This window comes from Hippoglossus hippoglossus, chromosome 21 (genome assembly GCF_009819705.1).
Source record: "Hippoglossus hippoglossus isolate fHipHip1 chromosome 21, fHipHip1.pri, whole genome shotgun sequence".
Classification (NCBI taxonomy): domain Eukaryota; kingdom Metazoa; phylum Chordata; class Actinopteri; order Pleuronectiformes; family Pleuronectidae; genus Hippoglossus; species Hippoglossus hippoglossus.
The window spans coordinates 10,610,975-10,683,063 of NC_047171.1; the positions used below are offsets into that span (position 1 = coordinate 10,610,975).

A 72,089-nucleotide genomic window follows, 5' to 3' on the forward strand; every position below is an offset into this window, starting at 1 on the left:
ATTAGACTGCAAGGACATTGTATAGACTCCATAAATCATAGCAATTTATAACTTTATAAGGAAATGTTACAGGCATATGGATGCTTATAGTATGAGGATGTTGAAAATTATATAAAGGGGGATGGTAGGTAGGTTATATGCAGTGAAATCCAGCCTTGGCATTTACAATCTTATTAATAATTGTTATTATTATAACTTTATTTATATAGCACCTTTAAAAACAGCTGTTACAAAGACGACTAGAAAGGAACAAAACTAAACACCAAAGACGAAGAAGCAAATCATTACAATGTCATTAAAAACCGAAGATATCAAATAATCTAAAATCCATAAACAATAAATGCTGTTGTTCAACAAATGATATAATACAAAATCTAAACTTAAAGACATTATTATGTCGTAGAAAATCTAAAACCGGGGACAACAAGTCTTGTTGTACAAAACAAAACAACAACAAATAACATATTGTGTAAATGAAAATGAAACATAAGTAAAAGGAGTGAAACAAATAAAAGTCTGTAAAAGTACGTTTTTATTAGCGCTGGATCAGATATTAAAATAAATGAGACTCCGCTGTTTACTAAGTTAAACCAATAGGCTACATACACATACACATCTCTCTTGCTCAACTCACCTCTGCTTGGTGTTTAAAATGAGTTTGGGATAATTATGTTTTTTACGCGCAGAGCCGGGTTGGTAACGACAAGTCTGCAATTAGTCCACAATGTTAGTCATGGAAAAGCAAAATCACCATTAGTGGGCTAATCGGTGCCCCAGCAGCACCGTACCCAGCCCCGGTGTCTGCACGCCTGCCTTTATTTTGGAGAAGACCCGCCCCCCTTAATAAAGACTGGACCTTCGCTCCTCCAATTCAGACAAAAGGAGAGAGCGACAGATCCGCGGCGCCGCGCACCGAGCACAGCATCTGAGCACCTTGGAAACGCCACCGGTCTGATTCCTAAGACGCGCAGCGACGCACCGGCACACGCAGCAGCACACCGACACGCACACGCCCTCCACATCCACCTGAAACCACCCGGAGTCGGTGACTTGTCCTCCCCGAAAGGCCGTGGAAAGGCAGAGAGAACCCCGGTTCATTTGCAGCCAGAACACCGTGTTCCCATGATGTCATACCTGTGGATTCTGCTGTTAGGAAGCCTGCTGGCCACAAGCGCCAAGGCTCAAGGTATAGATTTGTCTCCAATTATCTCAACCCAGTCTTTGAGCTGAATGCAAATTGCTCTGCTCTCTGCCTGCCTGTCTGTATGCCCGTCTGTCTGCCCGTCTGTCTCTCTGTCTGTGTGTTTGTCATCTTCATCTTCGTTTCTACTTCAGTATTCCTCCGTGTCTCAACCTTTCTCTCCCCATCCTCTCATTATCTCCCCTCACTACTCATCCATTAATGCCCGTGTGCGCGTGTGGGAAAATGCCAGTCTGTCTGGCTCCCTGTTGGCATGTCAGTCCAATTCACCTTTACTTGGATCCTGCTCGTGTTAATACGCTCTGAATGAATGAATAATAAAGATCCGCTCCTCACTGTGAGTGTCTCTGACTCTGCAGCTCAGACATTACCAGTGAAATAGGTGTGCCATGTAATTTGGTCACATCTTTCTGGACATGAGTTTTGGCCCACATGGGTGTGGTGGACCCATTGTGCTTGCATAAATGATTCTCTTCCTCGTGTTTTCCCTCATCCCTCTTTTGTCCTCATTTTAATTTGATCCTTTTAAAATCTCCCATCTTCATTTTGCATCTCTCTATCTTTCCTTCTGCATTTTACGCTCCCTCCTCTTCCTCTTCGTCTTCAGCTGGTCCATGGGCCCCTGCCCTTCCCCGCGGCACATGCAATGCTTTCAGATTCTTCAAAACCCCCTTCCAATAAAATCGAAACTCTGAGACAAACACGGACACTGGGGGGAAAGAAAATGAGAGGAAACTATAGCGGAGATGCTTGAAGAAGATAAAAAGAGAAATATTGAATTGAGATTGACAAGAGAGAGAGAGATATCAAAAGAAGAAAGGAGTGAAAGAGGTAGAGAAATTGACAAGAGAGAGAGAGAGAGATATCGAAAGAAGAAAGGAGTGAAAGAGGTAGAGTAACAGCAGGTCCCTCCTCATCAAACATGTTATGCAAACAAATAATCTGTTGAACGTTGGTGTGCCTGAATACAGATGGAGTAATCTCACTCTACCGGTTCACTTTTTATTGCAAGACAAAGACAGGAAACACTCGTGCACAAGCAGGCACACACACACAGACACACATACAGGTTCCCTTTCTTTTTCTTTCACACGCTCTCTCTCTCACTTTTCTCTAATTGCTTAACTCTACACTCACTGTAAACCCAGTACTGAGGCAAAGAAAATCCCAGTGGGTGTGTTTGCTCACTTGCAAGTGTGTGTGTGTGTGTGTGTGTGTGTGTGTGTGTGTGTGTGTGTGTGTGTGTGTGTGTGTGTGTGTGTGTGTGTGTGTGTGTGTGTGTGTGTGTGTATATGTGAGAAACACACATACATGTTAGTCACATTGAAAAATATAGGGTTGTTAGGTCAATTGCACACACATCTTGTACAGTGTGTGTAAGTTATAGAAGTAAAACATAGGGAGTGTCCCAGTAACTAGATCCAGCTCTAACTGCAGACAACACCCAGCAACTCAACTAGTATCAGCGCCTTCCTCTCCCCCAGGGCTCTCAGCATCTGTTTGTATGTGTGTGAGAGGGAGAGAGAGGGAGAGACAGAGAAAGAGAGAGAGAGAGAGAGAGGGAGTGGGTGGGTGTGGGCTATAACTTTAATGTACAGAACATGTGGGAGTATAAGGGTGCTTTAATGTGAGTCTGTACATAAGTCAGTTATAGGAAGTGTGTGTGTGTGTGTCAGGTGCATGTGTACAATATATGTGTGCAGACTTGTCTGTTTACACATTAAACTACCACTTTTGATGCATAAGTGAAACGCACACACACAACCACACCTTCTCCCTCTGCTCCCATGGGGGCAGTTTGAAGGTGTGCGTGATTGGTGTAAACACAGCACTTTCTGTCCCACACACACAATAGGCCCATACCTGGCAGAACAATGAGTTGTGGAGGGGCTGTGTCACACCTGACACACATGCGCGGGCAGTTTCTGGTGTACTATTACGGGGCATGGCTTGGTTATTGGTTACACACATACATGCATGTTCACGCATTATTAGTCATTCGAGCACACATACACACACACACACACACACACACACACACACACACACACACACACACACACACACACACACACACACACACACACACACACACACACACACACTAAGCGAGCTCACACAATCCTACAGGAGCCTGAAAGAGCCAGAAAATGAAAGTCCTCGCCCCCCAGACTCCAATTTATGTAACATGTACTGTGTAGTACTGAGCGTTACACAACTAGAGGGGCATGGAGTTCACTTATTTTCCATTTTCCAATTTCTAAAATATTATTAGAATGATGGAATAAATTTCAGTTTTGAATTATCAGGCTTAGGGAGAGGTGATATCAGGTGCCATGAGAAACAGAGCCATCACATGACTGGGATGTGACTCAGCGGCACCAACATCAAACAATGCCCCAACACTTCCTTAAAAAGCACAGAACATGATATACTGTACTTAACACGTTAAGTGCATTCCTCGTGCTATACTGGCTGCTGAAGCCCACCAACACAATTTAACTTGATGTGGCTCATTTAACACAAAAAATATTAATTATTCATATAAAGCACAGTTTGTCATAAATGCTCAAATGTATGTGTCTTTCATTTGAATTGCAAACCCAGTTTTTTTCCGCTTATTTTTCCAAAGCAGTTTTTTTTGATTTTGGCCTTTTCCTAAATCATGCTCATACATGCAGACTTTGGCAAAGCTGGTGCCAATGTTCGTAGACTTTTCCAAGTGATGTCACACTCTCGTTTGGTGGAAGACGAAGAAAAGTGAAATGATTATGTTGATGTCTGGGAAAATCGAATTGTTTCCAATCACGGAAACATTTCCTCTTACAGAATGAAGCGACTCTCTTGATGTCTGCTTTTTGATATATAGATCCAATTACACAACAAAGATGTTTACAGTTTGTTAATAGCCGCTCATCACGTCACGTTAGATGTACCATTGAGCTCCATAACTCCATTTTTAGGTCTTAGATCTTTGAAAAGGAATCGCTTGGCAGGAAAAGGGCTCATTCACTCTCTTGCGCGGAGCTAGATTTATACCACTGTCATGTCTGTGTGCTAAATACAAAGCTACATCCAGCCGCTGAGAATACAAATTAGCGTACTTCCCAAAACCCTTGAACCATTCCTATAGTTGAATAGTAACTTTCATGTCCTGGGTACAGTCACAACACGTCTCTGTGTCAGATGACATATTAAAGACAGAAAGATGTCTGATTATCAATCTTTCAAACCACGCGGGCCCCTCTTTAAAAGAACACAGTGTGACTAACAGTATTTAGCTTCCCACATGTATAAACTGGATTGACTCAAGAGTCATTCCTCTGGGAGCCTTTCTTTTTTCTTTTTTTCTTCCAGTTTAACACTGCACATGCTGTACGGTCCCATGCAATTGCGTGCAGCCATGTCAAAGGCACACAGATGACTCATTCGCCTCAAGGGAAAGCAGTGGCAGAGAAACAGATTGAGTTTGGGGAGAAAGAGAGAGAGAGAAAGAGAAAGATAGGAGGGAGATTTTTAAGACAAGAAAGAAAGGAAAGGGGGAGGAGGGGAGAGGAGGGAGGCGTTTGGATGTGCAACCAGTTGTTTCTCTGCCGCGCTAACCCAAAACAGGACACCACTTAGTCTGAGTGTGAGAGCGAAACTGAAGTTGTGCGCACATCAAGTTATTCTTGTGTGTGTGTGTGTGTGTGTTTCAACATGTATAAGTTTGGGCTGAAAGGAGAAGGCATTTTATGATATTGTCATTTTTGCATGCATGTATGTGTGTGTGTATGTGCAGGCATGCAAATGTGTGTGTGTGCGGGGTGGGGTGGGGGGGGGGAGGGGGGGTTGTATGTGTGCTCTGTAGCGGAGGTTGTTAGAGGAGGAAGTGGCAAACTGATAGATGGGAACAGAATGTCCTATGGAGTGGCAACTCAAAGCAAGAGTTTCTATGGGGGCAGTATCTCTCTCTCACACACTCACACACTCACACACACACACACACACACACACACACACACACACACACACACACACACAGAGGTTACATGAGAGCTGCATACCTCGCACAAACATGTGCATGGAAGCACAATGACATGCAAGGAACATGCCCACTCATTTCCACATATACTGCCAGTAAAGACATATAGGCGTGACCCCGACACGCACCACACACACAAGAGTCGGACAAAGACACAAAGGTTAACGGGCACTTCTTCACAGTTTGTGCAGTTTGTAGTTTAACTTTTTACGTCTTATCATAAGTTTGCAGTTCACTGACGAGACACATCAGCCGGTGTCTACACTTATTTCCACCTCATTACCTTGACTGGTGTGCCACAGTACATCTTTGATCCAGACAGAGATTTCCAAGGAGGTCGTAAAGACAGTGGAAACACCCTGCACACGGAGTCACACACAAAGTCCTGCTCATTAGTCTCTTTGAACTCGAAATAAATCACAGAGGGCACAGATTAATTAGGTTTATCTTGGACGCTAAGGTGCTGCAGTGACACTCGCTGTAAAAACATGGGGCGAGAGGGGAAAAAAAGATCCCTTGTTTTTGTTCTATAGGTCCGTGCAGGAGTGTCTGCATGTCTGATCGTCACGTTTCAGTGCAAAAGTGCATGTAGGGTGTGTTCAGCCATACTTACATGTGTGCTTCCTATGGATTTTTCCCTGGTACATGAATGTGTGTGTTTGTTTGTGTCACCTGCACCGCTCCCCCTGCGCGATAATAGAAGTGCTTGAGATGTGTTCATACCGTTCCTGTCTAGGCTTCACTGACTCTGATGCAATCTCACTTGGCAAAGCAGTGATGGGAATGGGCAGTGAACAGCTGCCAAAACAACAAAGATGATGTCTTTTTGATTTTATGTGAGCACATTGAAGAAGACAACAGCAAAGTCCTGATCTCCCTCATTATTTTCAGATGTGTTCTTTCTTTAATCTTTCCCGCCTTCTCGTGCGTTTCTCTCCCACTTTTTTTCGAGCTGTCTCAGCGCCGACCATCAATCGAGTCAGAAGGCTGAATCGCTGAAGTTAAGAGTTGGTATTTACGTCTGGAAAAATGCTCTGCCCCGGTGAACCAGCATCAGGGTGCTGCTGAGCAAAGTGCGACCAAGTCAAAGCACAGTTTGCTGCTTCAGCTTCTCGCGTTCGGCCGGGGAATGTCACAGCACTGGCTCAAACACACACACGCGCCGTTCCCATCTCGCACAGAGAATGACAAAGATGTGCTTGTTGTATTTTCTCATTAGTACCTAGTTGCAACTCCAGTGCTGAGGTCGAGAGCTCATATGATGGTGAGGCCGGTCAGACGTAATCGAAGTCGTCCAAATTGCAGCTGGAGCATTAACATCAGGCACCAATCAGGCCAGGGTGTGGCTCACTGTGTGTGTGTGTGTGTGTGTGTGTGTGTGTGTGTGTGTGTGTGTGTGTGTTATAAAATGTATTAAATGCACCACAGCTTGACAACCATTTAGACAAATGATTTTAAATGGCAGCAGATGGATTAAGACATGGGGTTTTAAATAACCCATGGTAAAACTAATCACAACCGGTCTTTAGGTTTTATTGTTTCTCTTTTAGGTGCGATTCACAGTATGATACTTGAACTTGTTGGTGTATAAAGAGTAGACGACACAAACTGGTCAATATAATCAATTTCAAGAATGTTGCCAAGTTTGAGGGACATGTGAGGAACTCCCCTTGAGACCGTGAGACGGATTTTGTGTTGCCATGGCTGCCACCTTTTCTTCTTTCCTAAAAGAAAGGGATAGTTTCACAGGTTTCCGTCAACTGTGTGATGTTTGCTGAAGCACCGGGGTTTCAGGACAGCTCTTTATTTTTCTTTCCGCTTTTTTGAAATGGATATTTCTCAGTTGTCAGTGCTTCGCTGGATGTGTGCTCTTATTTATTTTTTATTTTTCATTATTCCGTTTCTCTGCCCCCAACAGAGGAGGAAGCGGCTCCTGAGATCCCGGCCCCCGAAGCTGCAGCAGTGCCAGAAGTCAAGGCGGAACCCGAGACTGAGGTGAGGATGGGGAATATCTGCACGGCTTACCTGTATGAAAATACATTTTGTAACAACTTCTCTAGAAAAAGAATAATGTACATGTTTACATTATAGGTTATTTTTAAAGTTTAACATGGATGGTAAACTCTGTTGTGTTAAGCCCTAGTCCTCTCATCAATCATTGCATAGCGAAGAGCGCTGCTAGAGGGTTTGGGCCAATTGAGAAAAGTTAGCGGCAGCTCCCCTGAACCGCTGTCCAGCTTTGGGCCCCCTGAATTATTTAGTGTGTCCCTACAAGTGCTTCTCATCTAGTTAAACTCACTGAGATCTGGAGAGAAATCTAATCCTAAATGCTCAAGATAGCCTTTTGATATCATGACATATATTAGCTGGCTGAAAACTGTGTGACTCATGTTAGTTCTTGGCTCGATAAAGAAGGTTTTATGAGGTGTCAGTTTACGGGCTTGAAATGTAACGGCAGCTCTGTGTCTTTTTCCAAACACCTCCCAGCACCTGACAGCTGCATCATCTGTGGAAATGTGGTTTTACTGGGCTATATCATTTTGCAAGATTTAACATTTAATAATGTAATTTCAAGAGATGTTAATCTTGTGCTGAATACAGGAAATACAACCATCGGTGAGTGCACCTGAGTCGGATGCTGAGCCTGAAGCTGGAACTGAGCTATCTGCAGCTCCTGCCACTGAGGACGCTGAACCAGCAGCTCCTGCAGCGGAGGACACAGAAGCAGCAACTCCTGCAGCTCCTGCAGCTCCCTCAGCTGAGGACGCTGAACCAGCAGCTCCTGCAGCTGAGGATGCTGAACCAGCAGCTCCTGCAGCTGAGGACACTGAACCAGCAGCTCCTGCAGCTGAGGACACAGAAGCGGCAACTCCTGCAGCTCCTGCCGCTGAGGACACAGAAGCGACAACTCCTGCAGCTCCTGCCGCTGAGGACACAGACGTGGTAGATCCTGCAGCTGGAGATGCAGAAGAAGAGACAACTGCAGCAGCAGACGCAGAGGCTGATGCAGCTGCAACAACACAAGGTTATCAATAGCAGTTTAACAATAATGAAACTGAGATAAACATGGTTATTGGCACAAATACTAAACTTTGAAATGTCCTCACTTCTACAGTCTTAGCACAGTCACAGTGAATAAACAAATCATTCACTGAGAAGTAAGATATAATAGTTATTTATGCATTTGTCCCTTGAAATCCCTGTTCGAGGTGACACCTCTTCCTTCCATTCGATGTGTTAACATGTGATGTTGTGTGCAGAAATACTTGTGCAACCTTTCTTGTTTTCCCTGGAATATATGTTAAGAAATGCAGTTAAACCAGCCATGCTACTACACTCTGTGTAAACGGATGATAGAAACACAAATCAGTGATCTAATACCTGGTTCCATCTCCTGTCCAGAACCAGAAGCTGATCCAGAGGTAAAGGTTCCAGAGGTTCAGGATCCAGAGGCTGAGCAACCAACAACGAACGTAGAGGAGGTATCCACTGCAGGCTCTGATACGACAGCTGCTCCGGTGGAGGTCAGTAGCTTATAAAACCTACTGACAAATATATTGTACTCGAACTAACTTCAACATCTCAAATATATTTAGAATATAGGACAAGATGTTGAATATCCCTTGTACGTTTGAAGGTCTTCTGCACAATTTAGGTCACCCACTACCAGTAGATGTTAGAAGGTGATGTTAGGGACACATGATACATGATAACTGACAAGTGGTGTATAACGTAGATATTAGACAGGAGCTGCTATGCTATTGAGAAGCCTTCCTATAATTTCCTCATGATAATACATGTTGAAAAACAAATTCACAGGAATTTATTGTATTATTTAACTTAAAAAAAAAAAAAATCTAAATTGAGTGCCATAATCCAGTCAATTACAAAAAATTACTGATAAAAGTTGTAATCCATGAATTAATATAATGGGAAATTATAGATGTTTGTATTCCTCTGCCTTAGAATGGACCCATTGATGACGCCGCACCAGCGACAGACGTACTTGCAGAAGATAATCAGGAACAACCAACTGTTGAAGAAAATATTTTGCCGAATGTCAGACCAGGAGCCAGGTCCATTGTCCCTTCAGGTGAGAATAAGAAAAATGCTCACTCTCTGCTACATGCACTCAAGAATTCATGCTGCTTTCACTCATGTAGATCACATCCCAACGCAGACTACACAGATTTCCCTGCTTCTGAATTTTCTGAATTAAAGTGGGACAGAATAGGGCCCTGGTAATGTGGGTAGGGCAGAGTGGGCTACTTCTCAGTGTGTTTACCAGTGCCATTTATTAGGTGCACCTATTGAAATGAGGTGTAGATTCAACTTTGGAGGATGTGGTTTGTGTTTCTGTTGAACTGTGTTACTGTTATCATTTTGTCCTCAAATCCAAACAACAGAAACCCCTCTATGAATAAGCCACTACAGCTCTATCATCTGACTATGTACAGTATGTGGAGCGGTATACGATTTGTAGGAAGGCATGAACACACGTATTCTGTAGATGAGCTCACCTCTTTAGCATGTGTGTCCTTCACATGGGGGAAACTGTACAGACTTGTTTCTGAAACATGTTCTGCCCCATGTTTCTGCTAATATCTGTGTAGTTGTGTCACAATAGCAACAGTTGTGATAGATCTCCAAATTACCTCCACCTATAGGAGGCTATGTTTTCATGTGTCTGTCAGCAGGATTACGCAAAAACTGCTGAGGAGATTGTACTGCCAATTGGTGGGAGGGTGGGTTATCGGCCCGAGGAGGAACCCATTAACCTTTGCAGCAGATACGATTGAGGGGGCGGGTCCAGGGATTTTCCTTTTTTCCTTTCTTTACATTGCGAAAGGGCATTTTTCCACATTCTTGAATTTCTCAGCAAATAATGCAGAGATCTTCATGGTAAAAGTCAGGCATTTGTTGGATGCTAAAATCTATGAACAGGTGAACTTGTTAGTTTGCAGAAAATGTTTGTGCCCATGATGACTGATCTCAATACATTTATATGCAATATAGTGATAGAGTGGCCAATCAGCCTTTATACATATATTATATAAAGTACTGTAAATTTAGAGACATTGATAAACATTCACACATTCTTCATTACTGAACACCTTTTATAAAACTGGGAATGTTGATGTATATTCCTCTGCTGTTGCTCAAGATGTAGCCACTCCTACGTAAAATAATTAAATTGTGAAAACACAAATTCCTGTTGAGATGAGAAAATTCAGTTTTCTTATTTACTTTGTCTTTGTAATTTTATTATAGACAGAAGAAAACATCAGATTAGTGTTCCATGGCTGTGCTGCTGTTGATTATTCGTATCTCTAACTGGATTTCACATCCAAACATGATCCTGTTCTTTGTCTTTACCAGCAGATCAAGGAGCTAAAGTGAACGCAGGTACGTTATCATCAGCAATGATAATTTTTTTTTCATTTCTGTCTCTCTCTCTCAACCACATTATATAACCATCAACCTTTCTGAAGCCAAGTCTTGCTTCAGCCAAACAAACAACCATTATTGCTTAAAAAGTATGAGTCAGATGTGCTTTTCATCTTGCAAGAGCACTTCAGGGCAGCGTAATAAAAATCGGCTGATTTCAGTTACTACAGGAACGGCGAATCCAAGACGAAGAAGCTGGCCTGTGGAAGTCACGCTTATAAACGTTAATGTCTACATAGCAGCATTTTAAACATGTTATAGAAATGGTGAGAGAGGAGGCTCTGAGTGGGGAATAGCTTGAAAATCGTTGAACAGCATTAGTGGAAGTGTTTGGAGAGAGTGTGTTTGAGGTAGACTGACTTCTTTTACGTGTGTTTCCCTCAAACTCTGAATCTGCTACAACTACCTGCCCCTGAGCAACCATCTGACAATCAAACCATTTGAACAAGGACTTCCTCTCGCCCGAAGTGTATCTCTGAATCCGGCATTTCAAACCATATCACATCTCCACACTTCATTTGACTTCCAGAACATCCATGAAATTATTAATGACAAAAAGTTTTCTCATCATTCATTTAAAAGAAACATGGCCTGAGTTATTCTGAACGAGATTACTGTACCTCCCTGTTTTCTGGACAAACTGATGGCAAACAGATGTGCTTTACTTTCGCAGAATACAAATCACTTAGGAAGGTTATGAGGTTGGACTTTAACCCATTAAATGTGTACCTCCTCCACTGTGCATGGTATGGGTCGAGTAGGGAAACCTCCCACATTACCTCAGTTTTTATCACATTTCAAATGTCCCCCTACTCAACTGTTTGACCTCATCTGTGATTTTATTATCCTCCATCGACTCCCTTCCCTTAAAGCTGAATTCTTGCTCTTTCCAATCCTAAAGTTATGCTGCTATAATTTCAGCATTTCCTCTCCAAAGTCGTGCTGTTGTTTGTTTTCTTTAAAATTGTTATTTTCAAACGCTGGTAACTAGCTTCTTAGTGTTGCTAGCACCTAAGAGTAGGGGCATGCTATTAACTGTTTGGGAAGTGCCGGCTCTGGAGGGTTTCATAGGCTGAGGAACGATCTCTGATGGTGGTGAAAAAGAGAGAGAAGAGGATGAAGAAAGGTCATCCTCTCTATTCTGAGGAGAAGATGACAGAGAGGGGGGAGGTGGGGAATACAAGCTAATCAAAGGGAAATGATGGAGAGGAGAAAGTGTGAATGGAGGTTAATGGAAAAGCCAGGGATGAATAAAAGACGACAGGGTGGACATTAGAGGGAAATCAACACGGGAGAATGTGACACACGACGCCCTCATCTGTGAAAGCTTGTACTTCACAACATGAACACACTTCTTCTTGCACTTCACCATCCATATCAGTCACGGGATCATTACGCCTCTGAGGTTTTATCTGCAGTAAATTAAAGTCGCCCTGCCCAGCCTCAAACTGCTCGGTACACTGACTTACACATGTTGTATAAGTCACTTGGGTTTTCCCCCCTCGGTTATTATAGAGTCAGGTTGAAGTATCGTTCCTGACAGACAATATCCTTTAATCTATGTCAACACTAGTTCACAGGATCACCATCACACCCCTGGAGCTGGAGGAGTTTCAGAGTCCCTGCTGACGACAGCTCCTCGGACGGTTGATTGTTATCGTCGAGTCGTTTAACAGGGTTCAGCGCAGTGTGTTCGAGAAACTACGTCTTTTTGGTGAACATCTGGAAGATATTCCCTCTTGGGTGGGACTGCTAAAAGATAATATCTGTAAAGATAATATCTGTATTAGGGTTAATATTGGATTTCTGTCGCCGATCAAGGGGTTTAAATCAGAGGATGCTCTGGCAACATCCAGGAAAATCCAGTTAGTAACCACGAACTGTCTTAATTGTAACCAGTAAAATAAAATGTCCCTAGTATATAAGGATAAACACAAGAACCTTTAGGTACACATTTATTAATACATTCAGGAACCTGTGAAGGGATAGTTCCGTTTTGGTTGATCAGCAACAGAGGATGTTCTACTGCGCGTTTGTTTCCCTTAATTAGCATTTACTTCCCAGATATTTTCACAAATACTTACAAAATCCCAGTATTGATGGCTACATATACAAGACATAAACAAGAAATTGACAGGATACCTCTGCCAAGGCCCGCCAGTCCCCTTGAATTCAATCAAATTGTACACTTTCATAGATATCAGTTCCCTAAATGTGCCTTTTCCATCAACATCCATGAACAATATCCTTGGAAAATTGGGGAAAATGTAAAAAAAAAACACCCTTTCTCGCAATGTTAAATAAAGAAAAGAAATCCTGGATCCACACCAAAACGTAATGGTTTCTTCCCTGACACCTACTGCATCCTGCCAAGTTCCGGGGAAATGCGTCCTTTTAGTTTTGACGTAATCTCGCTAACAAACAAACAAACACTAATAAAAACCTTCTTGTAGTGGGTTATTAAAACACACAACTCCAGTCACATCGATATTGTTCAAAAATCCCACTAAATCTTCAGCATTTAACACCCTCATACAAGAAAGGTTTAGACATGTCTCCTGCTCTATTCACAGCAGCTCATTTTGAAACTGGCATCAAGTCTTATTAAAAAGAACATTACCGCCCCCTTCATGAATCATAGCATCAAATCCTGAGGCAGTCCATCTTAAACACCCGGCGTTCTGGCTGTCGTCTGGCAACAGAACTAGAAAGTGTGACGGTTACCAGTCAGTTTGAAGCACTTGACACCATAAAGACTTTCTGTTGTGATGCATTCAGCTGGATCTCTATACTTTAGGAATGCCAATGTATATTTATAGCGCTCCGTTCCCATGACAAGAGACTTGTTTGATCTCCTGGGGTTACGAAAGTTGAATCACTATAGCTGCGAGGCAATTTGACGATAATGCAGGAACAGGAGCGTTCACTTCACTTCACTTCACTTCACTTCACTTTGAATCAGCTTTCAAACTGGAAGCTGATTCATCCCGGCCGATGTAATGATTATAATTTGGTGAAAGGCGCTCTTCTTTAGTCCTGTGTTATTAGTGGCTTTGTCGAGTTGAAGCAGGTAGAGGGCAGCCGTGATGTCACAGGCGTATACAGACAGGCAGCACAGGGGAGAGATAACAGGGTTGTTTGCATATGGATCCAATCGAAGATCAGAGACACAGAGGGTGTGCCTCTTCATCAGATATTCTATCTCTCTGAAATTGTGAAAGCACTTCTCTGTGTGTACAGATGAGACTCAGTTAATGTGTGTGTGTGTGTGTGTGTGTTTTATGTGTGTGTGTGTTTTATGTGTGTGTGTGTGTGTGTGTGTGTGTGTGTGTGTGTGTGTGTGTGTTTTATGTGTGTGTGTGTGTGTGTGTGTGTGTCTTTCCAGACTGGTTAGGACAGAAACTCTAGACCTCTTAATGCCTCTGAGGCATCAACTACAATGAAGAGAATAATCTCGCTCCTCTCCTCTTCTCCTCTGCAATCTGTGTCACGGCGCTTTATATGATTTATGTGATAACCTCATTTTCACTGCGTTCTGCTTTAATCACTTCGCTCCCTTTCTTTCTCTCTTCAGCACCTGTTGCTGGCCCCCAAGAAGACGGTAAGAGCCTTTATTTTGTCGTCTTGGTGCAGATATGAATAATAACAAAAGAATGACATCATTGCATCTTCATTTCAAAACACACATCTGATACAGAAGAGCTTATTTTGCTATCAGGATATTACTGGCATGAACATGTTTTTAAAAGATACGTGACAGAGGGTGAAATATTTTAATTCAAACAATATTGAGAACATATTTGATGAATTCTCTCTGTGCTTGTTCTGAATCTCTTCCACATTGGAAGTAACTTCTTCCTGATTGTCAAACTGAAAATTAGATTGAATAGAAAAACCGGTACATGTTTGTTCCTGTTTAAATAAACTGTCCCTTGTGTCCCTTTAATAATTAACTAAAGTTGTTCAGCCATTGACCATAATTTATGACTTTGACCAGTCTGTAACTGGTTCACTTTCACATCGCTAATTGTATTGTTATGCTCTCTCTTCCACACACCAGACAAACCACAGGCTGCAGGTGAGTTATCGTTCCTCTCCCTTTTCTGTTTTGAACACACGTCCATCCCCCAACCCCGTGACCCAAACCAACACATACCTGCAGTATAAGCATTCCCCTATTGTCTCATGTTATGCAAACTGCACTGAGCCCCCCGGCAGGTGTGTCGTCGCTGCATGACATTTCAAAAGCTTCTTCTTTTCCACTTAGCATAATTTCATGAGTGACAAGTTTAGGCGAAGACGGCAGAATGGGACTTTTAAGTGACAGAGTTTAAGTCAGTGGCTTAAAGGCTTAAGTCACCGGAGCTGAAACTTGAAATGGTCACTTTTTCAAAACCTATAATTAATTATTAAATCATTATTACACACACAAACACACACACACATTTTCTATCTATCTATCTATCTATCTATCTATCTATCTATCTATCTATCTGATTCCCATACATTTTTTCCATAGTGCATTCTCTATTTACATACTATATGTCTCCTCCAGCCTTTCTTTACACCACACAATCTGATGTCTCAGTTCTGTGTGTTCTGCGTATGTGCACACACATGTTCACACACGTCCGTGTCTGCACCCCCACCCGTACTTCCGCTTACTGACTCATTACATTCTTCCATTTTAATTTTACCTAATTTCACTGAGTCACCGAGTCACGCGTGTTTCAGTACCGGTTTCCACTCCCTTGTTTTTCTCACCTTTGACTTTATCACGATATTTGATGTACCCTTTCTACTTCAACTACTGACTCACTGACACTGACTCACCAATTAAACACCATTATCCCATCTCTCCCCCACCTGTTACTACAGCACATCCTGCCATTATTACTATTATTACTTTACCCTGTGTTGACTGAAGCCAGTGTGAGGCATGTTTAGAGCATATTATCCATCAAAACATTTTTAAATCCTAAATTGCACAAAGGCTGTTGCGGTTTTACTTTAACTAGCAATGCCTGCTATATTTTATACTTTAGTCTATTATTTTTTCTTGTACTTCCTTGTACTAGTATAGCCAATATTCATTTTAATACTAATTTTACCCAAGATTACCTGGTAATGCATGACACATTGAACACTGCACATAAACATGTACACTTAATGTAGATGCTTCCTTACATCTGCTATTTCATGAGTTAAACCTTGTTATCAGTAAGAAGAGAGACTTATATACAGATTATTTTTGGCTGAATTTAATCTGTAAGTAATTATCCTGTCATTGTACCTGCTTCATTTTGAATGCACTTAGGTCATTCATTTGATGATGGTCTTGGCACTATAGGTCGTCTGCGTTTGCTGTGTTTGTTTCCTTTGCCTTCGATAGACTATGAAAAGCGTTCGCTGTATAATATGACACAGCAGGAAAACTATTCAGATCATTGCTGTCATAGTAACTGGGCTACAGGTGCAGAGAGTTTCATGCTGTCACTGTGAATGCTTTCTTTTGGTCGTCTAAACTGTGGGCTAGACGAGTGAAAAGGGATCCGAATGATGCTGGAACACGATGATACATCTCTGTCTCTCTCTCTCTTACACACACACACAGTCACAGAGGCATGCACACATGTCATTGAGCTTCAGTGCTAAATTGCCTTTCATTATTTCAAAATGGCACCCCGTGGCGACACTGAACATTACTGTCTCCATACGCAGGTGTTACACTGAGAGTCATTCAGCTCGGTGCAGCCACAGCTGTATCATGAAACATCCTCAAACTAATGTGTTCAGAATTCATTCTGGTATTCTAATCTGATGCTCTATACGTTGATGAGACATTTTCAGCTCCTAAATATCTATTTTTTCTTTGGTGTTCTCGTTTCCGACAGAAGCCAGCTCCGGCTCTTTAGCAGGCATCCTGTGTGGAATCGCTGCGGCTGCTGTGGGATCAGTCGTCGGATTCATCACCTATAAGAAGAAGAAACTGTGCTTCAGCAATAGACAGGGTAATTAGCATGCTGATTACTGAGTGAACCAGAGTAAACCTTAAATAGCACAATGCCTAATACACGGCTTGATATTTGACTAGACACAAGAGATTCCTTCAGAATCTAGTCTCTTGTACAGTGAACTATGGAAACAACTTAAGCCTATAGCTTCATTTACTCAACGTACGTCAACCTGCATCACAGTGTCAGATGCTTAAAGACTCAATCATGCAGGAGACAGCTGTATATGCTTGACTTGGACCATAGCAGGATCACAGCCTTTAATCACGACTCTAACTCATTTCTTCAGCCAAGCTCGAAGGTGAGGTCGATGTCGTTGTTTGTAGTGTGTGTTTGAAAAAGTCTTAAAAGCAGAAGTATCGTCTATAGTAATAACATGGTAATACCAGTGTCTTGGAAACCGGGCAGACTCAGCGTTACAGAGTGTTGTCAGTTAGTGTTTGCCTGCATAGTAATACAGCCAATTCAGCATAGTTTCCATTTACAGTCAACACCAACAACAGGCCAGTCAGGTTTTCAGTGATAGAGGGCAAATGTCAGTTTCAGACTTCTATACTGTGAGTAGGTAATGTACATTAAAAGCTGGTATTAATCAGCTATCTAAATGCGAATAAAGATCACTTTCAGATTTCCATTTATCTTATTCCTCTGTGGATTTCTGAGACAGTTTTTAATGGGATAGAATTATTCTCCGTCAGATGAAGTCCAGAGAGTATAAGGACTATAATGTCATCAGCATGTGCAGCCCGGGGCTGCTCCTCTGACGATAAGTGGGAGGTCCTGACGGCACACATATGAACAGTTTGGAACGTTTACGGCGGAAAAAAAGAAATTAATCAAATTTTCACGGTGGTGATAATAAGCAATTAGAGCTGAGAAATATTAACATCCTCAGAAACTCCCTCTGGGTGCTCCCGATGTCATGCTTAATTTATGGTCAGTGGTGCTGTATAGTTTCACAATTATAGAGGAGGGATAAATCCCTCTGTGTCACATTTGCCAAAGGCAACAATATAAAGTGATTCTATGTTAATGAGTAGAAAACGCAGTTAATTAGCTACATGCTTATGGAATTCATATTGACGTGTGATGACTTGTCAGCTTCGACAAATCGCCTGTCTGGGGTTTTGCGTCTGACTGACTCTTTAATCTCTGTGTTTAGAAGCTGATCCAGAGGCAGCCCGCAAAGTCGACACAGCCGAGGCCAACTCAGATCCGCAGGGTACGACACAAATACACACACAAACACAAACACACATAAAATACATGACATTACTTTGAAATGCTTTGACCTTTACGCTGTATTTTTCCTCCCTTTGCAGTCCTTAGCAACCTGCTGAACTCCTCCTAGACCGGCGACCATCACACGGCTGACTGTCTGGACCAACTACAGTCGACAAAGTGGCAATCTCACTGTTAGGCTCTATCCGCTGTGGAGCTGTGTTACTGTGAGGCCCAGAGTAGGGCTGTGAGTGTGTGTGTGTGTGTTTTTGTCTGATTTATAATGTGTATGTGTGGGTGTGAGTGTGGGTGTGTGCGCGCATACATGTGGGGTTAAAGGCGTTAGGAGAAGAAAAACAAAAAGCAAGTAAAGATCCTCTATGTGAACCTTAGGGGTTTTATGATTGTTACAACTTAGGAATTTATTGAAATGATCAGTCAAATTTTCTACTTTAAACCAAATCCAAAAACTTATTTTGTTTCCAGAGGGGCCATGAAAGAGATTAAATCTCAGATAAAGTATGACCATTTGATGGCTATCTCATAGAACTACCTTTTCTTATTGTTACTTGTATGGCTACCATCTAGTTCTAGTAACTCTGTGTGAATATAAACCAGTGACAGATTTTGATGTTGTAGTTGTTTAAACTTTATACTGAATTCTTACCAGTGGAATTTTCATTTCCTGTTCCTATCATTGTTTGAGCCATCCGTATGATTTTGAGAATCCACAGATATATACGTAAATCATATCTTTCATTTTCTACCCATACCATTATCTGCAGCGTAAATCGTAAACAGGGGGCTTCTATAACTGCCACTGCATTCCCTGGATTTTGGCGAGGAATGATAGCGAAGGCCTTTTTCACTGCAGACAATCGGACTTGTAGGAGTAGCAGAGGCCCAGGGTTTCCTGATGAACAAGTCAAAATGTCTCCTGTGAAAAAGGCCTGTATGGATCCTGGGATTCTGGGGATGCTCTGAAATGGTCCGATCTGTGTGAGGAGGGCCTCTGATGTCACTGTATGTGTGTTTGTTTGTGTGTCTTTTGATCGGTGAAGGGGCTTAGTCTTAAATCCTGTTGGGTCACTGTCACTTCTCCTCAAGTCTGTTCAAGTAATTTAAAGATTTCTAATACATTTCTAATGACTCGCTCCAAAAAAAAAAAAAAATCAAAACTTATTTACCCTTAGAGAAAATGATGATTTCTAAATTCAACAAGGAGAGTTGAAGTGAAGTCTAGTCCGACCCTGTTTCTGGACAATGGATGAATGTTCACCTGACATGAACAAGTTCAAAAACAGGTCATGTAGTAACGTATTTAGACGGATTTGTTCTGATGTAGTCTGTGTTAATCTAGTCGTGATGCAGTAGTTTCTTCTCTATAGTGCCTTTCACTGACACAGCCTGACTTGAGCAATTCACAGACACACAGAAGAGACGTGGAATTAAAACACTAATGAATGTATCGGAAATATAATTGAGGAATGTAAAATGACACTTTGAACAGCTCGTGCACGTGAAACTGTTCCATTATTGTACATTATTATACCAGATGCATATCTGATCGCAGTGGGCCAGTTAGTTATTTTATATATCCAGTGCTTTTTTTGACTGACGCTGCCTCCCACACTGTTTAAAAAGCCTCCGTTAATTTCCTCTCTGTGTGTCTCTTTATTCGAGCAAGCCAGATGCTGTCCCGGTGTTTTTGTATCATTCATAACTCCACATCACATACACCATCCACCTGTGATTTTTATATAAATTAAATATTTAGCAGTGGTGCCTCAGAGCTGACACAGATAATCTTTAGTCAACATGCTTACTGTGGTATTTTGTGATTATTATTGTGAAATGCCGAAGAAGCGCTGTGTTAAAAAAAAAAAGACGCCCAACAGTTTTTTGTTTTTCCAGCTGTAGCACAAAACTACCAACTTCTGAATGTCTTTTTCGTTGCCTTGCAGTTTTTTGTACTTGCTCTGCTCCCTTTAAACACAGGGTCATAGAGGTCGCGTAGCGCCGCAGTTCATGTAATGTGCGTAACTTGTCAAGCACCATATTAGCTGCAATACAGGACAGAGACTGTTTCTAACAGCCTTGCCTCAAGCCGAGATATATTAAGTCTGTGATGTCACATATCGATTCATTCTACTGTATGAGCTGCAGACTGGGAGGCGGGTCAAAGTTCGGCTTTGAATCGCCTCCTCGTCCCGTAATCTGTGATGGATGGAGTTTCTCTCGACACACTGAACGAGGGGGTCGAGTCGAGTGTGTACGAAATCTCTTACGACACCTGCTACGTTGGCGCCGAGTGATAACGCACAAAAATACCCGCTGAATAATAGTACAAGCTTTCAGAAATAGCCGCTGATGCCTTCAGAACAGAGGATTCTCCTTTTTTACGCAGTTCTCGCCTCCTCCATTGGGTCTAATAGGAATCAGCATGATCAGTCTGCGACACCCTACAGTGCACGCAAGGTCAGAAACCCGATGTAGAGACAATAAGAGCTGGGTCCACTCTACATTCCAATGCAGTCAGATTCCTTGTAAACACAAACATGTCCAAACCAGAATGTAAACCAAGGGAATCATCAAGCTATTGGGTCCTGAAGTGCACTTCCATCAAGTAATGCTAGGGCATCAATCATGGCACTGACCGGTCCTGCCTTACAAACCCCAACCTTTTGAATATCGCAGCGAGGCCAACAAAGAACAACGGCGGCGTCGTCATCAGAGAGAGACAAGCAGAGATGTTTTGCAGGTTATTTTAATAGCAATCTCTATGGGAGAAGCACTTTCCTATCCTGTAAACATCTTGATTCATCCAACACATTTAGACAATTCTTTTCTTCTTTTTTTTTTGATTTAGACTAGTGTAAGACTTTTTATTTAAAATATTCTGTGTTTTTGATTTTGTGTAGGAACTTTCTTCTTTTGTTTTCGTCATCTGGCACTTGTGTTGGTCTTCTGGAATTGTGTAAATAATGAAAAATTAAACGTGGGAGTTGGTGTGTTATTCCCTTGCCAAAAATCTGTGTGTGTGTCTTTTATATTATAATATCAAAAACAGACCTTACACGATTTATTTCATTAATTCAACTCTGTCACAAGAGCTAATATATACATATATAATCTGTGTGTAGTTAACTCCACCAAGGAGGTTGTGTTTTCATGTGTGTTTGTTAGTTCAGTCAGACAACTCACGTTCAAATGCTATTGCAACATTAGAACAGGTTATTGTTTGGCGTCTAGGCTCCGACTTAGTTACTTCCCACGATATGATTACATAGATATGATGGGAATGATGAGCAAATACTTATAACCCCCCCCCCCTCCCCCGTCGCAGCCTACAGGTGGATGCTGGGGTGGTGGAGGGGCTGAAGCAAGACTGACGCAGCAGCGGGGCAAGCGAATGGAGAGATGGGGAAATTTCTCTGCTTAAATAGACAGCCTAATAAGGTGGTCTGCGTATTATAGATGGTTGTGGAGAGTGAGGTATGTCATGCGATGTACGTCACATGATTGGAGCAGCGCAGCTGGAGTTGGCTGCCTGAACTAGCTCGCAGGCGTCGCTCCTCTTGGCAGGATTACACAGAAACTACTTCACCGATATTCATGATACTTTGTGGAGGGTTGGGGCATGACATGGTGAGATTGGGTGTTTATTCAAAAAATAATGAATGGATCATGTGAAAAACAAAATCTGGCATGTTTAGGGGACTGATATTTATTTATTTTTGTGCAATTTACAATTTATCCAAATAAAAAACTGGGTCTATAGTACATTTTAATTTGGTATCACAAGGGGACTGTTGGGCCTTGGCGGAATGCGCTCTGGTTTCATTGACCGAAAAAGACCGTTTTGTCTTTCCACTTGACTTTCCTTTCATCAAACTCAACACCTGTGTGGCGTTGGAATGTGAATAAAGCTCGGGCATCATGAGACTTGATCTAAAATGCGTGATATGTGAAGTATTTATAGAAGCAAACTACACAGCTCGGAGCTTTGCGGATGATTTATGATGACAGTCCCACTGAGGCTCTCAGAAATAAACTATGTGAACCTGCGTGTTGTTGTTTTTCTTGCCAGATAAACATGCACGCCAATTCCTAGTATAACATATTAAATTCATACCTGTCAGTAATAACACCCGCACCAGCAGCAAAGCATCCAATTAAACCGAGCACTGGGAGGAACTACGGAGGCCTGGTGCTGACTCATAATGGAGGTTCCACATGATTTTGAATTATCTTGCATGGTTGAAACTGTAAAACTCAGGTGTGCTGGTGTCTGCAGGCTAAAGTGACTCATACAAATACCACAGGGTAAAGACACGTTCAGAGAATTTGCTTAAGTAAAAGATGACATAACTCACTGGAAAAATGCTCCAAGTAAAAGTTGTGTCGTTGAAGAAAAAAAAAAAGGAAAAATATATATTTACTTTAATATGACAGCAGTTTAATGTTTTACCTGGTTTGAGCATCAACTACAGAAGTTCAAGCTATTTGTCATGTACTGTTAAAGTTGTATAAAACAGTGGTTCCTAACCTGGGGATGAGGAAGTGCAGTGTCACGAGATAATTAATTTGACATGGAAGAAAAAGACCAATACTTCTGTTTGCTTGGTTTTTTTATCCTTTTCTTTTTTCTCTATGAGTTTTGTCATGTCTGATCAGATTGGTCCGATATGAGAAAGACAACTCCTCTGTGGTTAAGGTTCTCACGAAGCTCTCTGTTTGTATCGCATGGCTTCAAAGAGTACCACAACAAACATGATGTGAATCAGTGGTTTGGACAGCATTAACGAGCAATTAAATATATGGAAGATCTGATGTAAATCATTCCCTGAATTCTCACTGGTGACACCAGAGAAAGTAAATCATTCTGTGTTTTTGGAGAGGACATGAGGAAATAGGGCTTGGTGATATGTCAAATAATTGTTTTCATATGAGTAGATTTTCATAACTATCGCAATAAATGTCACATTATTTCCTGATTGTAAGTTGTCGTTTTAAACTCCTCTTTATTAGCAGAGAATGACAAACATTTGATTAACAACAAAACATTTTACAAATCTGAGGTTGATCTAGGAATTATATCAATAGATATGGGACTTAGGTTATATTTATATAATAAGATAAGATTAGTCTGTATTGGTCCCACTATTAGGAACTTTTCAGTGTTATAGCAGCTAAAAACAGTGACATAAAAAACCCCTAAAGGTAATAAATAAGTAAAACAAATATTTTAGCACAATAAACTATAAATGATTCAAATATATACAGTACAATGTAAACAAAATATAACGAGAAAAACTATATTTCACATATATTGATACATAATCAACTTTTGTTTTAATCATATTGTGATAATTATTGTTATTGTTTCCTCACCTGGCCATACTTACAGCATGGTTCTTATATTCTATAAAAGGAGGGTAGCATGTTTTGAATAAAATTGATGTAAAGTCATCATCAACACACAAAATCTGGATACTCTTCCTTAGCTCTTCAAAGCCCCATTGTGCTGGATTTCGTGTCAGCTAGTGGTGAGATTGCAAATGGCCACCAACTGACAACCCTCTTCCCTCACCCTAACTTTCTAAGTGTGGAGAAGAAGCTCCAGGTTCCTAAAGACATAAATGATCCAGTATGAGTAGAAACATGGTGGTACACTCTTGATGTAGATATAAAGGCTAATTCTGAAGTAACAGAAGTTATTGCGCACAAATGAAAATAAGAATGTTCAGTTTCTACCAAGAGATCTTAAAAATAAATCCTACCCACTGGACTTTTGATCATCTGTAATGTAAATGTGACTATAAGAAGTTGAATGCGCACTTAGTCCCCACATTACGGTGTTTGGGTCGGTCACACTCTCAGGGGGCGGGGCCAGAGGATTCAGCAAGCGCAGTTGACGCGTAACATTTATGTAGTTTTATGAATCGGAAGCTTTGTGCAGGGATGAGGTGAGTGCACACGGTTTCCTGTCGATTTTTATAATAACTCACGACAGCATATTCTCCTGAATGAGCCGGAAATAAAATGAGACCTGAATGGAAAAGAGGCTGATCCACGTGATGTTGCCTGTTTTGTTTTTCCTGAAAATGCAGCTTTGTCCTGCAGCGCTTTTGATTTGTGGGTGTGTGTCAGTTCGTGTGTGCGTGTGTGTATTTGGACAGAACAGTGCACAGTCAGTGTGTCACAGCACACAGAGACAACATGCACCAGAGGTTTATAGGAGATCAGATAAAGTCCACACTGTACCTTGGACTCCATGTCTGCACTGTGCATATGGTTCTTCCTCTTCAGCCTTAGTCCTTATTCTATTTGACACATGATATCAGACTCGTGCACAAATCATAGACTCGTGCCACAATGAACAGGATCCATTTTCTTTCTGTTTGCACGAGACGAGGCGCTGTCAGCTGAGAGGAAGAACTAAAACAACAGAGGTTTGCAAGAGGAAGCAGTTCAGACTACATGTGAGCAGAGAACACGCAGTTTTATATACGAAGCAAACTTCAAGGTGCTGTGCAGGGACATGAAAAACAACACAGGGACAAAATTGACAAATACATTTTAAAGCAGAAAGCAAAGATTTAAACATTTTTCAGAATAAAAGAGATTAAAGAAGAGTGAGATAAAAGAGGTACAGAGATTTGAAAAAGAGGTAAAGCAAATAAAAAGGATGAATCTGTATACAAATAAAAAAAATAAGTAAAACTTGATATAATTTTATCATATAATTAATAAAAATAGAATACAATGATGGTATGACCTTGTGAAATAGTTTAGTCAAAGGCAATTGTGAATAAAAAGTTTTAAATCTGGTTAAAGTAAGCAGCTTTTTGTCATCAAATGTGAAATTTAATCTATTATCATTTATCACCCTTTATTATTAGTAGCATGATTATCCTGTGGGGCCTTCAACATTTTCTGTATAATATTGAAACTAATGTAGGATCAAGCTATACCTTTATTTTGCATTTATCTTCCTAGTTACTTATTAATTTTTTTGAACCCCCTTTATTTTTCTGGTTTGTTATTTAGGTTGTTGAACCTTCTGATATGTGATGCAATGGAATATAGACTGTTGTTATTGTGAAGTTGTGTTTGTAGTTGTACTCTTGAGTCTTGAGTCTTGACCAGGCTTGGATCCGAACCTCAGATTTTCCAGTCTTCTTGACCAATCAAGGAGCTCACAGTAAAAGTCACATTCACACATTCATACTATACAAAACATTTCCTGTCCCAATCAATAGCACACTGCCAGCACAGCCGACAGGGGCAATTTGGAGGTTTAGTGTCTTGGCCAAGGTCACTTCAGCACGCAGACTGTAGAGCCAGGGATCAAACCACCAACCCTCTGGTTAGTGGACGCCCTAAGCCACAGCTCATACTTATACTATATATACACCTCACAACAATACTGAGGTCTCACTAAAAGTTTCTAGGGAGAGAATCTAATATTCTAATGCAGTTCAACATCTGAATTTCTATGGAGAGGTTGTCCTCTGCTCATATTCCTCGTGTAGCTGTCAGGGGGTTTGGAACTCGGATGTGAAATACATTTTCATATTTTTCAAATATTCATGCCCAGTACTCTGTTACGCTCGGGCAAGACATAGCATGTGGATGCGATTGGCAGGCGATGGTTTGCATAGCAAAAAATAAGCGCCTCCGAATATTTTGGCCAGTGAGTCTACTAATGAGCTTTGTGAGGGATATTGCGTCGCATAAATAAAAGAGGACTCGACCAGTTTTGAAATGTGTTTCCATTTTTCATCACACTGTCCCATTCCCAAGTTATGTTCTTTTGAGATTTTCAGAGGCCTTGGGATTTAGACAGAATATTAAATTATAGATATGAGATTCACATTTAAAAAGGACATCAGTTTTAGAATCAGGAGGGCGACTGGGGATGTGGGGAAATTGCGTCATCTGAAAAAAGAAGATGGCAATCAGGCCGAAATTCATTTAGTGTAGCGAAGGACAAAATAACTTGTTTTCATGAAAGGAAATGTCTCTTTCAGACCAAACACAAAATGGAGGGTCAAGAAGAGATGGCCTGTCTGTATATTGTGAACCAGAGTTCAGTCAATCCCATCATGTTTGAAATGTTTATTGCAGCAGCAGATTGTAGTTAGAGTTTTGATGTTCAAGCTCTGACTTCCCCCAGATATGATTATGATGGGGAGTGATGAGAAAATATCTTTAACTTGCTGCTGGAGCCTACAGGTGGATGATGGGGTGGTGGAGTTTACTAAATGATTTCAGTACTAGGGGGCTTATTTACATTTCTTTTAAGTCAAATTAGATTAAGAATGTGTTAATCCTTTACCTCAAGGTCCTGCCTGGTGGTGCCTCTTCTTCTCCCCCTGCTCCTGGCTGCAGGAAGTGATGTCACAGGGGAGGAGGCGAACAGGAAGCCCAACTTTGTCCTGATAATGGCGGATGACCTGGGTATCGGTGATGTTGGTTGCTACGGTAACGATACCATCAGGTAAATACTAACAAATGTCTTTATTTTTTCATTTGTCCTCATCACTATTTGTTTATTAGATCAGATATATTTCAATATCACACTGATCAGAAAATTGCCTTTATTTCTTTATATACACTGTATGTATATAAACATATATTCTGTTCTATCTTATTAGTTGATCTGTTTGTCACACTTACTCTCTCCCTGTAGGACCCCCAACATCGACAGGCTGGCGTCTGACGGGGTGAAGCTGACTCAGCACATTGCAGCTGCTCCTCTCTGCACGCCAAGCCGGGCTGCTTTCATGACAGGGCGTTATGCTCTCCGCTCAGGTAAGATAAGATAAGATAAAACTTCATTGATCCACACTTGAGAAATTCAGTTGTTACAGCAGCAGACGACTCAAAGTGAGGTAGACAAGAGAATAAAAATATAAAAAAGGCAATAGATAAAAAGTTTGTACATAATATGCACCTTTCACTGTAGAAGTGGTTTGTATAGAAAGGTTATTGGGTAAAGTGCAGTAGCACAGGATGATTGCACGAGCAAGTAAAAAACTGTTTGTACATAAGTATAAGGAGATACTGTGATGTGCAGAGGACACTAATGTGCAATATGACATTTTCCATTAAAAATAGTGCAAGTCATATCTGTAGGGTGACATGAGAAAAACCAGAGCCGTGTTTTATTTGTCATTCTGGATGGTGTTGTAGAGTCGGACAGCAGTGGTAATGTAGGACCTTGAGCTGTGGGTGCAGCAGTCTGCTGCTGAAAGAGCTGCTCGTGGCCCCCACTGTGTCATGTCGGGGGTGAGAGGTGTTGTCCATGATGGAATTCAGCTTCGCCAACATCCTCCTCTCAGCCACTTCCTCTGTGGGATCCAGAGGGCAGTCTAAGACCGAGCTGGCTCTCCTAACCAGTTTATTTAGTCTTTTCCTGTCCCTCTCAGTGCACACACACCTCCAGCACACATGGCGTAGAACTCTGCAGAAGCCACCACAGTATCGTAAAAAGTCCTTAATAGTGTCCTGCCCACTCCGAAGGACCTCAGTCGTTAAAACTCTGTTCAGCCAGTGTGACCAGAGCCATCCTGGTCGTGCTTGTACAGCGATATGTGTGTGTTAGGATCCATATTGGTTTATTCATTATATTGTGTGTGTGTGTGTGTGTTTGTTGAGTAGGAATGGGCAGCATAGGCCGTGTGCAGGTGCTGCTGTTCCTTGGAGGTTCGGGGGGGCTTCCACCGAGTGAGACCACCTTCGCTAAGAGGCTGCAGCAACAAGGATACACCACTGGCCTTGTGGGTGAGATAATGTAATGTGAGAATTTATTCACTGAGCCTAAATGTAGAATTTCCTCTGAAACTACACCAGGCAAGAAAGAACAGGCGATTTCTGCAGATCTGATGTTTCTGTAGAACCTGAGTGGCACCACAGCTCAGTGTGTATATATATACACACAACATAGTGTGTGGGTCTGTCTGTGCTTGACTTTTCTTGGACCTCTGCTGCTGTGTGTTTTTAGAAAGGCTGAGAAAAAAAAAATATTGCACATAAGGAAGCAATTAGAGTTGATCATTTTCACACTTTACAAGCATTGGCAGTGCACACAACACATATGGTTTTACATACACTGATTTGTGCAAGTAAGAGCAAGACAACACATTTCACTTGGCTCTCTGCGGGAACACTAAATGTAATTGGATATTGTAACCCTTTAATTCTCCATTTATTTGACATATAGTCACAGAAAGCCTGACTTTTTTTCACAGAAAAATTTGTTATATTACTGTTATGTTTTGATTTTGTTCGGACCCCAAAGCAGAGACTGATACAGGTGAGTATAGATAATTAAAGAGTTTATTGCTCAACAAAAGACAACGAAGTGGAGGCAGAGAGCCGGCTGGCTGGTAGAATCCCAGGGATTACACGAGTGCTGAGCACATGGAAGAAAAAAAAACTCGAACAGCAAGGCACAAAGGTTTACCTCTAAATGCAGAAAAAACACTGGTAAGTTACTTTAAAAAACCAAGAACACCGAAGATTCCCAACGAACACACACACAGAGCAACTGAATGATCTGGCAGAGCGGTGGAGTGAAGACCATGCTTTTATGGGCAGGTTGATGAGCTGAGTGGAAGCAGGTTTGCCCTGTCTGCTGCAGGAGACACTAAACGCCCCCTGTAACACACATGCCCTGCAGGAGAAAAAACACAAACGGGAGGGGGAGAGAGAACACACAAAAACCTAAATAATAAACCTGAGGGTAAAGAAGGAGCAGGGTTAGATAGATTTTCATTACTGCTTCCATAACATAATTGTGTCGCTCAGGTTAGGTTATATTAACGATTATATAGTTTTTATTATATGATATATAACTGCAGAAGTAACAGTGTAGCTGCTTCTTTTTTAATATAAAAGGAATCCTGCTGACCTTTGGTGAACCTGCCAGGCTGGAGGCAACACAAACCTGTGGCTTTTTCTGTCACTGGGCATTTGTGTGTATATGCCTGTATGTCAAAGTTTCCATTAGTTGGATGCCAGAGAGGTCCATAGGACATCAGTGTTGATGGGAAGGGGGAAAAAAGGGAGGGAAGTGGGTGTAGCACTAAGAGCCCCAGGGGGCTACATGAGACCTTGAGATGTATAACGAAAGCTATGTGAAATGTAAGCAGGCAGTTGAAGACCCACCGCTAAATATTCATGTAGGCTAAGGGTGTGTGCAGACTTGCTTTTTTCTCATCTACCACCACGTTTTTCTACACGAAAACCCATAGGAGGGGGGAAAAAGCAGCGGCTGTAGAAATAAGTCAACAAGCCAGACAGTGTGGCAGCCTGATTCACTGACGATGCAAGTACTGCAAAGGGAAATTGCAAATTACATGGAGCAAAACTATCAATCAGGTCTCAAAAGGTTGATTACCTGGTCATACTGGCCAATATAGATGCACATCTCTCCGTAAATAATAACCATCGAGTATTCAGCCAAGCCACAGTATGAGTAGTATTTTATCTTTGAAAAAATGTATCAAAGGAAATTATGCAGTTTGATTTGGTTAAATGCAGCTGAGAAAATGAATAACTTGAACGGCTCTCAGTAGAGCGCATACCTCCGCCAAGGCCCAACAGTCCCCTTAAATTCAATCAGGCTACACCCAATTTCACACACTCACAAACATCAGTTCCCTAAATGTGCCTGATGTTTTCATTTAAAATCCATGAATTATTCCCTTAAAAAACAGTGACAATGTTAGGTTAAAAAAAAGTGAAAAAATAATCCCTGATCCGAATGGGTTCTTCTCCTCCACCAGGTTTCGTAGAAATCCATTCAGTTGTTTTTGTGTAATCTTGCTCACAAACAAACAGACAAACCAAACAACAACAACAAACAGAAAGGAGTGAAAACACAAGCTCCTTGGTGATCCAGGGGGATGTGCTGGATCATCAGCAAATTATTCATTTATGTTAAATCCCACAGTGGGGCAGCATTAAACAAGAAAAGGCAGCATAACGACGGGGTCTTTTTAATGGAAAAATAACAGGATCTCTGTTTGAAACGTGCTAGTGTCTTTGCCCGTTGTGGTATAAAGGCTCAAAATTCCTGCCCTGAAGCGAATGTGTAAAATGTGTTTGTGTCTCTACAGGTAAGTGGCACTTGGGTGTGAACTGTGAGCACAGAGGGGATCACTGTCACCACCCGAACCAGCACGGCTTCAGCTACTTCTACGGCCTGCCGTTCACCCTGTTCAATGACTGCGTGCCCGGAGAGGGGACCAACATCCTGGCAGAACTTCAGCACACACTGCAACAAATGGCCGCTATTCTGGGAGTTGGACTTTTCACACTGGTAGGCATGTTTTGTTTCCTTTCCTTAGAAATAATCACATAAAGTCCGATGTGAAATGAGAAAAAATGACCCGTCTATAAAACATAATGTGCCAGACGAAGAGGGAGAAATGAGAAGACAAAGAGTTGCTATGCTGTTCCCCCCCAAAGCAAAGAAACTAATGTGTAAACACTTAGACACACGAGCCACAGGGTTGGGAAAAAAAAAAAGATTGGGAACAGAAGTTGTGATTGTGAAGCTCACAGCTCACACTAGCCAGAAGCCTCGTTCAGGGCAAAGCGATGTCGAAGCTGAAATTTGGTGAGGACCTGGCGATGCTGAGTCAGACAAATAGGAGCCAGCTGTGCCACAGGTAGAGCAAGAGAGAGAGAGAGAGAGCCTGAAACAACATCAGCATTTGTTCTACGGGGGAACAATAAATGAATAGAACATAAAGAACTGCAACAATTCAGAGTAGGAGACAGAAATCTATAAAACTCTTTTCAGATCTAAATTTACTGCAGTGTTTGTATGAACAAAGGACACAATGTACTACTTGTTTCACTTGGAGGGAATGAGTACCGACTGTGGGAATGGTATATGATACCATCTAGTGGTTAAATTGTGGAGTTGCAACAGCATCCAGCTCCAGGCATGTTATATGATCATATAACATGCCACTTACTGCTCATGAGCAGTGCAATACAGTGAAACAGCCCTGCAGTAAATGGTTATAATGTATATATGATTTATATATAATATCTATAAATGTATCTATAAATATTGCTGTTGTACGCACACACATGGTCTTCATGATTTCAGAGGACATTACAGTACATTTACATGAATTTCCTGGAGACTGTTTCTGTCAGTTTAGGTAGATCTTATCACAGTGATTTATATTATATAAGGGCAGAGGATGTCACACCTTGTTAAAGCCCTATGAGACAAATTGTGATTTGTGAATATGGGCTATACAAATAAAATTCGATTGATTGATTGATTAATTGATTGATATTCACAAGCATATTTTTCTGGTAAGTTTGGTTTTAATTTGTTATTTGATGCTATAAAAACAGGATGAAAGTCTAGTAGTAACTTCACTGAATGAAAATGGCATGACCATCAATTCAATTAGTGTGTAAGATTCACACATTGCAGGCAGTTACAGATTCATATGTGGTTGTAGATTGTACGACAGTGTTTTCATGTTATATTTGTGGATGTGTGACTTCATTTCAGGTGTGTGTCCGTGTGTGCGGCCTCCTTGATCTCCGCCTGTGGCTCCTGGTTGCACTTTGCTCATTAAGTATCTTAGCAACTGCTGTGTGGTATGTGCCATTTAAACTCATACCCACCTGGAACTGCATCGTTATGAGGAACCAAGATGTCGTAGATCAGCCAATGACAGTGGAGACGCTGCCCCAGAGGTTGCTGGGAGAAGCACAAAACTTTATAAGGAGGTGGGAATGAACCAGCAGACTAGTATTTCTGAAAAAAATACATATTCTGAAAAAAATGGCAACACAACCATGAAGTACTCTTGATAGTTTAAGTTTGCTATACCAGCAGTTTCAGATTTGTACATACTGTGTCTGTGGTTTGATTACTGTTTGACTTGAATATATTTGAATGTGGCTTAAAATGAACTGAAAATTTCCAACGACCCTCATACATGACGAGTTGCTCACTTTTACGTCGTCCCCCACAGGAATAGTGATCGTCCATTCCTCCTCTTCTTCTCATTAGTCCATGTCCACACACCACTCTTCAAAACCCCTGCCTTTGCTGGCAAGAGCCGCCATGGTCGCTATGGTGACAATGTAGAAGAAATGGACTGGCTCATCGGTAAGTTAGGACTGTGACGGAAAGGGTTCAAAGGTCCAGTGTGTGGGAATTAGTGCCATCTAGTGATGAGGTTGCAGATTGCAACCGGATATGTTTCCCCTTACATCTCCATTTTGAAGTAAGAGGACCTGCACTGGCAATCATGTAAAGTAAGAGCACAAAAGTTCAATGTTTGATTTGTCCATTCTGGGCTGCTGTAAAAACACGGCGGTTCAACATGGTGGGCTCCTTGGAAGGACATCTCATTCTTAGTTCCACATGATTCTGACTAAAACCGAGAAAAACAAAATTATAAATATTATATTTGTTTTCTACCAATAGATCCAACTAAATCCTACACACCGGACCTTTAACACTGGCATGAATTATTACATTTTATAAAGTGGCCATCTAGTGGTAGTTTGAGAGTAGTTAACTGTTACACTGGAAACTGTGTAGAAACTTTTCACATGTCTTCATCAGTAGGTGTTCTGTTCAACTGTTCCCTGCCCCCATCTGATTTTTCTGTAGCGATGTTTCCACACCACGATAAGCATTATACTTTTACCATGGAGTTTAAACTCACCCACATCATGTCTTACTTAACCAAATGCCTCTAATGCAATATATTTTATATGCTGAATATGCTCTATATTTGTAATATATTTTCTAGGACAGTTGACGGACACGGTGGACTCCCTCGGCCTAGCCAACAATACTCTGATGTACTTTACATCAGACCACGGAGGGCACCTTGAGGACGCCGATTCGAAGGTTGGCCAGAAAGGAGGATGGAACGGTATCTATAAAGGTAGATGATGTCTTCAACTTTTTTAGGGTTAGGGTTACTGCAATCCTCCATATATTCATGCATACATTCAGATGTTTCTGTGGTATATGAAATCTACAACATATTGAACCATTAATTGCAAAAACGTTTTCTGGGGGGTTGTTTCATTTCTCACTTTCAGGTGGAAAGGCTATGGCGGGCTGGGATGGGGGGATAAGAGTCCCTGGTATTTTCCGCTGGCCTGGCAGACTGGCAGCTGGGAGAGTAGTAGATGAACCCACCAGCCTTATGGACCTGTACCCGACTCTGAAGTATTTGGCCGAGGACACACAACCAGACAGGTACATACACAGTCTATGTTACAGAGTCCTGTTTTATTCCCCTGTTTTTTTGTTTTTTTTGTTTTTTAGAAGGATGAAAAGCTCCTGTACAGTACTTGATAAATACAATGGTAGAACAAGCCATGATACAGAGTTACAAACACAGGGGAGAAAAGACTATACAATTACTCTAAACTTGAACATGATAATTCTAGTGTTTTGTAGCCAGATGATTACAGCGTGGATCCAGAACTTCCTCATTACCTGTAAACAACCACGTCTTTTTGTTTTGGTGAAGGCGGATGTGTGGACAATAATTTAGCAAGTAGGTGACGTAAAGAAGGGAGATGATTGTAAATATGAAAAGAAACATATGCTCTTGTTACTTGTGTAATTAAAGGTTATATATACAATATTTCTCGCCACTAGATGTCCCACTAGAGCAGTATGTACCTATCATATTTTCCAGAAGAAAAGCCAGTCCTATATGCTTCTCCAGCATAGAAAAGCCAGAGCAAACTGACTAGTCTGATCTCTTTCTTTGTCAAAGTCCCTTTTTATAGCAGATCCAAGTTTCTTTATATAGAAAATAGTTGTTCCGTGTTTCTCATAATATATCTAGACTGTGGTGTCCTCCTTTTTTCTAATTTGTGCTGCCATATTTTCATAATGAATAATTTTTTTTAAATATGTCTCATTTAAACATTAGACATCTCTAACTTGGTGTTTTGCTCGGGTTGCTGCATTGTAAAGCTTTGTTCAGCTCTTTGCCACGTGCTTGCGCTATCGTCCATAACATTGTTACCATCCATGCAGACAGCCAGACTTCATAGTTCCAGCTACAAGCGGGATGCAATGTAGTTCTCTCCTCCACACCAGAATTTGTCTTTTACTTTTTAGTCTGTGTGCGTGTGAGAGTGACGTTCATGCGTGTGCACCCTTGCTAGGTCATGGATTAGGAAAACACTGGTCGTTTACTATATTAATGTTTAAATTCTTTTACACATGTATGTATATAACTTTTAACTTTAGGACTAAGGACTAATCTCAACATTTAATTATTCTAATTTCTCAAAGTAGAATTGCTTTTTCTATTACTTCTGTTCCGTCTAAAGTTCTGTGTGAAGGTGAGGAAAGTTTGATATTTAATGTTTCATTATAGAGCACAAGGTCAAAAGTCTAGTATCTCATCTGCATGTAGCACCTTGCCTCATCAAACCTTCACTTCTGCCCTCTATGTCTTTTTATTACACCTTGCTCTCCAGACATTTAGATGGCCATAACCTCATGCCACTGTTGGAGGGGAGAGTAAAGCGATCGGAGCATGAATTCATGTTCCACTACTGCGGCATCTACCTGAACGCGGTTCGCTGGCATCCACCTGGCAGTGAGTTCACACATACTGTTGACGCAGACATGCTCCACATCACAGTATTTATTCTGCATATCAGGCCACCTGCCATGACTTCAGCTTTGAAACAGAAAACAAATTGTACTGTAGCTTTAAACATTCTCAAGACAATCCATTTAAATAAAGAGAAAAAAAAAGTCATGCCCCCCCCCCCCCAATTTATCCGGATCCGTTCCAAAATTGAAATGGGTTCTTCCTTGTGTCAGGCTTCAACCCTCCACATATTTTCATGCATATCGATTCAGTAGTTTTTGCTGAAACACAAACAAACAAACTGCAATGAAAACATAATTTCCCTTGGTACAGGTAAATACTCTTTGTTCAATATCACGCCATGTTTAGTTTTTAGGAATACAACTCCCCTCCTATTCCTTAGTTCAGTAAATGTTTGTCGTATTGGATGACCTTCCTCCCTTGGAACATATTTAGAGCAACATACAAGTCAGAACCATTTCTCTCAGCTCAGTCATAATAAGGATGTTCTTGTGCTTTATCGTGTCTTTGCACACTGTGTTCTGAACTAATGTGTTCTCTGTCTCTGTTGTCATACAGGTGACTCGGTCTACAAGCTGCACTTTTTCACCCCTAACTTTTCTCCCCCGGGAGCCGGCGGGTGCTATGAAACTCAGATCTGTATGTGTCACGGAGACTATGTTACGCACCACGATCCACCGCTGGTGTACGACATTTTCCGCGACCCCTCAGAGTCCCGCCCACTGACCCCTGACACTGAGCCGAGATACACAGAAATCCTCGAGCAGACTGCCAGAGCTGTGGAAAGGCATAAAAGTACCCTGACAAGCAAGCAGATAAATGATACTCATTCGACTGCTGTTCAAAGCCAGATGACCTGGGATAAGATTCTGTGGCAGCCCTGGCTTCAGCCGTGCTGCGGGACGTTTCCATTCTGTGGCTGCAAAGAGGAGGCGCCGCATATTTAAGAAAAACACAGTCCCCAGCTTCTTGGGCTTGGTGAAGCTCTTCCTCCTCCAATCTGCAGCAGGGTTTTCCCTTTTTTTTTAAACTGGGGCTGAGATGCTTCAGGGTGCGTTCAGGTGCTATCACTGTTACAAGTGTTCAAAGAAGGTGACCTGAATTTTTTTTTTTATTGTTGAAACTTAATTTAAATTTAAAGTAAACAAATACTACTGAAACTAATAACCATTTAAATTAAGATCAAACATGACTAATATAGTCAGTGGAACATAACTATATTCAGTGCCTTATAACACTGTACATACTCAGCACAGTCGAAAATACACCTAAAAATACATGAAGGAGAATTCTGTTGTTTGCATGTGTTACTTTTTTTACAAGGAAAAATGTCAACTGTGAAATAAATGATATAATAAAGCTTATTTTCCTTGTTTTTCAGTTGCTGTACTTTTATTTGAACTTATCGTGAGGTAATTGTAATATTTAATATATTTATGGAGTTTGAATCTTCTCCCTGTGTTTGTGTGGGTTTTCTCAGTGCACTCCGGATAAGGATAAAGGATACACGGTGTAGATAATGGATGGATGAATGAAATAAGTCATATGAGGACGTGCAAGTCCTCAAGAAGGTGAAGTTAGAGTGTGAGCCAGTAGGGGGCAGAGTCAGACTACTGTGGGGGATTCCAGTCCTGTCCCTGTCAGGTGTTGTGTGGTGTCATTATGCATTAATATCAGTGCGATGCATATTTTCAGTGCAAAACTAAAAGATAATTCATCTTTGTTCGACGTAACTAATATAATCTAAAATATCCGTGTGCAACATTTTGGTATTGCTGTAGCATTTTATAAAATTACATCAATAGTGATAAACTTTGTGAATTAATTTGTTTGTATTTGTAGTGATCAGAACATTAAGTCACTGTTACCACTCTTTGGTGTTTTTATTCCTTTTGTCCTTTGTTCTCCATCAGTCCTGTTCTGGCCCTCCGTCTTTCTTTCTCCTCCTCCTTTAACATCCACGTCATTTTGGTGACATAATAATAATGCTTTTTGGTCTCACAAAATGAATTCTCCTCTTACGTCGGCTGGATGTTGGCCAGCAGCCGTGCCCTCCTCTCACTGCAAGGAAACCCTGTGGTTACACGGATCTTAAATAATAATAGACTTCATAGACTGTGTTCACGTCTCCTTCATATGTGTCATCATCAGCACTAACACTGTCCCCCCCTCAGCAGTGTCTGCTTGTCAAAAGCATCAAAGTGTGCGACAGTGGCGGGCTGTAATTGCTCTCCATCCTTCCCTCCTCTCCGCTGCCTCTTCCTCCATCTCCTCAAACTGCGCTCTTCATCTCCTCTTCCTTTTTGTCCTCCCCACCCCGTCGGGAAAACTCCACTCGCATCTGCAAGTGAGGAGGCAAATTTCAACATCATCATCGTCTCTGTAATCGTTGCCATCCCAGTCGTAGTATTTACTCCTCTCCCTCCAGCAGAGGCCCGTACATCAAACCCTCAGCAAGTTCATTACACCAGCCACTCCATTATATCCCCACCAGTAAATCATGCAGTCGACCATACATAACGACATTTGGCTGTACATCAGAGTTAATGATGGCTGGTGGGATAGAATGTTGCTGGCTGTATATCATGTCACATGCACACGTAACCATGTGCACGGAGGACCACGTAGAAATGCGCATGTGTGCACACACAGGATTCTGTACACGTGTGCACATTGTATATCATGTTGTTCTGAACAGATCAGTGGTTTTCTGGAAAGGTCACTGTTCCAGGAGACGCCATAAAGCATTTTTACAACCTTCTCTTTGAGACACATTAACACACACAACTTGAAGAAATGGGAAAATGGCAGGGTGGCTTAAACATACTCAAAATAGCTCCCCTGCATGAAGCCTATCACATACACAAACACTACTATCCGAGGGGCTGTTGTTGCATTGTTTGTAATTGAAGGCTTGTGCCTCGTTGGATGATGCTAAGACCAGAGAACATTTTGAAAATGAACACTGTCAACCACCTGTGGCAAAATGTCTTTGTTTTACATCTTTCTAATGAGCTTTTTACTCCCTTTCAAATTAACTGACAATTGTTTTTTGTGTTCAACATTTTAAAATTTGACTTATCAGAACAATTCAATCGAACATACACAACATTTACATCCAGGGGAATACATCCCCCTGTCTGTCTTGTACCGTCCTTACAGCCGTCACTTAGCAACAAATATATGGACGAAAACGTTCTCCGGTTGGTTGTTAACGTTGAAAAGATGTTTTTAACTTGTCTACTATTAGCTATTAGGTTATATAATTCATGGTTCTTGATGGAGAAAATCTGCATATTTAGGAGACTGATATTTATGAGTCTTTGCAATTTGGTACAGATCCAAATAAAAATCTGGATGTCGTGAATTTGAATATAGTTTGGTAGCCATATTATTGTTCTGTTTGGCCGAGGTTTAGTTAAAACCACAATTGACCTCTGTGGTAAAGCTGTCACGCACCATTAGAATCTACAGCCCATGCCCAACGCAGCGTGCACTCTCTTTTCCCTCCGATATCAGTTTATGGCTTTTATTACTTCCTCAAAATTAAAGCTAACATTAGCTGCGGTGGTTTGAAAGGCCCGGGGGCCACATGACCACGGTGCTAAATAAAACATGCCCAGCAGTACCTTTTAAAAAGTTGATGCATTAGTGAGAATAAATGAGGGGAAACAATACTTTCCACATCTCACCGCTACTAAATTCTCCAACTTTCTTTTGAAATAGTCCAAAGCACCGATGTTACTCAGTCTGTCAACGTTGACCATCTGTTAGTGCAGTATCGTGCTCTCTTTTTTGATGTATGTAGGCTATGTAAGGAGAACAGAAATAGCAGAAAATCTCTGTGGTTTGTCAGCTGCTGGCTGATCTGTTCCGTGCTGCTCAGCCGTGGTCCCACCTACCGCAATAGACCGCTGTGGCAAAGAAGTGATTACACACCATTACAACCGTGTTACATTAGGAAGCATGGAAAATGCGTGTGATGGAGAGAGAGAGAGCGAGAGAGAGAGAGGGAGCATGCAAGCGAGAGTCCGTGTCAGGTTTGTCAATGAATGAGGCTTTTTAGAGCTGCTATTAGTGCACATTCCATCTGCATTTTTCAGTATGTGTCTTTATGTGTAAGGAGGCAGTACAAAGAAGAGTAGGAGGCATTTGCATATGTAGCAGTGTGCTTTTTTATATCATAAACATCAGTGCAGCAGAGGCTGATTTTCATGCTCACGCGTGTGTGTGTGTGTGAATTTTCAGCAGCACTGGGCAGAATTGTTACCGTGTGAGATAGGCTCCAGGGGATGAGATGCTGTCTCTGCTGGGGAACTTTTTACTGCACATGCACGCAAACAAGCACATGCGCACACACACACACACACTCACACACTGACTCTAAGCCTTTCCCAATCTCTGCATGTCATTACTCTGTCCTTGTATCTAAATGTAGATCTTTTTCTAATCCCAGAGACCTGCAGGGTAATGGTACTGTACCAGATCATGTTGGGGTTTTGTGTATGTTTTTGTGTATTGCGGTACAGTGTCTGTCTGTGGTTTGAGTATGTGTTGTGTTGCGTGCCATATGGTCAAAATTACCCCTCACAGGGGACAAGGCTCCAAGCAGGGAACAAGGCATTTGGATTGGGTTGTCAACACACACACACACACACACACACTTCTGTACACACTACAAGTTGCACAAGCACACACACACATGCCCTCCACACACATTTTGTCACTAATGCACACCTATTAGTGCCAAAAAAACGCTTTCAGTCATTAATATTCCAATGCACACACACACACCCACACACACACACACACACAACTGACACATTACCCCCTGCAAGCTTTAACATTCAACCCCAGTTTGGGGAAAGGAAGTGTTTAGGGAGGTGGGGTTTGATGAGGAACAGATAGCTAAATAACTAGGCTAATGGGACAATTGTAGTCCTATACACACACACACACATGCAAACACACACACTGTGCTTAACCTCTCTTCCTGTCCTTATGCCTCCTAACTGACAGAGTTTGGCTCGAACGCTCTCATCTGTTTTTCTGTTTAGCGTTCCACAGCAACAGCTCTCAGGTTTTTCCTTTTTTATGTTGCAGAGGCCACTTTGACTCAGGGGCAAAAAAAAAAAGAACAACTGCAGCAAAATGCTTGATTACTCTCAGTTAGTAGAACGCGTCAAAGGGGGCGTGTGTAATTTAGGAGAATTACAGGTTTTCAATGTGGCAACGCACTCCCTCATCTGACACCTCGAACCCACGTATAGTATACACACATGCACACACAAACATACACATACGCACTTACACATATGGAATCACTCTGTTTCAACTCTGACGGCACTGTGATGTCGGTCAACTCAGTGAAACGGTTTCCTGAAAACTACATGTATGGTCTGCATATGTTCACTCGTCCTACTCATCCTAGGTTTTAGTCTTTGCATTTTATTGTCTATGACTTCCTTTGCTGAGGCAAATTATTCAGTTTAGTTTGACATGAGTCCGGTTGACATGATTGGTTGAACTCCCATGATCACAGAGCACCATCATTATATCTTTATTTTTAAGCATAACATAAAAACACAAAAAAATCACGACCTGGCAATGATCAACCCCTTTGTTGTATAAATCTGATGTAAACAAAATTCATGCTTAAAATGCATGTTTCTACTCTCACCACATTTCCCCGCTGAAAATATGTAGGATAACTCCGTAATGTCATTAACTCATTGTGATTAAGAATATCTTAAGTTAAATTTGCTGAAGTAAGAAATTATTCATCTTTATTTATGACATTTAATAAACAAGTAAACATCACTGTGGCAGAAGGAAAAAGAAAACCTTAGCATTTCAAAGTCATCTAATGCATCATTTTTTTTTATTGCAAAATGCTTTATTCAGTATATTTTAAGAAACAAAACACTATTCTTTATATGCTTAATGTTAAATTTGGTGCCTGTACTATCTAAATACAACTGAAACAAGTTTGAAACATTTACAGTATAACCACATATTCCTTCTATAATTCATCATGACATGATATAAGCAGATCAGAGGGAAAAGGATGCCGAGCAAAAATAAATATTGGAAAAATGGTGTGATGGTCGGTGAGGTGAGGGACAGAAAGGGTGCAAATAGATGAGGGTCATCGCAACAGGAGAAGTGTTTGAGGTGTGACCAACAAGATACAGACTGGGCGATGATATATTGAACAAAAGCTGTTTTTTGTCTCATTGAAGCGTTAAAGGAGAGAGAGGGAGCCGAGGGGAGGACGAAAAATAGAACATTTATTCTCGAAGAATGAGACCAGTCATCACTGTTTGCTATGAGAGATTGACTAAAGAGGAACACGTAAGAAGGAACAGAGAAAAACACTCATAGTGTAATGATGGGGAGAATAAATCCAGGGAAACAGGCTGAACGAGGGATGAGAGAAAGAAAATAATTATGAGACATCGATCAGAAACTTAAGGATCTCACTCTGGGGAAGGAGGATGGAAAAAGTCTAAATTGAAAGTGCTGTGCCAGCAGGGAGAAGGAGTTGTTTTTGGTGAGAAGGACTGAGAGAGTCTGTTTTCAAAAGATGAGAAAAGTGGTCCTGTCCCACAAAAATAAAAAACAAGGTAGAGAGAGAAGAAGAAAAAACAAATAGAGAGAAGGTCAAGTAAAAATGCAAGAAGTAAGGGTGAGGAGAGAAGTACGCCTCATATAAAAACAATATAAAATACATTATACAAAAAGCCATATATATATATATTTAAAATGTCTGGCCAGTAAAATGAGATCTTGACATGTAGCCTACAATCATATTTCAGAAAGACGTGTGAAAGGAGGAACTTGACATTGACCTTGACCTTATTGAAGGTGTTTGTGATTAGTCGAAGCACCAGCTCAGAGCTATAGCCCTTAAAAATGCTCGTGTGGCTGAATGGGAGCAAATCCATGCATCCATGCTCCAAAACCTCCCTGGAGGCTTCAGTATATTCATGCAAATGGTTTTGGAATAAGATGTTCAGAAAAACACTGTATTATTATTTGGGTGTCAATTATCAAACGTCAAGGGAAAACAAAAAGGACAGAGAGGGGGATGGATGTTTGGAGTGGGACATGTCAAGGAGAATGAGAATTGACACAAAAGATAGAAGGAGAGGCAGCAGGTTTTGAGAGATGGCTGAGGACTGGGAGAAGTGTTTGTCATCACTGGAGAGATGAGAAGAGGGGATTAAAATGAACTGAGGAATGAGATTGAGAGAGTCAGAGAGAGTCAGAGAGAAGGAGAGAGGAGAAGGCACATGAAGCGAGATGGAGGGGGGGTTCAGGGGGCATAATAATGACAAAATGACAAGAGGATGATCGAAGCATGGGTCATGTTTACCCACAGGATAGGGAGAGGGAGAGAGATGGGGAGGACTCGGAAGGCGACGCAGGCGACAGCAGACTGAAGGGTCGCTCTGTTTACGGACAGACTGAGGTGTATTGATATGCGGAGGGAGGAGGGAGATGAAGACGGACAGCTCAGGATGGAGAGAGGGCCTCTGGTGCTGTGAGGAGAAAGGGATGATGGAGGAAAGGAGGGACAGAAATGTGGAGAGGGAGAGCGGGGCAGTCATGGAGGGGAGAGATGGAGGGAGGACAGGAAAGAGAGAGAGAAGCTGAAATCCTGTGAGGATACAGAATCCACTGCACAGCGGCAGATCTTTGATGTCTGGGACAAAAACATGAGGGATTCAGTGTGAGGCTAAATATTCTTCTTCTTTTTTTTATACTGAGGGAGTCAGCGGGGAGTTAGATCGAGGGGCATGAGTGATTTATCTGTGTGCTAGAAGAGAGAGGTACAGACAGAGGGAGTCAGAGGAGGCTCTGTCCTATGGACTATCTATAAAGATGGACAACGCACCTCCACTGCCCTCTGTTGTACAGAAATCAGGCCAAAATATTCCCGGATACGGGTGCCACCATCTTGCAGCCTGCGCAGTGGTGAGCGTGGAGCGGAGCAGCAATAGCAAGGTCCCGCCCACATGTGCTCGACCAGTCGCGGGTCAGTCTCAGCTGTCAATCACGACGTTTTACTGCATTTACATAGCATCAAATAACTAATTAAAACCAAACTTAGCAGGAAAGTGAAAACTTGAACATACATGAAAAATTACAAAAAACATCAAAACCATCTATTTGACATGTACTTTGACTTTTTTTTGCGCCACATGTCCCATCTGCTAACAAGATCATTTGACTCTACATTCAGGGAGCTGTAAAAAAAAACAGATTTTAAGGTTTGGCTGAGCAGTGTAGATTGAGCAAACCAATAACACCAACCACATAATGTGGGACTGAAATGTGTGGCCGCCTGACAAACCAAGTTTATGAGAAAAATGTGTCTAACTGAGAGGCTGCTAAAATTTACAAGAACATCCTTGGAGCTCAAGACACAATAAACAATAGCGGTCAAGCTGACTTTGGTCAACGTCCACCATTAATTTTGACCTAAAAAGAACAATGAAATTATATAAACAGCTTAAGGCCGGTGAGCATCTTGCAGGTGTGTTGCCAGGAGAGAAGAGCCAGTCACGAGGCTCATCTCCAAACAGAGCATGGCCTCAGCGGATTCCTCACACAGACTGGACCAAGACGACTCTGATCAAATGAGAGGAAAAATATATCAGACACCATAAAAATACTCAAAGTACACTGTGACGTTATGTAGCATTGAACAGGCAGTGTGAAACATGCATGGCCAAAAAATCAAGAAGCTGTCTGGGAAACCGGGGGACTCAGAGAAAGCGGTGTGTCAGTTCTGGCAACAACAAGAGATGGAGAGGAATGGGACATTTCCTGCAACAGTGTGGCCGATATGGGGACAATACCAAGAATGTAACACACTCTTAGACCAAAACAAAATTCTACACTTGAAGATAAAACCGGCATGTACCTCTCAGTCGATGGTTCTCCCCATTTCACTCAATAGATAGTATCTTATCTTATACTATATATTCTTTAAACATACAATATGTCACTTGGGCCACTAGGGGCATCACAATCAAAACAATAACAAAATACCTAGTATAACATTTTGGTTAATGTCAGTAGACAAGTCAATAACATAGGTCTCGGGGTATAATACAGTTAAATGGGTTGTTACATTTTATATCTTTAAGCACTTTAAGCGTGTGGAGCAACGTGTCTCACGATGGAGATAATGCTGACTCACTCCGCTGGGAGGAATCGGTGGTAATGAGCAAGGGTGAGGAGGAGAAAGAAACGGGGAATGGAGAGTTACACAGAGACAGAAATGAGGGAAAGAGAGGAGGAGAAGAGAGGGATGAAGGGAGTGGCGGCAGTGAGGTCATACTTTTGCTGTCATTAAACAGATGTAGGTCATCTCACTCTCCGCAGATGATATAGGCTTCTAGCACACCTGTTTCTTACTGATAATGACAACACATTGGAATGTGTATATGTGTGTGTGTGTTTTTTTTGTGTGTGTGTGTGTGTGTGTCAGACTGTGTCAGACTGAGAGCGAGAGAGTGTGTGCGTGTGTATTTGTTTTTGTTACCTCTTTAGGACCTTCTCCAGCATAAACACTGACCAGGACCAGTAGACCTCATGGGGACCAAAGCCCTGTCCTATTGAGGCAAGATATAATTTCTGAGGTCCTGGTTAAGATTAAAGGTAAGATGTGAATTGTGGTTAGGTTAGGGTTAGGCATGATAGGTCTCGGTTAAAGTTATGAATAAGGTTTTGGTTAGGCTGTCCACAATGAATTGAAGTCAATGCAAAGTCCAAACAATGATAGCTGTGTAAATTTGTGTGTGTGAGTGTGAATGTGTGTTTGTTTCATAAAGCTACTAAGGAGAGGGTGTGTCACTGAATAAAGACAATAAAATCAACAATGGCCTCAGTGAAGAATTCCCTGCAAACAATTTTAGCAGCAGTGAGCTTCACAGAGCGACTCAGACAAAGACATATTGGGTCACTGCTCTGTTTAACTGTCCTGGGCCCAGAAAAAATTCATTGGTACTAATGAGTTTTCCTGGGCTTGTATTTCAGACGTCATTCATGCATTAGATTTACTTCAGTGTGTCACCCTCTTGGACCTGCATAGCCTTGCGTACACTAGACTTCTGTCCGAGCCAGTTCAATTGGGCGCTGGGCTAACTGCATTAACTTCACAGAGCAATGGGCTTAAGTGACCTCATCCATGTTGAATTGCAACACACTCTTGAAGCTGGGATACCCTTGGCAATGCCTCTGTGAAAATAATGGCAGCATGAAGGGTGGTGTCGCTGTGATCTGTCAACTTCGTTCAAGCCAGCTAAACGTCATGAGGGTGGAGTATGGCGATGGTGCTCATTCATTTAGCTGGAAGGGACGACCTGAAAGGCAGTGAACTTACACAAAGGAAGACAAAAGCTTCTTGCAATCAGAAAGCAACAATCAGTTCTAAACATACCAACACATATTTAACTTTTAATGGCTTCATGGTTAACTGTAAAGTCATTGGATGTTCAGAAATCTGGCATTTACACACCACAAAGGTTTGGCCAGTAGAAATACACCTATCTCTGTGTTTCCCTGGAAAAAAGAGGGATGATAGATCTGCATTGCTAATTCTATGATTTGGTACCAAAGCTGATTTATCATGAAATGGTATCAGCTGTCAGAACTTTTTATTTTTCACCTTGTAAGAAGTCACCTCCAAAGTTACACATTGGTGTTGAATTTTAAATAGATTGTTTTCCTCTGAGCACACAGTACTGCTAACATCAGGGCACTTTCCCACCTGCCTTGTTTGGTCTGGACATTTCAGTTTAGTCCGAATCAAAATAACAGATGTGAAAGGGGCCTCAGACCATGGTCCAGACAAAAAGAGGATCACAGGAACCATGGTTTGGTTTGTTTGCCATGTGAAAACATTTTTGGGATAGTTTGGACTTTCGGACCAATTGCAGGAAGTCGAGACAGCCTTAAACAATAGAAGAAGAAAGTGGCTTGCAGGATTGCTTGTCGTCTCTACCTCCGAAAATATAATGTTTGAACAATGTCACGGCAGCAGGATATGTCATACAATGTAGTGTGAGTGAGCATAAGGTAAAAGCATGACAGGATTTCTCTCTTTATTTTACATTTCGATTTTGGCCTGAAAGGCGCTGATGGTCGATGTGATGGGTGATAAAAAAAAGGACATTGTTCAGTTGCCACATCAGACTGCAAAAGCATCAACACTAGAGCTATTTCAGTTGTTTTGCCACAAAGAGATCCATCATACCATTCCTGTTTCTCACTGTGGGTTAATAGTATCTAATGTTGCTGCAAAATAACTGGGCCCAGATAAATTCATACTGACCGTCACCTCAATAGCAAGAATTATGCTTTAAGGTTTTTTTAAAAAAGTCTGTCTTGGTGTTTGTGTTGGATTTTAGTCATCATTCAGATGATAAGACGACTGTGTCACAGCAGATCCTCAGGCAACAGTCCACATTTTGATTTTTCCCAACTTGAAATGTTGACTTGCGCAGCATATTGAAGTTGGCAGCAGCAGTGACTCTGAATCAGTTTGGTGAGCTGAGTAGGCGGGATGACTCCTCTCTTTCACTTTCTGTCTAAATGTGAGGGCTTCAAGGGATATTTCCTTCTACTCTCTCCTCCACTTCCCTTGTCTTTTTGGGTCTTCCTGTCTTCATACCCTCTCTTATGCGTCTCCCTCTTTTTGACTTTCTTCCTTTCTTTCTTCTGTTCATTCATTTGTTTTGTCCAGTTGTTCTAATTTTTTCCTATATTTCCGAAGCTTCTAGATTAATCAATAAATACAACTTTAATTGGATAGAAATTTACATACAGGTTCAGGTTCAAAGTGATTTGCTATTTTTTTCTAAAAACATTTCTTAAAAAGGAAAATTGGAGTTGTGCTTTAGTTGCTGGGAATCAAGGGATTGAAGTAAAAATTTTGAAGCGGTTTTACAAGCGCAGGCGTCATTTCATAGAAAAATTCAAAATGGAGGTGAAATACCTATTGTTATTTAAATCCACAGGAAATTTCAGCATCTAATAGGTAAAAAATGTTTTGCAGCGCTCCGCTTTACTTTACTTCTTTGTGGGGTCGACAAATACTACAGACCTGATGTCAGCCATTTTGTCTTTAACCTAATCTGCAAATTCATCAAATGTAGAAGACATGAGATGGTTGCTATGGTCTGTAACAGGGGCAATAATGACATCAGTGGTGATAAAAAGCATAATGGGGTTTCTTATACAGTCCACATTTACTATAAATCTTTTATGTTCTTGATAAAATCTCCTCATGCACATTGTTCATAGTTTAGTGCCATCTGTCGTCGGATATTCTCTTATCCTCCACCCTTTCTTATCCATCCATAATCTTTCTCATATGTTCATGTGATGCGATGTACTAACAGAGGCTATTCTATTCTAAAAAGCAGCTTTTTATATGATGAGCAGCAAAAGCATCTTCACAGGACAATGTTATTTGTAATATAACACATATTACGTGAAGTTCGGATTAGGGAAATTTAGCTCATGATTACAGTTTGGCAGGAAATCATAAGCACGAGTGGAACCTTTCTGAGTACATGTGGTTTATATCAGGTTTGTAGAAATTGAATTAAAGTTGTATTCGTATTGGTCAGGACTCAGAGTAAATGGTGTGTCGAGAATGAGAGAGATGAGAGATTCTGAGAGTCATTTAACACATCGGCTTGCACGCCGCGGTCGTCAACATCATCCTTTGCTCTTTCACATACTCACATGTTGGACACAAACATGTGGCTCCTTCACACATGACATCACCCCCGATTCTGCACACACGCATAAACATCACACACACACACACACCCATACACCCGCACGCAGACACCACCCACCAGTCCTGAGTTGAGTCAGAGCCCCTCAGGTTTACTGATTCAGAAACACACAAACCGACACACAAACACATACACACAGGGTCGATGGCATATGCGCTCTGCCCAGAATAATCTCTCTATGTATGCAATCCCAGAGTGACATGCACACACAACAAGGTATGCTTGAATACGTACTCACTCTAATGTGACAACGTAGTCTCACGAAACGGTTCGTAAGATATCTTCGGAGTTATGCACAAATTTCCGTGTAAATTCCTACGAAAATTTACAGCGATACGAAAGATCAGTGTGCCAGTGCTAACCTCTGCATCGATATTCTCAAGCAAGATGGCGGAGAGCCCTTAATTCCTGGTGGAAGATGTAATATTTTGAGAATTTTTCTGCATTAAAATGCATTTTGATGATATTTATGGCGAGAAATGTGTGTTTTAGTTTCAATATTTTCGTTCAGTGAATCTATACAATGTTTGGTTTGTTAGTTATTATGAACATTTTTCACGTTTCTGTCGTATCTAAGGTCGTTGCTATGGACGCTAATTCAAATACTTATTTTACCATTAAACCTATCAATATTGTCAACAAAATTGTGTTTGTTATATGAATTTGAATTGATCAAAGTTTTGCAAAGTTGGTAATGTTATCAAGATTGCATGTAAACTTGTAAGATTTGATGACTTACCCTAAAATGTCCCCCAGCAGCACCTGCAGATAAATATCTCACTTTGTTCAATACTTGGGTTCATGACCAAGTACCTGCACATTTAATGTTATTACCACCTGCCAGTGTTGAACTTCATGTTTAGTGCTTATCAACAAATATTAGCATGTGAACACATTCAACTCATATGGTAAACGTGGTAAACATTATACCTGCTAAGCATTCACATATGAGTGTCATCATTGGGAGCATGATTGAATGCTGATGTTAACATTTAGCACAAATCCCTATTGCAAACACAATGTCCACACACCCTGCACAGTGAAAGCAGTGTGTTAGCAGCATGGCTTAGATACTGCATCTGGATCCACACAGGAACCATTCATATGCATATCATAGAGAAAACTCTTTAGGGGTTGAATAAAGTCTATTGAGCAGTAGTCAGCTTTTTAGCACTTAGATTGCACTGTCAGCACTGCAAGATTGGACCCCGCTATGCAATTAAACGTTATGTCCGTCGGAGATCACATAAGACAAAAGCTAGGGAAAGATGAACATGGCAGCACAGTGTGATGTGGAAAGTTGTGGAGTGCTTGGCAGTTGGTCCCTCACAACGTTCACCAAACAGACTTCATGTGCCTGCACCCGTCCCTCACACCCAACAGCGCCACCATTCCTGTTCACACCCTGGCTACGTCCTGCATCGATTGCTGTAACTCCCTTCTTTTTGGTCTCCCTCACAAATTCCTTCATAAACTTCAACTAGTCCAGAACTCTGCCCCTCGCATCATTTCCAGAACCCCCTCCATTAATCACATCACTCCTGTCCTTCGGTAACTTCATTGGCATTCATATGCATTGTTTTTAAGATTCTGCTCCTCACCTTTAAGGCCATTCATGATCTTGCTCCTCTATACCTTTCCTCCTCCTCCTGCACATCGACACACCCTCCTGCACTCTCAGGTCTTCTTCTTCCATCCACCTCACTGTACCACCTGCCCGCTTGACCCACATGGGATCTAGAGCCTTAAGCCGCTCTACTCCCTACTTCCTGCCTCTGGAAGTCCCTCCCATGAGACATTGTTGACTCTCTCTCCATTTTGTCTCAAAACCCATCTTTTTAAACTGGCATATTCAGCCTGATTGTTTTCCATTTGGCCAAACTGCGTAATGTTTTATTCACCGTTCATTTTGTTGATCTTTTTGATACATTATTATTATTATTTTGTTCAGTTTTTTATCTGCGAGTGCTGTTAGAGGCGCCTGTGAGAGGCGCCTTTAAATGTAATGTATAATTATTATTATAATTATTATGCGCAATACTGTTCAAATATTGTTGTGTGCATTCATTGCTTGTATTACTAGAACTTTAAAAGACCACTGACATAGATGTGCAAGGAACATGACTGTTGTTCTTCACTTCATGTTGGAGTCATTCACAGTTTCACATGTATATATTAGCATGTACACAAACACAAACTAATTTAGTCTATATTTTTAATCAACTCCCAAAAAAACCCCAACAAGAGGTGACTTTAAAACTTAAAATGTTCCCCTCACCTAACGGTCTAGCCCTAATTACATTCTCCAGCAAAGATCATTTTGGTTTTTTTAGTATTTCAGCATGTAGAGTACATACTGTGCAGAAAGGCGGTACATTAAAAAAATCATACTTTGACTCCAGCTGCCTTTTTAGCATATTCTGTAAGTAGCACTTTTTAAAGTCACAACAGAGGAGGTTGTCAGCTTAGTGACAGTAATGTATTGAAAGTGTTGTATCACTTAAGCAGAACTGAGAACAGACACAAGGGGCTAAGGGTATATTTAGTGTATCTGATGTTCTTTCTATAAGTCACAGTGGGGAGAGAATTGCTTTAGTGACTTAAATATGAATGCAGGCTGTGACAGAAACGAGGGAATAAGAAGACATAACAATAGCTGGGGGATTAATGATATCCTTCTTTTACTGTGAGTCTGAAATGTCCCCAACTTTCCATTTCCTCTTGTCAATGCTCTTTCTCTTTTTTATCCAATCACCCGCTCGGCCTTCCACTCCCCCCAAAAAAATTGAGATTACATTTGCAAGACCTCCTTTCTTGTCTCTCAGAGGAGAGGAGCATAATTACTGTGTCTGAGCCTTTACCAGAGTCCCACAGCCCTTGTTGTGTCTTCAGAAACTTCATTTTCACAGCTGCGCCTCCACACTTTAGTTGAATAATGAAAATGGTGTAGTTACATTCCCGCAGAAATGAATAAAGTAAATTTAAAGATGGTATAATCAAGAAAAGTTGGATACCTGGCTGTCTTTATCCACAGCTCTCTGAAGAACTGTCCAGACCGAACCGGGACATGAAAAACAAATTGTTACTCGTGTTCTAAGAGACCTTTTTTTTTCCTCAGCCCCTTTTTAGGAAAACCTGTGAACACTTTTAGGATTTTCTTTGATTCCTCGACACAGCAGTCTGGTGTTTGTCTTCATGCAGGGAAAGTGCAAAAGACAGAGCTGGAGACGGGTGGTTTCTGCGAGGCAGCAGGGAAATGGGACAGTAAAAACCGCAAACGCAGTCTCTGATACATGCCTCCTGCCTCCCCGTGTTATTATGGCTCCCTGATACTAACCAGCTCTTTCTGTGTCATGGTGTCTTTTATTGCTCCCTCTCTGTGCTTTGGCTTTCATCTTTTATTATGGTTCCTTCTCCTCAAAGATATTCTTTTCTTTGTCTTTCTCTTATCTGTCTGTTTTTATCTTTGACTCTTTCCATCTCTGTCCTTCTCTTTCACTCACTCTCTCTTTCTCTCACACACACACACACACACAAAGATGCATGCACATAAAACACATTTGGTGCAAAATAGCCTCCCTAATGAGATACAACAATATTCAGAACTGGCTCACACTCATATCGACACACACACCTACACACGCACACACACACTGTATGAGACATGCCCTTAGAGTTCTGAGGTTTATGGTATCATCTGTCTCTTCCAATTAGACACCTCTATCTCTGTAATGTTTTCCACACTCCTCGCTCTCTCTTTCCTCTTTAGTCTCTCTCTATTCCCCCCCCCTCCCCCCTGTGATTGCCTCCCTCTCTCTTTTCAGTCTGATTCATTCCCTTTCTCTAAGCCTTCTGCTATCAGCCTATAACCTGTCTCTGACACAAAACAGATGTCTCTCCATCCCCTCCCTCTCCCCCTTCTATCTCTTCCTGCTCCCCCGCCCTCTCTGTACTTCACTTCGTCTTCAGCCACCTTCGGTTCTCAGCGTTATATTTTCTGCCTTTGCCCTTTTCACCCTCGACTCATTTTCTGTGCTCGTTTCACACTCTCGAGGTTTGATGTGTTAGCATATGTAGTGTTATGGATTCCAGAGAACCAAGTGCTCGCATGAGTACTGTTTGACTCTGTCAGCATTATCTTTCATGAACAAACAAACAAACACACTCATAAATCAAGGTTTGCCATTTAAGGTCTCTGTTGTAACTGGGGTTCTCTATTCGTTATTCGTCTTTAGTCTGCTCCCTTTCCTGTTTCGCTCTCTGAACTTTTCACTCATTCAAATGCAAACTGAGGACGTTTTCACACCGGAAAGTCCGAATCAAGGTTCAATGTGATTGTTACATTGTAACATTTCATCTGGTTACTTTTGTTTTCTCATGGAAATTTAAGGAGCACTCTAAACGTCTGTATGACACATGTACGTCCTTCATCATCACCTGCGTGCTCTGTTCTCATCTCAGCCACTGTATTCACTAACTTTTTGGAATAAAGTGCATAGAAAAAAGTTGACTGGTAGTGACTACTACCATCAAAATGAAAAACCTCATCGTTAAAGCCTTATATCATCAGAGGCGAAGACAAGCAATCCTGTGAACCCACTTCCGCTTCTTTTTTTCCCATCTATTGTTGAATGTTGTCTCAACTTCCTGCAATTAGTCCAAAGTCCTAAGTATCCAAAATAGGTAAATGAACCAAACCAGCTTGATCTGGACCACCTCTTTTAGTCAGACTAAATTGTGGTCCATTAGTCCGGACTGTGATCTAAGGCTCCGAAATAACACCTCTTATCGTTATTTTGGTTCGGACTAAACTTAGGTCCGAGGGTCTGGACCAAATTTGTTGAAGCCCCCTGAGTTAATCAGAGAGTTTGGTGAGAGACATTAGGATCCCACTGTACACCTCATTACAATATCATCTATGTCCATACAACCACCTGTTCGGATCCATCATCCCTCCATCCATTCCTTTCCAATAACATTATTGTCTGACGCAATCCCCCCGACCACCCTCCTACGGGTCTCGTGACCATCTGTGTTTGTTTCGCAGGTAGTAAACTTACACCTGCGTATTTATTGCTTTCTTAATCCGCCTCATACATCTGTTTATTCACAAATTTATTTATTCCCTTTTTCTGATCCTGTTATCCTCTGCTAATCTCTTCCATCCCCCGATCACCTGAGGCCAGCTAACCTGCTAGAGAGTCTCATTATCTCTGCCACCTGATGAGTGCGCATTACAGTGTGTGTTTGTGTGTGTATGGGTTTTCAAAGAATGTGGTCATCGCACAGCTGCTCCGCAATTCATGTCCATAATAACAGGGTACATGTAAAGGAAGATTATGCTATAAATCATGGGTGTTATCCATGTGAGTTTGTGTCAGTGCATGTGAATGTTTCTGCATACCGGGCTGTTGGACACATTTTCACAATATGACACTTTCAATTATATATCAGCCGTTCTGCAGCCATGAATCAGGCCAAAAGTGTGCTGATGGCTGGTTTCTGAGGGCTCTACCACAACACAAGAGTATTTGTTTGTTTTAACGGGCCCAGATCCCATCTGCTGAAAGTTTAAGCGGTTCCTCCTCTAAATCACGGGGTTACAGCGACAATAGAAACACTCCCCTCTGCAATATTCCCAGGCACCCTTACCCCCATAAATCCAAGGCTTCCTATCTGCCTCATTCAATGAAGTTTATTGCAGAGGAACTTTGGTGAGCTGTTTCGTGGGGCTGGGATTTCCCAAATCCACCTCGACATAACTCAATGAAGAAAACATCCAAAACTGCTCACACCTGGTTGCCATGATTGTCTTCATCATCATCACTTTATGATAATTAACCAAAAAGATGCGTCTTGAGCTAAACTCTATAAATGCTGTAAATGTTTGCCCTACTTTGGAGAGTCCATCAGTAATAACAGTAGAATGACAACTCAGTAGAGTGCGTAAACTACCTTTAAATTCCCTAGATCCAAATTGCACGCACTCAAAAATACCAGTCCCAAACATGCCTGATTTCTTTCATTAAGATCCATGAATTCTTTTCTGAGAAATCAACAAAAGTTTTGTAAATCACCCTATCTCGCAATGTTAAAGAAAAACGATTCAGGATCCGACTCCTGATTTGAATCTGCACCAAAAGAGTTCTTCTCTGGCCCATACTGCATCCTTCCACTAACAAATCTACAAACAAACAGACAGGGGTGAAACCATGACGTCCTTGATGGAGGTAACCATATAGCATCCATCCAACCATCCATTATCTGTACCCCTGATCCTTGGTAGGGTTGCGAGTGGGCAGGAGCCAATCCCATCTGAAATGAGGAGATTTTGCATCAAATATAGTTTTAAATTCAGGGAACACAGTGATTCGATCAACTGTAACTGTATATAACAGTGTAATACATAGTTCACACATTGCATACCTTATAACCTCAAATCACACATTTCCCACGAGATTATATACGTATTGTGCAATGATGCAACAAAAGACACTTCAAGTGGAAGGGTGTGATAGTGTGAAGTTTAATAAAAACTGATTTTCAGATCCTTGTCTTTATTTAAAAAAAGGATTTTGCTACAGTACATCAATTTCAGCATTAAAATGCGACTTACAGGTTTGAAGTTAATTCAATAACGTACGTAAGCCCCGAGTTTCCCTTTGGAGCCCAAACTTCACGCTGATGCTTGTGTTAGCGAGTTAGTTTTGAGGGCTGAAAACAGTCCTTACCCCTTTGAGGAGCGAATGCACCATTATCTGTCTACTGGCTCTGTGAACTTTTCATCAGGTTTCCATTTATCCATCTGCCTTTGGGGAGTCTGGACTGAGATGCATAAACAAAGCAATAAAGCAATAATTAATGAAGAGAATAAATAAAGCAATGCGTTTCAACTTTGTTGGTTGAGTGAATCTAAGCTGCAGCCAGCCACCTTGGGATGTGTCGGTCAAAACATGGACTGAGTTAAAAAGGCTCTTTTGTCTCTCTGTGTTTCAGTAGAGTTCATTGTTACAGCACATACAGGCTTTGTTCAAACCAGCTGTCGACTTCTCCAAAGAGGTTTTTCATCTGTCATCTCTGGTTTAACTGGGACTTTTGCTCTCTCTACCTGACCAATGTTTGCATGTTTCATTGCAAAGTTTTCGCTGGGCCCCTTGCGTGCGTGCTTTTTGTGCGTCGTCCTGCAGTGATCCACTTTCCAGTCCCACTGAAAGTAGGCCAGCCATTGAGCCCATGAGTCAGCCTTTCCTCCTGAGAAAGGAGACTCCCTGACATGACAGCATCGGTAACAGCTGACCAACACACCCTACCAGACGGACACATACACACACACACACATTTTTGTGTGCATGCGTGCGTTATCACATATCATAGACGCGCAAAGATGTACTGTATAAAACCTCACAAACACACACAGCTGACCTGCTGCATCTGCTGTAAAACACCCTGAGTCCGGCCTCAGCAGTATTTCGTGATGGATACTGTAACTGTTTGTCTCCCCTGGTGTAAAAATTTGAAGCCGAGGTCACTGAGTCTGCTCAATTCAGATTAATGCTGACATGAACCGTGTTGATCTCAGCGATACTGAACTGAACGGGTTATGACTGAAAGTTTCTTCTTGTTTTCTGGTTTTTATTTGTTTGATTGTACTTTTACATTTCACAGAAACATCTGCTGGACTTGACTGAAGAAACATACTCACATTACTCTTAAAGATAAGTTGAAATTTAAACATTACCAGCGAAGCAATAATGATGCAATGTTTCATAACGGCCGAGTCAATAGAGCACACATTAGAGACAGAGGCCAGCTCATCAAACATTTAGCCCCACACACGTCTGGCTGGTTAAAATGTGTTCAAGCACTGTTTGTGGATTAAATGTAATTGAGCAGAGAAACACTGAGAATAACTGACCTCGGCTCTCGCTAAACTGTCGTTGTGCTCCGCTTATGAGCTGAAGAGGATGAATTATTCCTCAGCTGGATTCAGATAAATCCCCAAAGTGTCACAGCGCTGCAGTTTCCTTTTTTAATAATAGCACATGGCAGTGTAATTAAGACACTGCACTTTTTTTGGTCATGTAAATAATGTTGTCTGCTCCAAACACTCAGAAAGTGGCTATCAGAAAATCTATATTTTTCTGCTCTGCTCTTGAAGCACTTCCTCAACCCGACGCTGAAATCAACGCCAAAACAGTTAAATTAGGTCAAATGTGGAATAATTTTCCTCAGTGCAAAAGCTGGTGTTTCTCATGATTTTATTTTGACTCAACAACAACATCCACTGAAAATGTGGACTTCGATTAAGTATTTTTATGACCCACTAATTGGTTTGAGTCCTTATGAAAACACAGGCTGCTGCGAGAGGTGATATCACTCGATGAAGTATGTGCAATGGGATGTGTTTAGAGTTCATGCTGCTGACAGAGATGCTTTGTTTGGGTTTTTGTTGCTATAAAGAACTCGTTGAGCTGCTGGTGAAACGGTTTCACTGTAAAGTCTGCACAGCCATTCAGAGGCGACGGTGTCTTGGTGTACAGTATGAACGTATATTGCAAGTTGCAGGTAGGTGCACATGTTTGTTCGAGCGTGCACTTTATATGTGCATGTACATCTGGTTCATGTTACAGGTTCACATTGGATCTTGTCTTAAGCCTCCATATTTGAAGTCACCATCTGTGTTCCCATTAAGTCACGTCTATGAAATCTAGCTGACAGCAGCTGACTGAAGTCTCTGTTATGAGATAGAAGTTGAGTTTCAAAATAATTGCTGCAGGATGTCTCCTCCCACACACTTCAGCCTAATTTTTCCATTAGCTGATCACGGCACAGGTCGGTCTTTAGTAATATGCAAGTAAGAAAAACATCCTGCCGTCTCGATTAACGTGGACAGGGTCACTCCCATGAGGCCGAACCTGCAGAACATCTGAATGTGAAATTGTAGGTTTGCACACTTATTCACATAAGAGAAAGTTGTGTAGAGTGATGTAATGTAAAAATGATCTCCGGTGCATGAATAATTTTCCAATTCCAATTATTACCAGCTGTATAACCGTTACTTTTTTTTCATATTTTCCTATCATTCATATTTTCTTAAGTGTAGCAAAATTGCACTGGAATCACACCATTCATTCATGATGGGTGAAGCTAATGAAGCGTCACGACAAAATGTCTTTTTTCCCCCACCAAAGTGTATCATTGTTGTCGAGCAACATTAAAGTAATGAAGCCTCTCAGTGGGCGCTGGACTTCTTTTACAGTATAAGTTACATCACTGAACTTGAGTAACACAACAACCGCGTTACAGTTATTGCAGCTAATCAGTAGCAGAGTACATTTCGGAATAAATCGTCCACCTGAGTGCATGTGGTTTCACTGCGCGGTATAATTACGTTTCTGCAGACGAAAGAAGATTTGCTGCCTGTTTTCTATTTAGACACACACACACAGAGATAAATCAGAGCACACAGAAACAGATGACTAGCTGGTGTCTGTCTTTTCACTGTGATGCAAACATGAAAGCAGGGTGGACCATGACATGTGTCTTCTTGATGTGCCAGATTTAGCCGGCATGACTAATCTGTGATGACACCAATGATTTGATATGCAAAATATGTGCAGAGGTAGCTGTGATGTGTGTTTTGTATAACAAAATGTTCTGTGCACTTTCTCCAGGTAGAGGAATGTTGAGGTATTCAGTCTTCATTTCATATAATACTTTTCGATGCTCCAAAGCATTTTTAGAATAAAAGATGTTATTACTATTAATACAGACATTTATTAGGCTGATACATTGTTCCTGGACTGTGGCTCATTTGTGTAAATAAAACGTTTGGATGTCTTGCAGTCATCAAATGTGATTGTAGTTGATTTGCTTTATTAGATTTGTATGTTTGAGTCGTGCTTGTATTGTGGTTGCTACTGCAGGAAGTGATGCACAGTCAGGATTGGGCAGTAACAGATTTTTATTTAACTGAGGTTATATGAATCTGATTACGAATAATGACAATTATTATCGTCCTGGATTACTTAAAAAAATGTAATGAGATTATAATGATATTGTTAATGATTACATAACTGATTACATTTTTTAAATCATGAAACTTTTTGTATTTCTTGCAGTTGTACAGCTCTTTAATCGTGTGTTGTTACTGTCACTTTATCAATGAATTTTTTTATGAATTCTATTCCTGGCAATATCCTCACTTTGACTCAGAAATTTGGAACAGAAAAATGTATGTTCCCCTAACCCAATTACTTTAGGAGCCAAAACATGTTTTGTTTTAGCTTGAATTCCGTTCCCACAGTGCTCATCAGCTCAGTTTCATTCGCCACAGTATATGGTTGCTAATGTTAGCGATGGATTAGCAAATGACAGACGCTGACTTGGCAAGTTGCTCTTTAGTTTTTTTGCACATAAAATGATTTCAGACGTTTTAAGAGAAATAAGAATAGTTGTGTGGAACTCACTCAACATTTTGTAGGCTATGACTGTTTTTGTTAAGTTCAAGTTCTGGTATTTTCATTGTTTGATTTTAAAAGAATGCAAACATAACTTTATACAGTCTATATATGACTTAAAGGCTATTGCAACATATTTGCAGTCAATCCAATCCAGGCAGCCGCACCATCGAGCAAACTCTTTGTGTCAAAGGTTGAAGTGATTGTGAGATAGATTCAGATAAAAATGCCTGTGGGAAGTTTCTTATTCATAAGATTGATGTTTGAAAGGTTGCAGCAACACAAAAAAAAGATGGATTAGAAATCATTTATTGGGATCACAAACATGAAAACATAAAATGTCCTTGCCACAATGGATGGCAATGCTCCAACACTATAAAGGAGAATAATTCAAAACATGGAAATCCTTCAAGTAAAACAACTGGCCTCTTCAGAAGTCGAGCACAAAGCAGAAATCCTTGTTGCTTCCCTGCACTATAGTTCCCTCTGGATACTCAACCCAAACTGACCAAATCACTGGGTGGTGCATGACAATGATTAAAATAAGCCCTGCTTTTGTTCTGTGAGCAGCTTTATGTCAATGAGCTTCGGCTGTGAAAGGATTTAATTTGTGTTTGTTTGTTTTTTAGCATCTTAGTGCAACAACTGTCATTTTCCACAAGGTTTGACTAATGCTCAACAGATCATTCATTTGGACTAAATCATTTAGTCCCAGGCTAGACACATTTCAAGCTGTTTAAAGGTTGTACACACTAACTCTTTCCAGGTATGACTGGGCCTGGTTTAGGCCAGAGCTAACCAGAACTTAACACATTTGTGCATTGAACAATAAAATAATAAAACTTAGCTCTGGGCCAACTGGTGGACCGTGGAAGAGTGCTAAATTAGCTATGCTCTTAGCCTCAAAAGGGCTGAAGATATAGTCTGTGTTTTTGTTGGATGTTTGTCCTCGTATTCTGACTGTGTTCTGGGTGTGCAGTGCCATATGTTCACACCACAAACTAACTAAACAAAGTAGACAAAATGCCAACACATAGACAACAAAGCTTTTTGAGTTTGGTGTGTGGCGGTTTATTGACACTTCTGCCTCCCAGTACTGTGCAAAATGCAGATGCAGAAGCGGTTCACGGCAGGGAAGAGCAAAAACTGTGCTGTACAGAATGCACAGTGTGACGGCTCTGCTGACAGCTCAGGAAACAAAAAGCGTTCATTGAAAAATCCCCTGTGCAGCTTCTTTTACAAATATTTCTGATGCCTGGGCTCTGCCACTCCCACAACCATATTTGGTCATATCCTAATCATTCGCTGTGGATGATGTTATTTTATTTCACACTAATGGTTGAGTAGTGCACCATCAAGGAACAGTTTTCTGTGTTTTTTTAATTTAATGTTTATGTTACATTCAGAAAGTACTCGAGTCCCCCTTTTCCAATGAGTCCCCCTTATCAATCTACACTCAATACTCCAAAAGGACAAAACATAAAATTATCAATAAGGAAAAACTCAAATCTCACATTAGCATAAATATTCAGATGGTTTTGCTATGACACTTGAAATGTCGCTCAAGTGTTTTCCATTCCTCTTGCTCATCTTTCAGATCTTTCTACACCTTGATTACAATCCCCCTGTGGCAAATTCAACTGATTGGATTGATCTTGAAAGGCGAACACGTGTCTGTATACAGGGTCTGACTGCTGACAATGCAGATCAGAGCAGAAACTAAGCAACGAGGTCGAAGGGATCGTGCAGAGCTTAGATATACGATTGTGTCATGGCAGAGAAATACGAAGGGCTACAGAAACTGCTGCATTAAAGGATTTACTTTTCCAGGAGCTCATGGTCTCCATTATCCTGAAATGGAAGAGGTTTGGAACAACCGGGACCGTGACTCGACGTACACAGCCAAACAACACAGGTGTGGCTTAGGGATGACTCTGTATTTGTCCTTGAGTGAACCAGCCAGTTGTACCCAAACAAATTTCTCTGGAGAGACATGAATATGGCTTCCCACCGACAGTCCTCACCCAGTCTGACAGCGCTTGAGACTCACAAGTATCCAAATCCAGATGTGCAAAGCTTGCTGCATCAAAGCCAAGACTTAAGGCTGCAAATGGTTGCCAAAGGTTGATGCACCTTTGGCAGAACTAAGGACAGGATAAAGGGTCTGAATATTTACGTCAATGTAATACATCAGGTTCATTTTTAATAAATTTACAAAAGTGTCTAAAACTCAGATTTGTCATTATGGGGCATTGAGTTTAGATTGGTGAGAGAAAAAATAACTATTTAAAATGATTTTAGTATAAAGCTGCAAGATGAAAAAAAGCTATTCATTGAATCCCAGTATAAACTACACTTGGCAGGTGTGAGCACAGGTTGGTGGTGTGTGGAGTCGCCCTGCAGGCTGCTGTGATTTTTATTGCGTTTCCCAGAGAGAGGAATATGATGTCATCAACATGTGTCTCATCCACAGTTAAGACCCCATTTCCTGGTTTTGACAGCTGAGCAGCGGATAAAGAGTTTCTGTTCTCATAATACACCCAAGGAGAAGTTTCTTTCCTCACTCTTGCACTCCCACTAGGTGTTGTCTTTTCTCACTCTGACTTCATACACACACTCACGCAAGCACACACACTGTGTATGAACCATATCTGAACAAAAGTGCGTGTCTGCTGTCGACGTTTCATGGAGTAACACTTTCAATTCTTTTCCATTTTTATTTATAAAATGAAGCAGTTAAAAATATAACAATCATTCTTCACGGCTAATGAGACGTCGGACATACATAGTAACATTTAATAGTTTCCTCTTTTATGAAAAAACACTGGTGTCTCACTAAAGAGTCTTTACAAGAAAAATAATTTAAGGACAATATGAAAACAGACTTGCAAACTATAAGCTACTTGAATTGTGCACATACTTAGGGCAGAACTCTTGGACCACACGTATATTTATACAATCGTTATGTCAAAACAAATCATGACGATCACTCTTCCAATGGTTTGGCTAATGTGTTAACATGAATGCTTTGTACCACATCTTGTTCTACCCCAGTAATACTGCCGGAATGTGAGATTTAGTTGATGCCACGGTTCGAAACCCACAAATAAGGAGCTGGTGTTTGGCTGGATCGTAACGCTGACGTCCCCTGTCATCATGCCTGTCAAAGATCTAATGTGAAGGCAAATAATGTGGCTTGTTTAAATTAATGTTTGCTACATAGAGTATGCAAAAACATATTTAAATAGTTTTAAGGTGTATTATGTATATTCAAATTCCAATGTGCAACATTTTACAAGCAAGTTTATAAATATGAAACAAAATGAAAGATTATATTATGTTACATTATGTATAAAAAAAGCTTCTGTGTGATGACGAGTGGTGTCCATATCATTCAGTGACTCAATGATATGCTGTACCCTTTAGTTTAATGTTATTACACATAGTAAAGCAATAAAGCCAAGAAAAAAATGTTTGCTATGGGGGATTTGTATTGCATTTATGTGGTATTGTATATTGTATTTGTATGAGACTCTGCAAAATGTAAGAATGATCCCATAATCCCTGACAAACACTTAAAGCTGCAGGGTTTTTGACATGATGAAAACGTTAGTAGTTTGTACACAAGACGTAAACGCAATGTTCTTGGATTGTTCAGATACTGATTTTGTCCACATTCTTTTAACACAAGTCAGGAAAACAGCCCAGTTAGATGATGGACAGACAAGAAGTTATGTACCACAAGCTAAATAAAACAATCCTTTTGCAACATACTCTGTTCCTGTAGAGGCAAACGTGTGGCTCTGAGAACTCCTGACATAAAAACAGTACTGTAATGGAAAATTATACCTTAAGAAATACAATAACATGAGACATGTACTTTATATTAGTAGTGTCTTCTCTGAGATTGAACAGTATCTCCTGCACAGAGCCTTGCAGTTCCTTTTGGGCATGAGGGACACATAGTGTTGACAGCAGTAGAGTCCATTCACCATTACAGAAGACTGGTGGGTCTCTGTCTTTCTATTACTCATGTGTTGTGTGTTTGCATCACTCCATTATATAACATGTAGATAGGTCGCCTTGGTGTCCACTCCTATTACATTTTTCGCGGTGCATCTGTAAAACCCTGTATCCCGACTTGTCGGGTTCTGTATCACCAACGAACCCTGAGGACTAAGGTAGCGGTTGCCATAGATACGAGCCTGGCCCATCACTCTCAGCTGTGTCAGGTCTGGTGTTTCCCAGGTCACTGTTGCGCGCGGTGTTGCTATGGTCTGGCACGGCAGCTCCACAGCAACCCCCGGCCGCGTGTAAGTTACAGGTGAGGGGCCTGCTGTGATTCGTGGGGGGTAGGCGATGACGATGACAGGAACCGTGATGAGTGAAACTGTGGAGGAGTCGTTACTGGTGGACCTGCAGGTGTAGGTGCCTCGGTCGAACACGGAGGCCTGTTGCACTGTGAGTGTTCCATCCTCTTGGACTAGGTAATGGCCCGAGTCACCACTCTCACCCCGGGACAGCACCTTGCCGCTGGGCATGGTCCATGAGAGGGCTCCCTGGGTATATCCTGGGGTTTGAGGGCATGGCAGGCGAAGGTTTTCTCCATTAATGATGGTCACCAAGGAGGCTGTTCTGGTGCTCACTGTCTGCTCTGGGACAGGGCCAGGTGAGCGGGGTGGAGGGCCAAGGGGACGAGGTGCAGCAGGTGAACTCAGGGCCCTCCGCAGAGGCATTTGAGTAACCGGGTTTCTTGGATGAATCTTCTCAGGCAACGCTGAGCTTAAAGACTTGGCTGAAGCCAACGATGCTCCTGATTTAGGTGCCTCGATTAAACCGTCAGTTTTCTGCACGGGTCTTTCCACAGCTGATCCTCTGTGTGGAGACCTGGCCTCCTCCTGTGGCTCAGAGACCTCCAGCTCCACCTGTATTCTTGTCTCTCCTCTCTCACCTCTCACAACACAAACCAAGGTACCAGCATCAGTCGCCCGCACACCCCGCAGCTCCAATGAGCCGTTTCTGTGCACAGTGAGTCGACTGCCATAGTAAGGAGCCGGCAAGACGCCGTTACCAGGCAGAAGCCAGGCCAGGCGAGGGGGAGGGGAGCCTTGGGAGGGGCATGGCAAAAGAACATTCCGGCCTTTCACAGCTCGCTGCTTCACTGTCGTTACCACACCCACAACTGTGTTAGTAGAGTATTTAGCGCCTGTATTACTAGCAGCTATAGCACCACTATTCCTGCTGTCATCATTGGTAACGTCTATATTGCTACTCCGACCGAACCAATTTCCTCTGAGTGTGCCAGTACCAGCTCCACTATTAGTTGCACTGCTGCTTAAAGCAACATTTCTAGAAATGCCACTTATCCTGCCATTATCTCTGCTTGTGTTATCATCAGCACCAGCCCTCCCTGCAACGACTTCATTATAAATACTCCCTGGATTCCTTTGTACACTTTCTCCTCTAACTGTGCCGTGACTGTTACTCTCACTATTACTAACACTGCTAACAATGCCAGGTCTATATCTACCCATTCCAATGTTATCCGCTGTAACTCCTACATTCCTTGCCCTGCTCACCCCGACATTGACATTGTCACTCCTGGGGGCAGGATTAGAGTTACTGGCTGCTGTGTTAATGCCAGTGTTTGGTTCTGTGTTGCTTTTATTCCCATTTTTATCACTGTAGCCATTATTACTACCCAGCCTGCTCAAGGCTCTATTGTTATTTCCATACTGGATTATTCTTGCGTTATCAATATTAACGCCTGGTCTACTACTACTGGGCACATTGTTAGCACTTCTTCCTGCCACCTGGCCACTCGTCACAGGGTAAAAAGCCTCCACCTCCAGGCCCACCGTTGTGCTCCTCTCCCCAGCCAAGTTGCTTGCTCGGCATGTATAGTTTCCCGTGTCAATCTTTTGGGCCAGACGCACCTCCAGAGTTCCATCTGAGACCACCACAACCCTCTCGGAGTAGTGGCCGGAACCCAAACTTCGTGGAATGACACGGCCCGCTGGGGAGAACCATGTCACCGTTGAGGCAAGACCCCCTGAGGCCTGGCAGCGAATTGTGGCAGTTGCCCCCAGACGTACTTTGATGACGTGATAGCTTCTCTCTTCTGTGAAGGTCGGTGGAGGTGTCATCATGACCTTCACTTTGATCTTAAAGGAATGAATAAATTAATATTACCATTTTGTTTTTCAATGCTTAGATTTTGGATTAAAATTTTGGTTTTAAAATATTCCTTATGAAAAAGTTAGCAAACTGAAATTGCACAAAATTTGGATATAAACCCCTACATAAATCTGAATATGTAAATTTGTGTATATTCATCAAATCCCCCCCAAAACATTCTAAAGTCATCTCCAGGTAGAAATGTTCTTTTACCTTCATCATGTCTTGACCTCCTTCGTTTTCAGCATAGCACGTGTACTCCCCTTCCTCCCCCATGCCCACTGCCGGAACCAGTAGCGTCCCATTGTCAAAAACAGTGAGCCTCCGTGCTCGTCCTCCCCTGTCCTCTCCCTGCAACACACTATTCACCATGGTGCCATCTGGTAGACTCCAATGAACAGCTGGGTCAGGCAGCCCAGATGTCTGACAATCCACCTGGTGGGAAGGGGATCAATCTTGTTATTGATGTTATTTGTTTACTGAAAATAACATCATCATTAATAGCAGCAAGGCAGTGATGCAAATCACCTTCAGCGGCTTGCCCAGCGACACCATCTGATTGAGTGGATGTTTTGACTCGATCTTGGCAGGCTTGGTAGCCACAGTGACGCGCAGGAGCCGATAATCATCTGCGACCTTGTTGCGTGCGATACAGAGGTAGTCTCCAGCGTCCTTCTCAGTTACAGCCTGGGCTGACAGGGTGCCATTAGGATGCACCTTCAGACGACGGTCGTAGCTTTAATTCAAATGTAGACACAAATATAGAATAATATGGTATACGACATGGTGCCAACAGGGTTAATAAAAGATGCAATTTTAAATCATTTGTGATCTCTTATCTCGCATAAACCCGCACCCCCTGTACCTGAAGTGCATGTCCACCAGTTTCCTGTTGGGGGTCCTCCAAATGATAATGGGGGGTGGGTTGCCAGTTACAGAACAGTGGAGCTGCAAAATCCCCCCGTAGTGGACAGTACTAATGGAGGGTGATGTGGAGACAATACGGGCGTTGCTGAAGGGGGAGACAGGCAAGGGATGCAGAACAGCTGAAGTTCTGCTTTTGTCAGAGGAGGAAGAAAAACTAACTCTTGTCTTGTTAACAATACTCTGCAAGATTTTTGTGTTTTGTGCAGGCACTGTGGAGGGTTGGGAGGGAGAGGGAAGTTTAGTTTTGTTGATGTCAGTGAAGTGTGTGTGGGAGGTGGTGACTGTTTTATTGATTTTAGGAGGCGAGATAGTGGATTCAGGTTGGTGAGGGTGAGAAGACCTGGTCCTGGATCTATCAGCGTGCAATGGAGGGGGAAGTTTAGGGGAGTTGAATGTATTTGTGGGGTTGCCAGGGAAAAACAAAGTTCTGTCTTTGTTGACTGAATATGAAGGAGATAGTTTTTCAACAGCAACTGCTTTTGTGTCTTCTTTTCCTGCACCTGCTTCACTTTTTCTGCCTTCTGCTCCCCCTTCGACTTTAACCCTCACTGTTCTCTTATCGGCTCCAACAGCATTACTTGCTGTGCACTCGTAATTCCCAGAGTCCTTTGGTCCAACACTTCGAATATGCAGGGTCCCATTGGGCAAGACAAAGAGGTTCCCATGGAGAAACTGAGATGGGCGAACCAGAGTCCCATCTGGTATTCGCCAGCGCAGAGCTGGTGGTGGGGCACCTCGGGCAGAGCAGTGAGCATAAACAGGCCTCCCTGGAGACAAGTGCAGGTGTTCCTCTCTGGGTTGCTGTATCACTGGGGGCAGCGAGGACACGTGTACACGCACAGAGGAACTGGCAGCACCTGCTGTGTTTGAGGCCACACAGCGATACACTCCTCTGTCACTTGGTAAAGTTGCAGGAATATGGAGGGTTCCATTTGTGTCCATAAATATGCGACTGGCGGAGGGGGCCGCCGACGTCAGGACAGAACGATCAGGCAGAACCCAAGACAGCAGAGGGGCGGGAACACCATCTGCCTGGCACTCCAAGAGCACATCTCCACCCTGATGAATGGTGGCTTCTCTGTAACTCGCCAGCTGCATACGAGGGGGGCGGGTCCATACTTCCAGGGTGGTTAGCAACCTGTCATGGAAGAGCAAAGCAAACACAAAAATAAATATTAATCTTTTCTATTTTTAAATAAAAACAAACCAGATATGGTACATAAAGGAAACACTCAGGCATACATACATAATTCCAACAGAAGTCCTGACAGAAACATAGACACAACAAACAATGAATTTACACTTGCATATTGGGTCACAAACTTCTGCATGTATCTTAAAGCTGCTTAAAAAAGGTGAACCAAGAACTATTGGAACAGTTCCAATTTGAATTTGTTTTACAAATACAGTAAACTTTATAATTAAACTGCACTGGGCTTCCATAATTAATTCTAAAAATGTTGTGTCCTGTGTTGATTATGAATAAAGGGCTCAGAGAGCATTAATCTTCATAGCTGGAATCAGTAACCTTACCTGTCTCGACCCAGGAAGCTGTTTGCACTGCAGATGTATGTTCCCCTGTCCTGCAGCTGCACATTATGGATAACAAGGGTGCCATTTGGCAGGACCTCAAAATGCTCAGCCTTGGAGTGGATTGACATCACCGCCCCTGAGAGACAGAAAAAAAGGGAGACAGTCAGACAAACAGACAGAGAGCAAGGGAGAGCAGTGAAGAAAAACAGAAACAAATTGGGAAAGAAAGTTGGAGAATGAGTAAGAGACAGGGAGGAAAGGAGAAATGGGGACATGCCGAGTGGCACAGCGTGAAGTAAAGCCAGTGATGCAGTTCACAAAATGTTCCATTATTTTCATGCAATATATCTTTCCCACATGGCAACCAAGAGAAAAGCCTATTGTACGCATGCCAGTGTGTAATGATGGGTGTTGATGGGTTATTTCTACAGTGCAAAATGTGTTTTTATTCATTCAGTTATTGTACATATTGAAGTGGAGACTGACTTCCTTCAAATCCATGAGATCAGGATATAAATAAAAAGCTTTATTTTTTTTATTTTAAATGTGAAACCCGCAGTTTTTTCACCATATAAATGACACATGCATAATGGAATTCTAGATGAAAACAAACAGTTATGTGTTTCCCGACATAATCAAAAAGTTCCGTCAGTGAAGCGGGTTTGATTGGTCTCCAGGTGGCTACTTTGCATAAACAAAACTGAGGCTTAAAACCGATTCTTGACATTTATTGGTGTTTCTTTTATGTGACTATGCTCAAATAAATGGGTGTGTATCTGCAAAGTGTGTACCTGTGGCAACCTTGGTCCATGTGATGGAAGGTTTTGGCTCCCCTTGAGCCTCACAAGCCAGCCTGGCAATGCTCTCTGCTGGGAATGACACTGTCCTGATGTGTGGGTCTGCAATTCTTGGTCTAGATCTCACGACTGGGGCCTGTGAAAAAGATTTACAAAACAGATTATTCCCACAAGTAAAACCATGAATAAATCGTGTGGGAGCAGTATGTGATTGGAGTTCAGCATCACCAAAAAGAAAAATGATTGTCTAAAAAAACCCATCAAATCTAAATTATTACTACACCGTAATTAACTAATGACTGACCAAGCTCTCAAAATCTATATATATATCTCTATAGATATAGATACAACAATTAAAACACAACAAAAAAACCCCCCAAAAAACATGTTTTTGAAGTTTATTCAGAAAAGTTGTTCACTCAAAAACTGAGATGTTGTTAATTAGCGAAATTCTTAATGTTGTAATTACTTGTGAATTTTTCAAGTGGATAATTTACACACAGTACAGATTACTGTCACCCCAGATTTTGAATGACCCATTGGTGGTGGACCCAGTGGTTTGGTTTGAAGCGAGTTGCCAACACAGCTGTGGAAATTAATTAACAATTGATCCAATGGGATAAAGCTCTAAAAGCACAAAATGTTGTCGATTCTGGAACATGTGTCTTTCATCACTTCTGTAGATCTGACAGGGACTCTGGCAGAGCTCTGGAAAATCCATTAAAATTGAAGAATTGTCATACATATCCCTCAGGTTTAACAGCAGGTCATGTAGACAGATTAGGCTATTTTCAGATCTATTGTTTTTTCTGCTAAGCTTCTGCCCGAGGCCTCGCACAGTGGAGTGTTGTGTGTCTGTGTGTGTGTGTGTTGTTATTTTCTGGACCAGCACTCACTTAGAAAAAAAGGAAATGTGAATTGAAGTTCCACTTAGCTGACAAACGAAGAAGAATAGCTGTATATACACAAATTGCAAATTACATTTAAAAGTGTAGTGAAAAAAATTGCTAATTGGATAAATGACTGGAAGCAGTGAACAAATAAACGTGTATTAATTAATAAATAAGGAACAGATTGTTGGTCCTACCTTAGCTCTTATTTGTGTTGTAATGTGTTTCCTTGCATTTAAGAACCATTTTTCTAGTTTAACCTCCTGAGACCCTGCAGAATATCAATATTATGTAATTGAATTGATCTGAACTCACCCCAGGGACAACAGGGAGCGAGGGGGACCAGCGTGGTCTGCTGCTGTGTGAGTCAGGGATAGAATTAGCCCCGGGGTTCTTCCAGTCAGGAGGTGATCGACTCTGGTTTGAAGCCCCAGAAACAGGCCTCCCTAGGGTGTCAACTCGACCAACGCTTGGCCTCTCTCTGATTAATGCTCTGGTACTTGTTGATGTCATTGTTGTGGTGGTAGTAGTAGCAGTAGATGTAATAGAAGTAGGTGCCGCAGTAGTGGTTGGAGAGGTTTTGGCCGAGGTGGTCATTGTAGTACTCCTAGTAGTAGGAGTAGAAGTTGTAACAGTAGTTGTCGTACTGTGGTTTGGGTGTTGTGGGAACAGCTTGAATGAGGTTTTAGTGCTTGTTGCAGTAGTTGTTGTTGTTGTAGTCGTAGAAGGCCTAGTTGAAGAAATAGCTGTGGTAGTGGGAGTAGTTGATGTAAGAGCAGTTGTGGTAGTTGTAGAGGTAAGACTGGTTGTAGTACTTCTGGTAGTGCTGATGTTTGGGATAATAATGGTAGTTGTGGTGGACAGGATTGGGAAAGTAGTTGTCGGAGGATTAGAAAGTCTTTCTTCACTCTTGAGAGGGGTTGGAAGAGTCATAGTGTTTGCAGGAGTTAGCTGTAGCACTGCACTCGAGACTGTGGAGGAAACAGCGGATGAGTGAGTGGAGGAGACAGTGTGTGGAATGAGAACATATGGCACACCCGACAAATTCCTCTCCTGCTCTTCACTGTGTTTGCTCGAGGGTCGATCAACATGTTTACCTAAGGCTGTGTGGGTTTTTGTGTGTGTCTGTACGCCATGTGTAAGTGTCCCGGCCTGTGTGTCTGGCACATGTGTCTCTGAGATCCAACATCAGAGTGATTGGGTCGCTGGTGTCCCCTGTGTTGAAAAGAGTGGACTCTGGGATGTCGGCTGAATGACTCATCGTGTCTATATGTGGTTTGTGTGAGAGGGGGATAATGAGGTGAAGGGGGTGGCAGTAGGGAGTTAATGAGCGGGAGGTTGAGATACCCAGGAGTGTAAGGAAACATGGGGAGACAGAGGATTAAGTGCCACCCATTTGAAGTGGTCCTAATATGGTCATTCCTTGTCAATAAAGTAGATGGATGTGTGGTTTGTTGAGGCCAGCAGGGATATATTACTTTGATCAGTGGTAGTATTAGGTGTTCCTGTTTGTGACCTCTGGTGTGTAAGGTCAGGGAGAAGTCGGGGTGGGGTCAAAGGTTGCACCCTGGGCCTGTTGATGATTCGTCTTTGCTGTCCAAGCCTCCTGCGAGAATTCCAAGGGCTTTGAGGTCGAGAATTTGGAACCAAATTTGGTAAGAGTCTCTGCCGTGGGTTCTGAGCTCTGGTTCTAGCTGGGTTGGGGTTTGCTCCTCTGTTATCTCCATCATCTGGTGCTGGCCAATTTCATTACTTCCAGAGATGGTTTAGATGTAACTGGCTCTTTCTGTTCATCTGAGTTTGTCACTGTCTCTGTCGTGGACCTGGGTTTGGAGTCTGCATATGTGTCCTGGTCTCTATGTCCGTCTGTGTTTCTGTTGAGATCCCTCTCCCTCTGTCTATCTCTGTATCTATTGGTGTCTCTGTGTGTGTCTGCATTTCTGTGAGAACAGGGTGAAACGCTTGTAGGCCTTCCTCTTGTAAAACAGTGTCATCAACAGATGACCCCTCAGTTTCTGCTTCCACCCCTGCTCCCTTAACTCTAACTCTCTCTGTATCAACCACTCCATCATCTCTTGCTGTATCTCTGTCTTTGCCTCTTCCCATCGGTTCAGCTGAGGGCTCTACTGTAACTGTTTGATTGTTAATAGTGTGAGTCGTCTTTTGACGTATTTTAGCCAGAATGTCTGCCCATTTCTGAGGGTCTATTCTTTGTTTGTTTGTGGTGACTCTGTGTCTGTTTTCAAAGCGGTTTCTTCTCTGGTCAGTGGAGGATACAGCCCCTCCTCCTCTTCTCAGGGTTCCTTCTCTAACAGGCCCAGGTCTTCTTGCTTTTCCAAATGGATACCGTCTGTTCGGGAGCGGCTGGTTAGGTCTTGGACGCTTCCTAAGAGTTTTCTCTTCTTCTTCTTCCTCTTCATCCCCTGATCCTTCCTCCATCTGACGTAATAAAGGTGCTCGTATCTTGGTTGACCGGCCAGCAGCTGACTGTGGCCCTCTGGGAAATGAAGTTCTGAACAGAGGAGGGTGTTGTGGTTTTACTTCCAACTGCATGGACAAAGAGTCACTACCATAATGGTTGACTGCAATGCAACGGTAATGACCAACATCCCTCAGAGAAAGCTTGGACAAAGAGAGACTCCCATTTGGTTGTACAGTGAGTCCACCTGATACAGCTAATCCAGACCGTAGTATATTTCCATCTGGCAACACCCAACTCAAATAAGGTGCTGGTGAACCCGACGCATTGCAGGAGAGACTGACAGGCTCCCCAACTGGTCCAGTCACAGGCGGTCCCACTTGCTCTCCAGAAGGTGGGACAGAGGACTCCTCCACTGCCAGGCGCACAGGGAGAGCATCTCCATCCATGCCAGCCTGGACTACACAGTAATAAAGTCCAGCATCTGAGAGCTGCACTTTTTGTAGATGTAAACCCGAGGCTGAGGCCTGCAGCCTACCATCCAGGCTGCTAGAGGGGGATATGAGTGTGGATCCATCTGGGAGAATCCACTGTATTTTGGGGTTACCAGAACTTAGAAGAGGGCAGGAGAGCTCCACCTTACTGCCCGATATGGCTGCCATTGCTGTGATGGTTTGATTCATTGAAATCAGAACCCATGGGTGACGAGCAGGAGAGGATGTTGAGGGAAAAGATGTAGGGCCAGGATGAGCAGAAACTCTTGTTGAGTATATAAGGTGTATTTTGTGGGCATTAGACTGTGCTCTGTTTAGCTGGATGCTAATAGCTGGTTGCAGTAACCACTGTGGTCTGACCTTAACAGAAGCTTTTACTCCAGTGTGATAATATCCATCTGTCTCTGCCGTCTGCCTGTAGCGGTAGGCCAACGTCGGGGTTTTGCTCAGCATGATTTCCCTCTCAAGGCGAACCGCAGTCTCGCTGTAGTAAGCCAGGATCCTCCAAAGTTGTTCATAGCTCTCTCTCTCCACATGGCATTCCAGGGAGAGTGACAGAGCAAGAGGGATTGGAGAGGAGGAGGAAAGGGAGAGATCTGGGGGAGGAGCAATATCCTGAGAGTTGGAGGAGTGGGTGACGTTGCAGCTCAGATCAACACTGTTGCCTTGTTGGTCGGACAGACCCACCGAGGCACTGCCTAAAGGCTCTCTGAAGGATTCACTTGAATGGATTTCACTGAGTTCTGTCTCCAAAGGTGGGTTTCTCCCTGGGAAAGCGATGACAGGTGACGTGCACGGTAGATCAATCTGATCAAGTAGGCCCCGCCCTTGAAGGGAATTGGGTGACACGCAGGTTGGGCACTGAGGGCCACCGGGACATTTCATTAAGCCTAATTGAAAGAAAGAGACAGATAACATTATGTCATAAAGGCCTGCCTTAGCATATCAACAGTGCATAACATCATGAAAACTATACAAACACACTAATGCTAATTCCAGCTATCTCCA

The 72,089-nt window shown here is 41.9% G+C and overlaps 2 protein-coding genes and 1 pseudogene across 2 annotated transcripts; 2 read left to right on the forward strand and 1 right to left on the reverse strand.

Annotated features, from left to right (window-relative positions):
• The first annotated feature begins 767 nt into the window (after positions 1-767).
• si:ch211-39i22.1 (predicted GPI-anchored protein 58) lies at positions 768-19,784 on the forward strand. The gene is made up of 12 exons (XM_034574328.1): positions 768-1,186; positions 7,144-7,214; positions 7,674-7,684; positions 7,823-8,250; positions 8,628-8,749; positions 9,192-9,318; positions 10,605-10,631; positions 14,248-14,274; positions 14,734-14,751; positions 16,568-16,684; positions 17,850-17,909; positions 18,010-19,784. The coding sequence occupies exons 1-12, from the start codon at positions 1,123-1,125 to the stop codon at positions 18,036-18,038; spliced, it is 1,101 nt and encodes a 366-aa protein (XP_034430219.1). The 5' UTR covers positions 768-1,122; the 3' UTR covers positions 18,039-19,784.
• Positions 19,785-23,786: 4,002 nt separating this feature from the next.
• Positions 23,787-35,832, forward strand: arsh (arylsulfatase H). The gene is made up of 11 exons (XM_034573500.1): positions 23,787-23,877; positions 26,259-26,414; positions 26,607-26,728; positions 27,578-27,700; positions 30,040-30,242; positions 31,464-31,684; positions 31,933-32,069; positions 32,722-32,859; positions 33,020-33,179; positions 34,424-34,545; positions 35,122-35,832. Exons 1-11 carry the CDS (start codon positions 23,849-23,851, stop codon positions 35,508-35,510), a joined length of 1,800 nt encoding a protein of 599 aa, XP_034429391.1. The 5' UTR covers positions 23,787-23,848; the 3' UTR covers positions 35,511-35,832.
• Positions 35,833-60,550: 24,718 nt separating this feature from the next.
• LOC117755093 overlaps positions 60,551-72,089 on the reverse strand; it is a 16,779-nt pseudogene continuing 5,240 nt past the window's right edge.

Coding starts and splice junctions, on each gene's coding strand:
- si:ch211-39i22.1 (XM_034574328.1), top strand. CDS start 1,123: ATGATGTCATACCTGTGGATTCTGCTGTTAGGAAGCCTGCTGGCCACA. Junction 9,319..10,604: donor CAGGTCCATTGTCCCTTCAG/GTGAGAATAAGA, acceptor TGTCTTTACCAG/CAGATCAAGGAGCTAAAGTG. Junction 10,632..14,247: donor AGGAGCTAAAGTGAACGCAG/GTACGTTATCAT, acceptor TTCTCTCTTCAG/CACCTGTTGCTGGCCCCCAA.
- arsh (XM_034573500.1), top strand. CDS start 23,849: ATGAATCGGAAGCTTTGTGCAGGGATGAG. Junction 23,878..26,258: donor AAGCTTTGTGCAGGGATGAG/GTGAGTGCACAC, acceptor CTTTACCTCAAG/GTCCTGCCTGGTGGTGCCTC. Junction 33,180..34,423: donor GAGGACACACAACCAGACAG/GTACATACACAG, acceptor CTTGCTCTCCAG/ACATTTAGATGGCCATAACC.